The sequence below is a fragment of the Lissotriton helveticus genome, chromosome 2_1 (assembly GCF_964261635.1).
Source record: "Lissotriton helveticus chromosome 2_1, aLisHel1.1, whole genome shotgun sequence".
Taxonomy (NCBI): domain Eukaryota; kingdom Metazoa; phylum Chordata; class Amphibia; order Caudata; family Salamandridae; genus Lissotriton; species Lissotriton helveticus.
In genome coordinates, this window is record NC_136059.1 from 889,933,706 (window position 1) to 890,005,794 (window position 72,089).

Sequence of the window (72,089 nt, forward strand, 5' to 3'; positions counted from 1 at the left end):
TAACACCAGGCACATACTCAAGACGATAACGGAACTCTTGCAACCTAAACTAACACTTGGCAACCCGAGGTGTGGCCCTACCACCCCCCTTTTTTAGTGAATAAGTCAACTAAGGGTTTGTGGTCGGTCCTCAAAATGAATTCATGACCCCATAGAAAGTTTTTGAAATGCTGCACATCCCACCACAATACAAAGAATCCTTTTCAATAGTAGAATAAGTCCCCTCTGCACCCCTCAAGGTTCTGGAAGCAAAAGCAATTGTTTCTTCACGACCATCACTTCTTTTTTGCAGAAGAACAGCACCTAGACCCACATTGCTAGCATCAGTTGAAATAATGCATAAGTCATTAATATTGAACAGCTTGAGTGGACCAGCTTGTACAATCTCATTGTTAATTGATACAAAGTTATTCTGACAATCCTCATCCCATACAAATTTCACATTCTTTTTAAGCAAATTGCGCATAGAAGCAGTCTTGGTGGAAAAATTGCTGACAAATTTCGAATAATACTCTACTAATCCCAAATATGAACGCAGTTGATCCCTATTCGTAGGCGTGGGTGCATTTTGAATAGCATCAATTATCTTAAATTTAGGTTCGATACCTTTGTGAGAAATGTGGTGACCCAAGTAATCAACACCATCTTGCAAAAACTTGCATTTGTCAGCCCTCAATGTTAACCCGCTTGCCTTAATGATGCTCAAAACATGTTAAACTCTCTCGTCATGCTCAAGTTCAGTTTTCCCATTAATAAGGATGTCATCCTGAAAAAAACAACTACAGGAATATCCTTAAATAAGTTTTTCATTAATCGTTGAAAAACAGCCGAAGCTGAGGCAAGGCCGAAGGGCATACGAATGTAATGGTAAGCACCTTCAGGAGTAACAAAGGAAGTTAAATGCCTAGACTCTTTGCTAAGTTCAATGTGATGGTATGCAGAAGAAATATCAAGGGAAGTAAAGAATCTGGCACTGTCGAAAGTGGTCAACAATTCATTGATATTAGGGAGGGGTTGACGGTCGACCCAGATGTTAGCGTTAAGGTCACACAAATCAACACACATCCTCAGACAATTGTCTGATTTTCGTGCCAAAACAATTGGCGCGAGCCACTCAGAACCCTCGATGGGCTCAATTACCCCGGCCGCACACAACCGTTCCAGTTCTTTTTAAAGTTCAGGACGAAGACTCAAAGGCACCTTACGAACCTTATGCGCAACAGCCTTAGCATCATCCTTGAGAACAATCTGGAATTGGAAACCTATGAATTTCCCAAGCTTCCCATCGAAAACGTCAGGAAACATATGTTCCCACTTGACACCAGACAATTGTGTCACAATATGAGAAGAAGAAGCAGGCACAGATTTATAAAATTTGCTACGGGAAATCACCATATCAGGATGATTGGGATCTAGCACAATGTTTAAATTACCCTGATCATCACATCCTAAAAGATTGGCTCCCTCCTTGACCACAAATACAGTACCAGAAGCAAGATCAGAATGAAATTTGAGATTAGCAACAAATTTCCCTAAAACTTCAACCCGTTTGCCACCATGCGTAAAGATTTTTATACAAGATTCCCCAAGTTGCACATTACTTATCATGTCATAATCCGCAGCATTAATAAAGGTAAAAGGAGAACCAGAATCAGCTAAAAAGGTAATACAGGACGTGCAGGACAGAGTCAGGCGCACGCGGTGACGCGAGAGCAGACCGCTCAATCGCGGATCAGGAATAGTTCGAGAAGAGTACCTTAAAATGCTGAACACGCAGACCCTTAGCCAGCCAGGATGCAATGAAGACCACCACGATTGTAGGAGAGAAACAGGAATCGCCGAAGGGGTGGCAAGCAAAACACGGAATTCGGTGGTCCCACAAAAACAATCATACGAAAACAGCAGGTTGCAGTACTTCAAACAAACGATGGGGAGGCTGGATCTGGCATCAATCGTCACCAGTGAAAAGAAGTAGAGCTCCACACCGAAGGTAAGTTGGAGGATACTTTATTCAGACCAGTCACAGGAACTCCCCGGCAGCAATTGCCGAAGTAAGAACTCTACACACACAATGTTCCACGCAGGAAACGTTCATGCGCCCAGGTTCACAGACTAGATCCCAACAAATACTTTTTCACAAAGTTTAAATAAAAGTATTTCAAGATGGGGCTGCAAATGCATGAGGCGACTATTTGATGCTTTTCTAAAGATTAAGAAAAATCAGCAAGGAGTGTTACTGTAGATGTGCATGAACAGCATTCCTCTGGAAAGCCAAAATGGTCTTTGCCCCGATATCAAAAGCTAAATCTACTGGAAATGTCAATGCTTGTTGGTTTAGCAGGTTCATTCAATAGTGGAGTAGGAGGGTTTTTATTGGCTATCAAATAGCTGAAAACTTGGAGCCAGAGAAGTCAGTGGAAGGAAAAATGAATCACAAAATTGATTGATGCGGTTTGTATTGGAAGACTCAAGTTTCTAAGGTGAGAACCAGAGATCTGCTGTATTAACATCTTATTCTAAGCTAGCTTCCAAACGTGGGCCTCAGACAAAATAATGATTAGGAGATAAATTGTATGTTTATTTTTTAGCAGAGGAGACTGGAACCATTCTAGTCTTTACCCATCTATCAAAGCATTGGTAACTTAGAGACAACCTTGATATCTGAGATGAAGCAGAACCAACTAATGCAGAAGATGGGTAAAGAACAAGGCAAAAAAGACCTTCCCGCAAGGCCCCTTTCTCAAAGAACCAATAGATACCAAGAAGCATGAGACAATGCAAAGGTGCACTAAAGAAGGCACTAGGAAAACGGAAAAGCAAAGGCTCACTGGAAGAGGGGGCCACCATAAGTGCACTGAGAGCCGCCTATAGGAGGGAAGTAAGCGAACAAAAGAGGAAAGAAACGGAACAAAAATGGCTTACAGTATTCACCCTGCTAAAGGAGAAGAACAACGCCAAACTATGGAGGTACATAAACAACCTGAGCTCTCAACCCCGAGGCAAGGTGAACAACATTGGAAGCAACAAATGGGAAGTGTATGTAAGGGGCTTACATAACAAAGAAATACCAACTTCAGAGCAAGCACCTCCTAAGAACATCTGGGAAATAAAGATTGATATAGATACTCCCCCCCGAGTATACAGATAAGGCAGGAAGAACGATGCCCGGGGGCGAAGGCTTCACAGAAGTTGAAATAACAAGGGAGATAAAGAATATGAGGAATGATGGGGCGCCAGGCCCAAACGGCATACCAGCTTTGGTATTTAAAACAGCTCAATCATTTTTTACCTCAATTCTCACCCCTCTTTACAATTATGCATACTCAACGGCATTAATACCACAAACATGGAAAGGCTCAATTCTTTTTCCCATCCATAAGAAAGGTGACCACTCCAACCCGCCAACTGTAGGTTAGTGGCCCTGCTGGAAGTTGAGGCCAAAGCCTATGCCAAAATACTATTGGGAGAATTAGAGCACTGGGCTAACAACAACAAAATACTACCATTCTATCAGACCGGCTTCAGGGCTAATAGTCCAACCATTGACAACATCATGACCCTGTCCTACCTCTCAAAACGAGCGGTGAAAGACAGACACCTGCCACTGTTTTGCTGCTTTATTGATTACAGCACAGCTTTTGAGAGAGTGGACAGGGGTAAACTTTGGGGGAAACTGCTAGGCTGGGGAGTTCCATCAAAGCTACTGAGAGCCATTATATCCCTTTATGAGGGGACCTGGGTACAAGTCAAGTTAAGCCCCACAGAGTTATCTGCAAGAGTGCAAACCAACAACGGCCTGAAGCAGGGCTGTGTCTTAGCCCCCCTACTATTCAATCTTTATACAGCCGATATGGGGGGAGCCTTGAAAGAGGCAAGTCTAGTTCCACCCAAAGTGGGAACTGCAAGACTGACAATTCTTCAGTACGCAGACGACACTGTAGTGATGGATCACACAAGGGTGGGCCTCCAAAGAGCATTAAAAGAGCTGGGGAAGTATAACAAGGAAAATCACTTGACCGTCAACCAGAGCAAAACAAAGATAATGGTATTCGGCAGACATCCTCGCAAAAAACAAGCGTGTTGGACTTTGGGAGAACTCCAAATTGACACTATCACAGCTTATAAGTATCTTGGGGTTTGGCTGCACGAGAAGGCAACATCGGCAACTCAAGCAAAACATCTAACTGCCAAAACCAAGAGTGTAGTCTTATCTATGAGATGCCTTAGTCAACGTTTAACCAGCCCCACAGCGGAGCCCATGCTGAAGGTCCTCAAGGCTAAACTAATCCCGGCCATTCACTACGGGCATCTGACATTACCGGGAGATATAGACAAACTCATATCAGCAGCGCAAGCCAAGGCCCATACAATCATGCTGCAAACAGCCAGGTATGCAAGGAACATCAGGCTACGGCTAGAATTAGGGCTCAGCAGACCGGAACTGGCACTTCAGGGGGGCCTAATCAAATACTATATCAGAGTCCTGAAAGCACCCCATGACTCTTTAAAACATCATCCGGAAACAATCTTTAAAGAAAAGGATTCTCCCTGGCACATCAAGCTGGGCACAGCAATATAGATCCTTAACATTGAACCCCAAAGCCTGCACCTAACAGATATCCCGCACAAAACCTGGTCAAACATCATGAGACGGCAGGTCCGCTCTATTTTGTTTGAACTGGTTCTAAACGCTCTTCGCCAGATCACCCTCACTAAGGCACTGAATGAATCTTATATCATTGGGAAAGCCCAACCATACCTGTGTGAAGCACTAGGGGCCCAGGCCCGTCGGAAAATCCTTTTTATGAGACTAGTGGCCCTAAGAACAGCAGACCTCAATCCAGAATGGGCACGAGAAGATGGTGCCATCTCTTGCCGCCTTTGCAATTACCAAAAGGAATTCTGGCTCCACTTATTATGTTGCTGCCCCAAATTAACCAGAGAGCGACAAAGGATGCTCCGCCCCATTTTTAGAAACCTTGGCATCAGAGCATGCAGGGAGCATTGGTGCTTCTCGGAAACCACAACCCACTCTCTCGCCAGAGCGGCAAAATTTAGCCATCAGATTAGACTGGCCCTAGGCACAAGTGCTTTACCACAAGTAGGCACAATATAGAGGCATTAAACAGACAAACAACGAGCTTCAGCAACAACCTACGGGCATTGAGGAGCCAGACCGATTGACCCACTGCAGAAGCAAAATCAAGTTTCCGGAGCTGATGGCAAAAAGGTAGTTTGTAACACAGGACACGACTGTCGGAAACAGGACTTGAAAGACTCGCAGTTTGGCGGAGGTGGGGGGCAGCAGGGTAGGGGAGAAATGGGGGGAGGGGACCCAATTTTTAAAATTTTTTATTTCTCTTGTTTTACTTCCTTGTTATTTATTCTATTTCTTACTGTAATGATTTTAAATAATTGAACGGTCAACAATAAACTATAAACTATAACTAATGCACTATATGATGTATGCAGATCAAATCATTTCCATATTTTTGGGACCCATCCTCAGTCAAAAATCATGAGAATGCAGAAGAAGGTGCCTCATAATTTATAGTTTTTTCTTTATTTCTGTTTTTTTTGTATTTTCTGATTTGCTATTTTTGTAGCCTTTTCGTCTCTTGGCATTCTTCACAAATACGTTTGGCCTGATTCAGGAAGGTAAACCTCTACTTTTGTGTAAGCTTACAATTGTTTCTTATTCACAGATGGGTTTAGACAGTGCTTAATTTGTAAATAAATAAGTGTCAGGATTTTCATCAGGATGCCACTGCAGCTTGCACCACATTGTCCTTGCCAATGATAGTAACAACACAACTTCTAACCATCACACTCCTACAAGTGTGACAATTTAGAATATTCCAGGCCCCCGAAACTATCACCTAGGCTTGGATGGCAGGTAATAGTCATTTTTATTTTATTAAATGACTAATTGACCATTGTTTTGGTCGTATCTAAATATCTAAATTAGCCAGACAGCTCCACTTCGAGGCAGACTGTCACAAGCGGTGGTGTTGACAATTAAGTGAGGGTGTGCAGCACTGGAAACCACTGGCTCAAATTAAGCACTGATTTACGAGTAGTAGCTTTAGGAGTGCAGTGTCTCCCCACATTAAAAGGATAGGTTTTATGTGTGAGGACTTCACAGTAGGAAAGTTGCCACTCATAAATCCCTTTATGAAAAGCAAACAATCATAAACATACACAAAAGTGTACGTTTGCCTTTGTAAATCAGGCCCCTTGAGTAGGGATTTCTATTACTCTTGAAGGCAGGCCCTTTCCTGTCTGAATCTCTCCCACACAGCCATCTGGTTTTATTCCTATACTTTGATTCTTTACTTGTTTGAATTGCAGATGTGTTAAGATGACCTCCAGTTGTGAGTGACATTCAATTGCCGTGGCTTCAAGTCCTAATATTTGCAAATTCGAATGTTTTTTTTGGCGATCTGCGTTTTGGTGCATACAATTATTGGAAGTGTGTGCCCAGGCTCGATTTCTTTGCATAGCCTCGTTGACTTAATTCTAGTCCTTAACTTTCCACTACTGTGGCATATATTGGTGAGTGGAATCTTCTTTTCCGTTGTAAATGTTAATATTTTCTATTGAGCTTTCAAGTAATCTTTCTTTGTTACGCCATGGGAACATGAGCCATAGCATTAACAGCTGCATTTGCTCAGTACCGAGCTGGGTGCTTGTTTTTTTTGGTGTGCAGTCTCTAAAGCATATACAATTTATACGAGTTAGTGCATAAGTTGCAGAGAGGCAATCGCTATCAGGATTGGACTGGCCATTTATCTTATTAGGCAGCCCGCCAGGGAGGCTGTTTTTTGAAGGCCAACATCTGTTGCTGGCACCTTTTATCACTCTCTCCAGCTCTCCAGTGTTAAAAGCAGCAAGCGCAGCAGCACACAAACAGAGAAAGGGTGGAGGAAAAGAGCAACAGACGTGGGACAGAGTTGAAGTAAATAGGGGAGAGAGAGTTGGCATCGATCAGAGAGAGGGAGAAGAGGTAGGCGAGATAAAGACTCAATGAACCAGAGGAGAAGGAAAGAGAGAAGGAAGGAAGCAGGGCTGGTTTGTACCTTTACTGTGGCAGTTTTTTTTCCCATTATGGCACAATCACTATTCACTGATTCTGAGATGTGCTGTTTGCAGCTCATGCACTAGCTCGGAGACATTCCAAATTAAATGTGCACGCTCTAGACAAAGCATACATGGAATTAGCTTTGTGCTGAACCTGTTCAACTGATGCTACCAACCCAGATATGTTTGTTCTATTTCTTTTGAAATATTAAATTTCTTGCCCATCTTTCATAGCTGTGAATTAGAAAAGACCTTTAAAAAACATAAAATCTATTTTCCCACTGTATTCTTTGTAGAAGCAGTACTGCTAGTTTCATTCACTGGACATTGCTTGTTGACTCTGTTTTGAATCCACCTGATGCTAAAAGATGTCCCTGTATCCTCACGTATAAAATACAATTGGGAAATGTGTTGTAACATCCTGGGCCTCATTTATGAGTTTTTGCCATAGGGCAACGCAGCAGGTCTTGCTGCCCTACAGCAAAAGAAAAGGGCAGGAACAGGTCCGGACTGGCCGTAGCGGGCACCGGGCAATCCCGATTGTCACCGCACGGTGGGGGGCCGGTTGGGGGCCCCTGGGGGCCGTTTTTGTTACAGGGCCGTTTTTGCAGCAAAATCAGCCCTGTAACAAAATCGGCCGAAAACCGGCCCTGGCAAAGAGCTCGGCAGCACCCACAACCCCCGGGGGGAGGGGGGCCGGCCGAGCACTTTGCCAGGGCCGGTTTGGGTTCCCAGTCCGGCCCTGGGCAGGAATGCAATGCATTTATTCCTGTTCTTTTCCCCTGTGCCTGCGCACAATGGGCTGCAGTGCGCCAATGTAGGCACTTTTGCACCAGGGTGCAAGGGTGCCTGCACAGCAGAGATGTTTATTTTTGTTCACAAAAACAATCACAAGAGGCTTTTACCTCGCAGCACACATAGAAAGAGTTAAAATGAGGAGAAATAAAGATATTTCTCCTAGTTGTGCCTCCCTTACTCCATCCCTGGGGAGGTGTACGTTTTTTGCGCTGCCTCAGACTTACAATTTCTTGTAAATCTACAGCAGTGTCAAAAATCCATGAAGGTTGCTGGGAACACCCCCCGCAACACCCATGGAACGCCACTTTCACGCAGTTTTTTGTGTGAAAGGGGCACATATTTACAAGGCCATGAAAGCCACGTGGCTTATGTGGCCGTATAAATATACCAGTGGCACATTGTGCCACCAGAACTACAAAAAGTGACATTCTGGCAGCGCAAAAGTGGCGATAGGGCCTCACTCATTTATGAGGTTTTGCCTTAGGGCAGTGCCGCAAGGAATCTTGCTGTGCTGCCCTACGTCAAAGCAAAAGGGCAGGAATGCGCTGTATTGAGTGATACAGCACATTCCTGTACTTTTCCCCTGCGTACAATGGGCTGCCTTGCTCCAAAACAGGCACCCTTGCAAGGGTACCTGCATTACGGGACTGATTGATTTTGTGCAGGAGAGGACACTTTCTTGCACAAAATCAACCTATGTGTGCTGTAAAAATCACGAGAAGAAATTAAAACATTTCTCCTCATTGTGCCTCCCTAATACCACTTCTGGGGTGGTGTTGGATTCTGATACATTCCCAGGTTTCTCGTAAACCTGGGAATGTGTCAGGTTCCATGGGTATTTCGTGGGAACACCCACAGCAACGAATATGTATCTTCACATCGCATGCAAATACATCGCAAGCCATTGCAGCGCTGTCATTACAATGACCACGTTGTAACAACGTGAACCAGTACATCGCAAGTCGTTACAACGACTTGCTGTATGGGGCACGCTGGACTTAGATATAGTATTATTTACTATTCCTACTTCAGTTTATTCAGCAGCAGGGAAGGTTTGGATTGTTAATCCACCATCAGCGCACCCCCTATAGCGAGTCGTTGAAATGAGTTGTGGTGTAATGGTATGCGTGGTAACGATGTGGTCATTGTAACGACCACGTTGTAAAGGTACCGCATTGTGGAGACAGCATTGCAAACGCTGTTTCCTGCAGCAGCACCCATGCAACGCCCCTTTCATGCAGTTTTCTGCATGAAAGTGGATTTACGTGGCCTTATAAATATGCCGTGTCACATTGCGCCACCGGAATGTCAAAAAAGTGACGGACCGGTGGCACAAAAGTGTTAGTAGGGCCTAATAAATGAGGGCCCTCTATATTATCTGTTAGCGAAGTGTCTTTCCTAATACATTCCATTTAGTCCCCTCAGTTAACTGGAATTGTAGTTTTTTTCTGTTTTCTTTGTTATGTGCACACATTTCCATTATTTAATTGATGTTGATGGAGACCTGCCTGCATGGATTTCCTGAATTGGCTGAAATGCTGACTCATTCCCGAATTTGACTGCATCCATCAGGCTATTGCTCACATTTAGAAAGTGAAAAATGGTGTATATCCAGGTAAGGGCAGGCAAAAATCCATGACAGAATAGTATTCACGTGTATCAGGGCCTGACTGGTAAGTCCGGGCACCGGGCAATTCCCCGGTAGACTGGAAGGGGTGGGGGCCAGTTTTGTGGCAGGGGGCCATGTCTGTTGCTGGGGCCGATGTGGCCGTGTGGAACCGACCCCTGTGTGAGTCAGAGACAGTCAATGTACAGTGTCCAGTTCTCCTGCTGCTGGCAACTGCCCCCCCTATTTGTTCCCCCTCTTCCTTCTCTTACTGTCTCACTCCTCCTCATTTAGTAAAAACCGAAACTTCAAGAAACAGACATTACCTTCTCTTTCCTCCTTTCGTTTATTTGCTCCCCTGTGAAATGGATCCAAAAATGAAAAACACTTTTGCTGAAAACGTCTCATTTTGCTGACATTTTTCAATTTCTAAGTGCAGCCTCGGGTTGGAGAGAAATAAAAAATTCAGAATATGAAAAATAACTGACTAACTAACAAACTAAAGCAAGACAGGGTGGTTGCAAGGTGGCCAGATTGATTTATTCACACCTAAACCCATTAGCGCCACTTTACAGTGTATGCCAGTGAAGCGCTACTTTTGTTTTCTCATCTCTCAACATTGCTTACCCTTGGTGGGAAAGTGCACTATTTCTGGAAGTACTGAAATACCTGCTTGATGGTTGAATTGGAAAACAAAATATGTACAGCAGCTTTGTGTTCACAAATGTGGTCTTTTTTTAACCATATTGCTTATGTTTTATAAGGATATAAGCAATGGGCATTGAAACGGGTCCCTTCTACGCCCTGTAGTCATGACCTTAACTTTTCAGGCAAAAACACTCACTAATTTCTGAATAATGAGTGTAAAAAGAAAAATTTAACCATGTTGTTTTCTGCTTACATTTCACATGCTTTAATTAATCTTGTATTCCCTATGAGTGTTTGTTTTTTCTAGAATGTTGTAAAAAAATTTAGGCAGCATACTGCTCTTGTCTAGTGCGTGATTTGAATTGAGTCACATCCAGGTGTTTATAGTGGGTCTGTGGAGTGCAAGTTTCTCTCAGTGGGGCAGTATGGTGTTCAGTGGGGGAGAAGAGGGGGCACTATGGTTAGCGCTGCTGAATTTGAAACTGGGGAACCAGGTTCAGCCTTCATGACCAGTCCACCAGACCACTCTCCTAAGGGAGCACATTCCCATGCTAGACCTTAGAAGGCCCCACAAGACCTCAGAAGCCCTGGTGTCTTAGCACCAGCAGGTGGACCCTAGCACTGGCAAGTGTGGGTTAGCCTAGAAGGTCTGTCCGCCACAATTCATTCTGAAGTTCACCTTCAGTCTAGCAGGGCCTATGAAGCAGCACAACATAGAGTGACGGTGACTCTGTCACTGAGGTCACAGGACCCTTGAGCAGGGTGGCTCTAGGGCAGTGCAACCGCACCAGGCGCTGACCAGCCATGGTACATGCAGGTAACAGCAGTGGAGCAGAGGGGCCGGGTAAGGGGGGATTTCGAGGGATGATGCAGAGGGAAAATTAAATAAATAATTAATTTTCCCTCTGCATTGTTCCTCGAAATCCCCCTTTACCCCACCACCCACCGCTCCTACCTGCACGGACACCGGCTGGCGCTGACTTCAGGTGGGGGCGTCGTGTTTGCAAGTATATTATGGTTTTAAAACGCACTTGCTGCCTCCATCCTGGCCTCCAACAATTTTCTGCAAAAATAAAAATGTCATGATAACTCCAGTGATTCATGTTCTTAGTAGAGACAGAAGGTGTTTAGTCTAGTGGACGTTTTGACTCATGGAAAGAGGGTCAATGTGCCTGCTGCTAAGAACATGTACCATACAGATCACAAAGTGCACATAATGTAAATAGTGTAACTGCAACAAATGAAACTGGTCCCAGGATGCTTTTTCCAGTTCAGGGAGGACCTGGCCTGGCAGTTCGGGCTGGACTGTTCCCATTGGGCACAGGGTCAAGAATGATTTGCACATGGCTGGGTTCAAACTGGAATGGCATGGTGAGCAAAAAAACAATGGATTTAGGCCCAGATCTCTGTATTGGGGTGAATGCATGATATTGTTCTGCATTCTGTTCCTCAATTGTTGTTTTTGCATAATGTAAATAGGTCAGTGGGTTCCTGCTTTAGCCAGAGAGGCCCTATTGTTACTTGCAGTTAATAGGTTCAAATCCTAATATAGAACAGTGAGCTATTAACTGTCATGTAAGAGCTGCATGCAAACTGCAAGGTATAAATTATAGTGGTATGTTTTTTCCCCAGTCTTTGATTATCCTAATGTTACAAAAAAGGGTTCATTGGGGTAGAAATCAATTCTATTTATTAAAGAGAACCCCCAACCATGGTATTACGTTTTAAATTCTGAGTTTGGTTTCTCCAGACCAATGACTATTAAGCTATGCTGTTTACCAGTAAGGTTGTCATGTGACTCCTACAAGTTGTAGTCCTTTTTCTTATGTAACATTTCCTAAACAGTGATTTACACACATATGATTGATTGTCTCTGTGTAATATGTGTGATGTAAAGCACTCTGACACCCTACACGGGTAAAGGTGGTGTTATATATTTTCTGATACTTTATTATTTTGACATTTGTACACATGCTTACAGCCTCTGCAAAGATTTTTACTTAATAGTACCAGTGGAACATACAACTGCTGCAGTGAGAAAGGTGACCAGTCAATCTTTTCATGGGGCCCTCCACTTCACAGCAGCACAAGTCACATTTCTTAGTAACATTTGATACATTTGAGGTATAAACAATGTATTAGTTAAAATCGTCCGATTATGCCAGAGATGATGTATTATGTGGCAAGTATGACAGAGCCATAATTCTGTGGAAAACATTTGCAAACTAGGATATTTTGCCATTCATGTTTGCACTGCTCTTGTGGAAAATGGAGGAGAAGTGCTGATGACAGAAACTCCATTGGTTGGAGACAAAAGGCTGCGATTCCACTTTTCAGGATATTTGGGACATTCTATAATTGGAAACGTATCCCACTTTGTGAATGTATTTTAATGTCAATAACTAATATTAAACCTTAAATAAACATGTATATCCATTGGTTAAATTAAATAACGTAATAAGTTGTAACTGGTTAGTGAAATGGGAAACAAATACTAAAAATTGGGATATTTTGCTCTTTCTACCACCCCTCTGACTCCGTCCACTGACCCAATCCACGTGTTATTCCCGCCCTCTGATTCTCCGTCCACAGTTCCCCTACTTTTTTTCCCCCACTTCGACCACTGGGTGGTGGGACCTGGGCGGCACTGTATGGGGGCGTAGTGACCGGGCCAGAGAAATGAATTAAAAGCAAAAGGGTGCAAAAGGGGCCTAAAGGAGCAAGGGACAGCAGGGCTAGGCCCCGGCCCAGTTCTGCAGCGTGGTGGTTTTGTTTGTTGTGAGCAGGGGCAGAGCGACGTGGTGGCAGGCCTCAGGCTCTAGGCCAGGCAGGCTCTGATTGATGACTAGAGGAGCGGCTATCCCGGACCCCAATCCTCCATGTAACTTAGACAGCCATGAGCCATCATCACCCCTCAGAGGCCAGCCATGAGCCATCATCACCCCTCAGAGGCTACATGCATCAACCTGGAATCCAGGAGGACTTCGAAGGCATTGGTTGAGCAGGTGGCAGGAGGAGGTGCAGAGCCTTCACTATATTTCGGCTAAAGCATCACTCTGGCCTTTTCCAGAACTCATTAGAGGATACATACACAGTAAAACCAATTGGCAAAACGTACATTGTCTCACTCAGGGGAACCTAACTGGTCTTCTGTTATTTTTTAAAAATATTATTATTATCATGTGCCTTTTTTTCCTCAATGAACTAAGAAATTCAGACATTTCCCTTTTCAAGAACTATTCAGTGAGTGCACCCTTATGTCAGAACAATGCACCCCAAAGGGCTCCCAAATCTTGCAGTTGCACCAAACCACTACAAAGATCAGTTATTCTGTATGAAAAGCAAACAAAAAATACCTCAGCCCACACACAGCATTGCTGCAAACGGGTTATCAAAAGTTTAAAATAAATAAAGTGGGTGCTCACTGTCCCATATTGCTGCATTCACCTCAGAAGTGCAGTCACTGACCTATCACAGTTATTACACCCTGGCAGTGACGTGCTGCCCCAAGAAAGGAAATCAGACCCCTTTAGAAGTGTTACTTCCAGTCGCACTAAAGAGCAGCAGCTCTTTGCAAAAGTGTTGGCACCACAAGGGTAGAAGTACACATTGTCTTGTGCACTTTTTACTCTGAACCTTTGCCCAATTGTTTGAAGTTAAGTGCGTTTTTAAATGACTGTATGCTATTTTATATGAAAAATAAATTGGTTATATTTAAATTCATGTTTCGTGCTCGACATTTCATTTTTTAGTGTGGTCTGTAGGAATGTCTGTGATTTATGACTGGGTATCCTGGTGGTCCATAAGGTAATCATTTACTATGCTTTAAAAGTTAATACAATCTAATATGTAATGAAAAATGTGTTGAAAATGCTTTGTTTTGGCCTTTCTGTCTCAAATTTTCTAGTGGGGACAACCCCCAAACTCTCCCTAGTAGTGGTTGCTCACTGCGCTTGCTCGCTACACACCATGTGGGCGCTGGTCTCACTTTTACTTTGTTTCTCTAATTCACTACTTGTGTCTATTTTTGGTGCTCTCTGAAAGAAGGTCTATGGGTACATATGACTTGGTGGGTAACCTGGTGCTCTTTAAGGTCATCATCTACTATTTACTGTGCTTTGAAAGTTGATACAATTGAATATGTAATGAAAAATGTGCTCTAAAATTCACCATTTTGGTCTGTCTTTTTCCAAAATTTTCTTGGGGGGAGAACTCCCCCAAACCCCCCTAGTAGAGGTCGGGGTCGCTCGCTGCGGACGGGGGCTGGTCTCGCAAAAATTGCCAAGGCTGCTTTCAGTTCCCAGTCCGGCCCTGGTTGCCCCTCATCTAGTGAGCAATGGTTCAGCACTCTTCACATTGCTTTGTGTTCTGGTACTTGTAGTTCTGCATGTAAATGATGAAGTACAAGTACCAGAATGCAAACTATTGCTAGCTACAAATCGATTGGCCAAGCACTTTCATGTTAAAAGGTGAGAGCTTAGTAGGACCTGGCACAAGCATAACATACGCAGTGCACGGCGCAGGAAGCGTGCATGCTACGGGAGCCAGCCTAGTGACTGAAAGTCATTCAAAGGAGCAAGCACTACCAGCAGGGTGGGACTAGGAATGCAAACTAGCCTGGGAATTGAGTCGGACAGGCAGTGAGAGGATGGGGCTGGAGGGGGTGGGTACGCAGGGAAAACACTGCAGCTGCTTTTGTTACAGGGGGCTGATATTGCAAAACCCGCCCTCAGTAACAAAAGCGGCCCCAAGGGGTACAAAACCAGCCCCCACCCTGGCGGCCCATTGAGAGAACGCCCGGTGCCCACTATATCCAGTCCGGCCCTGTCTGCCGGCACATCACAAGCTGCCTTCTGACCCAGCAGGGGGTGGGGAGAAAAGGGAAAAATCATGTTAAAGTTGAACAATATTACCAGAACAGTTTCACTGAGGCTGTGGAATCTTATAAGTTGCCCCAGCCCAGTTAGCGTCAGGGGTTCAGAAAAAGAAGACATCTCTGAAGCTGGGCTGTCAATTATGATGGTTTAAAAAGAATGCATTTGAATATGATTTTGAGCAAAATTATTTGTTGAACTGTGCAAGAAGGGAAAAATTGAGTATGCTGAATAAAAGTACTCTTAGTGACACAAACCCTTGAGACAAGAGTTGGGAAATGAGAACCCGAGGTATAATATATATGCACATAGGACACAATCTGCGATTTGTAGTGTTTTATATTCAACAACCTCATCCCCATGGTGCTTACAAGAGGCCCCACATAAATGTGCAGTAAAAAGATGACGTTCTCATGATGAACACAGCCAACCACTACGGGTCTGCCCGCAGTATTTCGAGTGTGGCAGTCAGACCCCTGCCTCAGCTGTTTCTTAGCAGTGAGCCCACCATGAAAACGGTGGCAGATGCAACTAAGGGGACCCAAAAAGGCCCCCTGCTGCTACTGGGGTGTACGTAGGGAGAACATGTTGTGACACTCTGTAATTGTACCCCCATTCCTGCACTGTGTGGAATGCATGACATGGTGCATACCACACCGTGCAGGAACGTACTGCAGGTGCTGTCATGGCAGAGGTCTGATGCTAAGGTTCTCCTATGAGCCTAACACAGCACCCACCGTGAGACCGCCACAGCACCGCCCACCCGCCTTGGATCCAAGTTGGAATCCGACAGGCAGGTGCACCACAGGCTTGGTGATTCTCCTGTGGGCGCAGTGGTGGCGAGCCTACAGGAGGACTGCCAAACTTGTAATAAGGCCCTAGATGTCTTTGCTGGAGTGTCTCTTTGCGACGTAAAGAGGATCAGGAAAATAGGCTAGGGATCAAATACTGTCCTCATTTGCTTTAAAATAGCTCTTGTGGATTGCTATGTTAAATACACCGATCAAAACTTTCTACACAATGAGGTATCTTCCAGAGATCCTGCCCTAAAGCAAGTTAATGATGCAGAAAGAAGCAGCCTAAAAAATAATTAAAATGTAAGTTATGGCACTGTACAGTTGCACACTATAACATAAATATATGATGCACTAAGATATGGAGTCGTCTTAATGTTTTTAAATAATTTAATAATTCACGATTACAGGTTTAGAATTGCTTTATAAACCTTGTTGTCTCTCAAAATCCTGTATTGAAAGAAGCTTTAAAATCCCCCATTTGCCCACACATTTCTCACTGGGAGAAGCCCACTCAACTCCCCTTGTGTCAGTCGAGATTGCTCACTTGTCATGCTCAGTAAAATTCATCTCGACTTTTATGCCTCACCACTTTAATATTTTGCCAACCACCACTGGCAAAGTGCAGAGTTCTACAGCTGGCAAAAATAGGGTCCAGGAGAAAGCAAATAATCTGGGGTAACACATTCATTTTTCTTAGGTAGTGCGTCGCAGGGATGACTAAAGTAAAATCTGTATTTTATTTTAGCTGCAAATCGTGACGCAAAAAGTACGACACCTTTCTGAGTCCCATAGTCACTTTTTTTGCTGCATGCCCGTACTGCTATTTTCTAAAATAAAATTTCTTGAATAACGCCCAATGCAGTTGCTCACATTTGTATGTTGAAGAAATTGAATTTTAAAGCTTGCTGCAGTATATGAGAGAAGCACTAGTCATGTTCGCTCTGGAGGATGCAGGGAGATGCGAAGAGGGAGCAATAGAACAGCCCACCAAAAAATCAGACTCATCTCTGAATTAGTCCACATTTGCTGGGGCACCGCGTGGTCTAGGATGAACACATTGAGGCCCAGATTTACTAAGCCCTTGTGTTGTCTTTGAATCACTTGTTTAAACATAATTCAACAAAAGTGCTTAACTGACATGAGAGACCTCCTGCGCCTATAGAAGCTGCAGGGGCCTGTGCTACCCCTCGTCCGAAATATGCCATTCTGAAAACTCCGCATTTGGTCGCCTCTGCCCTTCTCCTTGCTGTACACTTTCTCTGAGATTCAGGGCCTGAAACCAGGAATACAATTTTGTGGCAGGAGCGGAAATCTTGGCCTTGGCCACAGTGAAAGTCATTTGATTTTCACATATGTCTACCTACTGGACATCCGACCAAACAATAAAACATCCATGTCTCCTTACTCCAAGTGTATTGTGCATTGTCAACATTCGTTTGGCTGCATGGGGGAGTATTGGTGCTCTGTGATCTAGCTTCTTTAGCTTTGAGTGCAGGTTCACCACCCTTAGGGGGTCATTAGGATGGCGATCCTTTCGTGAAATGGGACCGCCCGCCATTGCACAGGGGTCCCGTTGGTGACATTAGGATGTGCCCGCCACACTGGCGAGCACATCCTGCATTCTTGACATTGCTCTCAGCACCGCCGGCTACAATGCCAAGAAGGCCAGGCACGGCGTGGTGCCTGCCATGTTGTGCATGAAACTGCAGGGGGTACCATAGATACCCCATGTGTACCCCCCAGAATCCCTGGGGGCCCGCTATGGGCCCCCAATTGCGTGAACCACCTGCCTTTCCGTGGCGGCAATGGCATGTCCCCGCAGACATGCTAATATGGATGGCGTTGTCTCCCAGACACCGCCACCATGTTAGCAGCTTTTCCACCCAGTCGGCTCTACGACCAGGCTGAAAACCGGCAGGCGGAAAACCGGCGGTCGGTCTTTCCATCCGCCGGGGTCCCTCCGCCATGGTAATGTGACGGGGGAAATTTGAAGCAGAGGTTTTTAGCGGGCGGATCGCCACCGTCATATGGTCAGTGGTGATCCGCCCCATATCCTAATGACCCCCTTAGATTCCATAAAGATATTCTGAGTGTTGGCATATTTATATTATACAGAAGGCCAAATAATAATTTTAACCCTACCGAGTTTATCTAAAATATGTAATTGAAGGTTTCAAAAGTGAATGCCTTTTTCACTTAGATTTAGCGGCATATTTACTCAAAAGATTGCGTAGCACAGCAAGCCACCTTGCTATGCTCTGTAAGATGGAATGGGCAGGAAAGTACCATATTTAACATAATACAGTGGATTCCTTTCTATTCCCAGCACTGGTGCACAATGTGTTGCCTAGTGCCAACACAGACAGGTGCAAACGTGTCTGCATTGTAAGCATTGTAAGGTATCGCTTCCTGCACAAAAACAATCCCCTGAGGCCTTTTCCTCTTTCTATGTGTGCTGCATAATGCAGCACACATAGAAAGAGGAAGTAACGATGAGAAATAAAGATACTTCTCCTCGTTACGCCTCCCCTAGACGCGGAGTAGCGTTCAAACACATTCCCAGGTCTACCAGTATTAGCAACTCTGGAAATTCTTCAGAATCTATGGTTGGGTGCACTGGAACACCAACACCCCACCCATCGAATGCCTTCCCAGGGCAGAGTAATGCAACGTAGCAATTTATAATTCGTTGTGTTACTCTTGATTTATCATCCCATTAAAGGCCACGCAAGGTGGTCTTATGTGGCTTGATAAATCGAACTTAAGGGTTGCATCACTTTGCACCCCATTTCATGGTGTAAAAGTGAAGCACCCCTATGATAAATATGCCCCTAAATGTGTAATGTATCCACTGGTTTGTCAGTTGTCTTTCAGTTTCGCACTCTGTGCACTAAAGCTAAGATACAACTCGACTCTAACTACTTTGCCATTCTCAGCATTGTGAACGGCTGTCACAAAATTCTCATCTGACAGGAAACCTTTAAAATATGTTTGACCTTGTATTTAAAAACTGCTTCCAGAATAGACTAACTGCATTTTGTCATGTGTATATTATACACAGCAAGATAGAACAATTTCCAATTATTTGCAGTAAGAACATGAGATTTATTCAAGCATAGGAAAGCATTTTTTCTTTTAGAGTGAAGTACCTGAAAACAGATTGATTAATGGGCATAATATTTAAATGAAATGGAAATGTGGTATTATGTTTGAGTATATTTTAACTGCAGTAGCTTGAACAAGATTTTCAAATCTGACAATATTTCTAGTACTTTAAGACTGCTCTCCAGTTTTTTGTTTGCCATTTGCCTGTGTAAAGTAATGACACATTGGCCGTAAAGAATTTGTATGAATATAGGTGAAGGAATTATTTGGTATGAGTGTGGATTCATTTTAATATGATTTCTCTCCAGGCAGTGTGAGAGGAACAGAAGCAATTATTTGAGTTAAATTACTTATGTAGAAATCCCATGACATTTCACATTTCTCACCATTTCTGTTCATGCCCAACCTCGACTACATTTAAGCAATTTGCCAGATGTGTGTAATTTGTCAATGAAAAGTAGTGGGCCATCCTTGAAGCACACAATCATCACAGTATCCAACGGGAAGAAATGTTTATCAGGATGCATGCTTCCATCGCCAGAGGTAGTCTTAGACACAACGAACTGATGAAGCGACAGTGAGTTCTACTACTGGATAGACGATTAGTGGCCAGCCCAAAGACAGAACCATTAGAAGCAAGCAACCAGGAAGTAAGTGGAAGCTGGAGCTCTCTTCCACAGAAAGAACAACAAAGAGCCAAACACGATACAGTACTACTCAATAGAAACAAGCAATAGGGGTGCAAAATTAAGTCTTACTCAAGAAGATTTTCCACAGGAAGTACTATAAAGTGCCATCCCACCGAAGATCACCCCTCTCCTACCATCTTTAGAAGTATCCCAAGTCCATCCTCGCACAGACATGGGCAGATATGGACAGAGATAACTATTATTTTTGCATGACAAGGATCAAAGTCCAGAACTGCTGAATATCATGTGGCAGTCAAAACCTATACATTTAAAGCTAAGCCATCTGCAATGTCAGACCTCATACACAGCAAACATGCAATCAGAAGGTATGGCATTGACAGCAGCTGCAGGAAGACATCACACCCCTGGTAAGCCGCTGGTCATTCCACAGGAAGTTTGTCACACAAGCCAATTAACACTACAACACAATCATGAATAGAGCATACATCAGAATCAGAGACCTCTTTAAACCAACTAACCACGCAGAAATCCTACCCCAACCGACCAATTAAGCATTTAAAGGCGAAAAAGTACTGTCTTTAAGAATTGAAGTTTTAAATTCTCTCCAGTAGTACCACATTGGTTCACTGACAAAATATTTAAACCATAAATATCGTGATACCAAAATATTGTGTCAAAAATATAATTTTTCTACACATATAATGGTAAGTTAAAAAATATCTAAAGAATATATATTTTAGACTAATATAAAAAAATATGTTAAGAAATGTGTAGTTTAAAGAAGTAAAACTTAAATATTTTAATATATAACATTATTATAATGTAAATGAAATATGTTTAAATAATATTTAAAAGCATCAAATGGTGAGGGTTTATATGCACATATAAAATGGAAAACTATTTTGAAAAAAAATAATTTTAACTTACATTAAAATTATATACTTGTTTAAATATTTTCTATATATATCTATATATTTATATACATATATATACATATGTATATATATATATTTACATAAACATAAAAAATAAAAGTACAACAAATAAACTGCAATTATTTTATAGTTCCATTTTAATCATACATGAAAAGTAACCAATATATAAAAATGCATCTTACTAAAAATATCTTGAAAATGACATAATTGTATATATAAAAGTATATATTTAAATACATTAACACAGATCATAACATGAATTTGTAAAGCACACGTTCACCCAAGGGTATCTTGGTACTGAATGAAATATATTTAAGAAATATTCATCAACAAAATTTAAATATATAAATAATAAGTATACTATTCCCACTCCAATGTATGCAACATTAGAGAGAGTGTTAAACTCAGAAGGCATAAAATGTACTATTCCCACTCTAGTTTGTGCAGCAATAGGTAAAGTGTTAAACTCAGGAAGAGTTAAATTTATTATTCCCACTCTAGTACTTAAAGCATTATAGTCAGGCAGGGTAAAATGTACTATTCCCATTCCATTCTGTTAAACAGTGGGGAAAGCTTTGGTCTCAGGAGGGGTGAAGTGTACTATTCCCACTCTAGTATGTACAACAGTAAGGATGCAATCAGTGCAACAGTAGAGAAAGAGTAGTTCACCTTAAACAAATAACATATTTTAATAATTTTATTAAATATCCGAAATATAAATATGTAATTTGAAAACGATGTCTCAATTTTAACAAAAATTAAACCAATTACATATTTATATATTTTTTGATAATTATTATGAATTACAACAAATATTATTAACAGGGCCGGACTGGCTACCGGGCAGTTGTGTGTGCTGCCGAGCTGGGGGCTGATTTCGTTGATAGGGACTTGCGTGTGAAAAACGAAATTCGTTTTGCTTTTTTTATTTCAATGGGCACGAAGGTCCCCATCAACGAAATAAGCCCCCACCACAGAGAAATTAGCCCCTAGCTCGGCAGCACACACAACTGCCCGGTAGCCAGTCCGTCCCTGATTATTAATGTCATTCACATACCACACTATATTCTCACAATCATAACAGCCAAACAATTAAAATGTAAATAAAATTAAAAAGCATAATACAACTAACACATCACTTAATAAATAACACAATTTTTAGTAAATAAATACATTAAGGCATTATTATTTAAATACCTTCCCACTCTATTGCTCTCTATACCAAACAACGCACACCTAACATATAACTTAACAAATATGATAATCTCACAATTTACATAACAATCAACTAAATGAGTAATAACAAACTAATAATAATTTATCATACATTATTTCTTATTAACTTCCCACCCTGACACCCTCTAAAAAAAATAAACACACCTAAAATATAACTTAAAATGTATAAGATTTTCACAATTTACATAATTATTTATCAATTAAACAATTATTAATAATCAACTAACAATTAACTAAATATTTTAATGAACTTCTTACCCCATATCCGTACAAACCAACAACCCACACCTGAAATATAACTTAAATATTATCGTAATTACATAATTTACACGAGCAATTGCCAATTAAATAATTATTTTTAATTAGCATTAATTATTAATACATTATCATTAATTTACTTCTCACATTGTACCCCTACAAACCCCACAACCTACACTTATAACATAACTTTAAAAAAATGTACTGCACAATTTACATAATTATCAATTAAATAATCAATAATCATTAAAAATATATTATTCCTTAATTTACTTCGCACTCTGTTTCCGTGCAAACTCCAAACCCACACCTAAAACTTAACTTAAAAAATGTATTAGTTACACAATTTACATAATTAATTATCAATTGAATAATCAATAATTAAAAATTATTTATTAATCAATTATAAGTAATTTAGTGCCCACCCTGTTCCCCTACAAATCCCACAACCCACACCTAAACCTTCACTGAAAAAAATCAATGAATTACACAATTGACATAATTATCAATGAAATAATTAATGATCTTTAAAAAAAAGTTTACCTAATTATTGTTCATTTACTTCCTACCCTGTACGTGTACAAACCCCACAACCCACTACTACACCAAAAATGAAAATAAACAACTAAATTAAGCTTTAAAAACTTACATACTATATTAAAAAATAGCAATAAGTATACAAACAATTTTTACCATATACAATTAAAACAGACTAAAATATATACAAATAATTAAAAATAATTTTATTAAAGGTTCTATTTTTGCAAAAGGTATTAGCAAAATAGTTATTTTTAACATTGATGTTAACGACATAAATATTTTTGTAAATGATATTAATAACATAGATATTTTTAACATCGATATTATTTACCTCAGAAAATCTATATTCTTGTCAAGGATATTCCTGTATCATGATATTTGTGGATTACGATATAAAAAAAATTGATATTTCAACATCTCAATATTGTTTCCCTATATTTTGGCACAGACTGAAAAGGAACCACTTCCGCTCCCGTTCCAGTGCTAAACTTTCAAATCTTCGCAGCTCACTATTATCCACACCATATGATAGCAACTTAATTCCAGAATCAATTGTAAAGGTCATCTCTGGTGACACCTTCAAACCAGTAAAAAACAATGCAGTACCTTTCCTAGCTCTCATAGGACTTGACAAATGTGATCCCTCCCGAAGAATCCTAATATGTCCTTTGTAGACATCACCAAATGTCTAACTATTGCTCACCAGACATTTATGAATAAAGTGATTGATAAGGTAATTGCATTCAACACGAGGCAATAAACATTACCATTCTTCAAGAGAACATGTTTGGCTTTAGGCCCCAAAGTTGCAATGACACAGTTATCATCCCCATGGTTCACAATGCACTTCAAACTGATAAAAACTGGTAAATATTGTATCCTCATACTGTTTGACAGGTCTGCAGTCCTCAACACTCAAATATATCAAACACTATTCAACAACTTCTACTCAAGAAAAGGCTGTGATTGAGCACTTCTCCATTTGTATGAGTTCTTCATTTAAAATATTTTCATGCAATCACACCCATATATCAGCACATCCTTGTCACTCGCAGCATCCTCAAATAAGTAATCCTGCTTACAATAATCTTCAAACTCTTCTTGACACCCTGGTTAGCTTTACTCCCTGATTTGAGTATCAAGATCTATTAGTGTGCAAGCAATACCTGCACACTAATAGTACTAGAAAATCTTATCAGGAAGTGACAGCTCCAGATTTAGGGCCTTATTACGAGTACAGTGGTCCTGAGACTTACAAGCTCACGGTGGTGGTACGACCACCGCCAGCAGCCAGACAGAAGACCGCCACTAGGCCAGAATGATGGATCCCAATGCGGCAGCGGTGCGGAAGGAAGCAGTCTGCTGTGGTGGGGCAGATTCCAGCCACACAGTGCAGATTATGACCTCCCTTTCGTCCAAGCATTTCATGGTAGTAACCCGCCATGAATGGTTGATGGAAAGGCATGTAATGGGGCCCCAAAAGGGCCCCTGGCAAAAACTCCCTATGGGGGTTCATGAGGGCACTCAATGTGTCCCCCTAAACGTGCTCGTTCATGCATGCCACACATTTGCAGACAACATGGAGACACACGGTGGCAGTATGCCTGTAAGGCTTTCCTATCGGTCAAACATACCACCTCCATGACACCACCGCTGTTGCACCACCAGCCCTGGATTAAACTCATAATCCAGTGGATGAGAGACCGCAGGCTTGTCGGTCTTCCTTGGACTGCTGTGTTGGCGTTCAGAAGGGAAGACCAACAAACTCGTAATCAGCCCCTTAATTATTGCCTTGACACTATTCAGGCTAGGATGTCTGGGTCATACTTAAAGCTGGCGCACCAGAATATGGAGTTTGTAATAATCACCAGTGACTACAAATAAGGAATCTCAAGACATTCAGTCTAAGTGATGAACCTTGATGGCTTCATCTCACAACTTCTCGACTGTACCAGACCCAGGTGATTACACTTTGGCAACAGTCAAACCTTGAAAACAAACATATCAATAAAGAAAGAAACATTGGATCACCAGCTCCTTATACTATGCAACATGACATCTTTATTCCCTGAAGCAGACTTCAGAACAGCAGTACAAGTCTTTTTCTTAACACATCTCGCTGAAGGCAACACCCTGCTCAGCAGCATCCCAGAGTCACATCTGTTTCTAAGCGTCCTGTATTAACTCCGGTGGCTCCCTGATAGCTTCATCTTCAAAGGCTGCTGGATTAAGTAAAACAAGAGGATTTTCCATGATCTTTTGAACAATATAGAATTGTTACACATTGTGAAAGAGAGACCACATATTAATATGAGTTGGAACTGAGCTCCTTAGAGGTAAAATAAACAAAATATGATGAATCCCTCGCTCATACTTGGAAGTTTGTTTCAAGCAATAAGGCTTTCCCCAAAGAAAAGCATGTCATACAGCACAAGGAACTTCACATTTTCACATCAAGTTTTGTGAAATTTGTAAAATGCCACAAAAATTAATAAAGTACACAAAGGGATCAAAAGTTATGGATTTTTTTTTAAAGTGCAATTGAAAATAGGAACGTGAAATAATGTTAGTATATGGGGTGTGGTACACTAAGACATAGCCCCTCATTTTGAAGGACATACAATAGTCCGCAGCCAGATAAATGCTTGTTGGAAATCCCGGACAAATGTTCTACTTGTGTACTTAGAACCTTTCCTGGTGGTACTACATTTTCACCTGGGAAAACCAGACAGCTGTGACTAAGAAAGGGGAGAGGATGGGGCCTATCAACTAAGGCGGTCAATCTCATATCTGGGAAATTGGATTCGAGCCTCGGCACTGACGCTCAACATCCTGTGATTCTGGGCAAATCACGTAATCTCCCTGTGCCTACCAAAAATGATTTTATCCTTGTGTAACACAAATGGTGCTCATGTAAAGCGCTCTGATACCTGATACCTTTGGGTCAAATTTGAGCTATATAAAACTCTGAAGAAGAAAAAAAAGATGGCATAAGGTTAGATAGTAAGATAAACAATCCCTCTGTAGTCTAAATTGTTTCTGCACAAATTTCTCAATTGAAAAAATACTACGGTGAAGCACCTCAATTTATGCTGTTCCCATCTCTTGGAAACAGTGTGTGATTTATGTTTTTTGATTTTCAAGCTATCTACAATTGATTTGTTAGACTTTAGTGCATTGGTTGAAGTTCCAGGAAGGCTCCTCACTACACCACTTCTGACCCACAGCAAAATGTTCACATCCAAGTTGTTGTAACTTTCTTTGTCTATTTTACTCTCTACATTCCCATGGCACATGAAAGACGTGTCACAGGAGAAGGGAGAATTAAGGGGTCTATTACGATGGTGGGCAGACAAAGTCCATTCGCCACTGCAATGGAGAAAGGGACCGACCACCATAGATGCGGTGGTCCGGCTTTTCAAATTAGGATCCCACATTTTTTACATTGCGGCAGGCAGTGCTATAAGCAGCACCTGCTGCAATGTAAAAAATGCATGTCATGCATTTGCATGCACACGTGACAGGCCACCCCCCATGACCCTGGGACCCCCAAAAGCAGAAACCGCATGCCTTTCCATGGCGGCAAATCTGCCATGCAAAGGCTGAACTTCACCATCATCACGACGACAAGACTGGCGGAAAAGCGGCAGAGGCCTTTCTGTCCGCCGCGGACCCCCCAGCCATACTAATATGGTGGGGGGGGGGGGTCTTTCTGGTATGGATGGCGAGCGGATCGCCCCCGCTGGGCCAGCGGTGGCTACTTCCGGCCCGGTGGGGGAGATCTGCCCGCCATCCTAATGGGCCCCTAATTGTCCATTTGTAACTGGTCAGTTGGATTTCTACTAAGCAGTACACAGTTTTCTCTATCACTTTCTAGTTAGAGGAAAGAAATCTACAGGGACAAGGAGAATCACTGAAAGGAACTGAACTCCTTCATCATTGATTGGCAACGACAAACTAATGCCCGCAGCCCTGAAACAGAGTGCTTGTCCCAGAGAGTCAAACAATGCTTGTTGACAAATCTCTCAACATGATTCTTTCAAATAGTCTACCATGTTTTATTGCAATAGTAAGGATGTCTTTTACCTTGTGAATCATTCCTGTGCTTTCTCTTTTCATCTTGAATAGTAACACGAGTCGACACAGTTCCTGGATGAAGGATTTGCTTACACATAAAAATCACCCATTAGTACTTCTTCTTATGAAAATTGTTATTGCAGATGTTTCACATTCTTTTTTTTAAAAATATTTTTTGTCCTCATACCCCAAAATATGTGCCCAGAGTCCACTATATTCGTTCTACGACCTCCACATCGAGTGATTCGCACCCACATTACGTAGACTCTGATGCTCTTAATGGATGTACTTTCCACAGATACCCTCACACTTAGTCAGTTCAGTTCTTCTAACTTGCCGGCCATTGGACTGATCCGAGGGGTATATATCTCTGCAAAAAGGCATAATCATTGGACAAAGTAGGTCACTTCTGTCACAGCTGATCTAGCCAGACTATACAGGGCAGCCAAAAATGTTTTTTTTCTTTTCCAATTTGCCCTATCTAGATTTAGGGTAAATGTAATCACCTTTACCCAGTCTAGAAAGGACGGTGCGGTGCCTTTCAGCAAACATTTACATATTTCTCTACGAGCAAGTAAAATTAAATATAACGCCAACTTATTGACATCTCGAGACAGTAAATCATAATTTGGAAAAAGCCCCCAAAAATTTAGGATAATGCTCACCTGAATTTCAAAGTTAAACTTGGCTTCCATACCTTCACAAACCGCACCCCAAAAATTATGTAAAACAGGACACCTTAAAAATATATGAATATCATCCGCTTTTTCCTGCTGGCACTTTGGACAACAGGGAATACAGACTTTCAAAAACATTTGACAGCCTAGTTGGGGACCAATAAACTCTGTGGAGAGAAAAAAGATGATTTCTTTTCAACCCGTTTACTGCGGCCGTTATTTCGGCGCAGTGCTGGGCGTTCTACAGAATGGGCGGGGCCGCGTCGGCCGTTGAACGTTCGCAGCAACAGCCAGGAAGTGCTCCAAACGTTCAGCGGCCGACGGGTTAAATTGGGGTTAAATTGGCAGCAGCTACTGTAGAGTGTAGAATATTATAGGATCCTTGCCATAATTCTTCTGTATTCTCGTCTGGCAAGTGATCTCCCCACAGCTCATTCGGTAAGTTGAAATCTCCGTCTGCCAATTCCAGCATCATCCAATAAAGAGTCGCAGTCTCTTTCCTATTCCGCTTTGTCTGAAGTGCCTTCTCCAATGAATTTGTGACTCCTATCGCTGAACCCACCGCCTGACTCCAGCTTTTAATTTGAAAATATTTGAATTTGGATACTTTTTTCTCAGTAATGTTGTTAATCTTATCGCATCGTATCAACAAGCCCTCTGGCATTAACTGAAACCAATATTCTATCCCTGCGTCTTTCAATGGCTTTGCGAGAGCATCCTTAGAACATTCTAGAGAACCTGGTGAATCCCATATAGGAGCCATAGCAGAATAAAAACCAATTTTCAAGACTCTTCTTATTCTTGCCCAAATGAACGCTATGCCTTTCAACAGCTTTAAGCGGACCTTTTTAAAGAAACGTGGATCCCTAAACGTATACAAAAAGCCTGGTTTCCACCTTTAATATCCCATAGCATTTCCTTAAACATTGATCCTGTTTCTGAATCATCCGGCTGATTTAAGAGCATCTTTCCTGCCCTTAATAGAAATACCCAAGCATACAACTTCAGATCCGGAGCACACATCCCCCCTTTGCTTTTTTTCCTCTGCAACTTTCTCCACGAAATCCTTATCCCCTTGGAGGCCCATACAAAAGAATTCATTCTGGTTTGAGTTTTTCTTAACTTCTCTTCATTGATTGCTAAGGGGATATTCTGAAATAAGAATATAAACTTGGGCAGGAGCATCATTTTCAAAATATTCACTCTTCCTATTAGTGTCAAGGGAAGAAACGACCAACTATTTAAAGAATCTGTAACTTCTTTATCTACCTTAGCAAGGTTTCTGTCGGTCATCTGATCAATATCCTTTGTGATGTTTATACCCAGGTACCTTATCTCACTTCTCAATATAGGAAGTTGAACATTTATATTCCAGACCATGCATTCAGATTTAGACTGATTAATCTCATAGACAGAAATCTGCCCAAACTGCGAAGCTGTGTTATATATTAATGGGATCGCCACTGTAGGGTCAGAAGTATAGATCATCATATCGTCCGCATATAACAATACTTTTTTTCCCAGTTTCGAAATTTAAAAGGAGCAATATTGGCCTCTTGCCTGATTTTCTCCCCCAGTGGCTCAATATAGAGATTGAAGAGCAGGGGTGACAAAGGACACCCCTGCCTCGTCCCTCTCCTGATTGTTACTGGTGCGGAAAGATTGCCATTTACCAATACTCTCACTAAGGGAGTTTGATAGAAAGATAGAATAGTTCTGCAAAAATTATCTCCCAAGTTACACCTTTTCAGGACTTGTGCTAAATAGGCCCAATTCACGTGATCAAACGCATTAGTAGCGTCTAGTGTAATAATGGCCAATGGCAATTAGTACAAAGTTGCTAAATCTATTGCACCCACCAAAGTATGGGTTTACTCCTGTATACTCCTCCCTTTAACAAACCCCTTCTGATTACTGTGAAATACATTTCCTACTACCCCATTTAATCTCTCTGCTAAAATCTTGGCGAAGATCTTGTAGTCAAGATTAAGCAGAGAGATTGGCCGATAAGAATCACATTGGCCTGGTGGTTTTGATGGTTTTAGGATCAGGACCACAGTTGGCACCATTCCATGAAAGGGGTAACTTCCCTCCCTCATCGAAAATAAATGCGAAAAGCCTCTGAAGGACAGGAACAACAACAGTCACTAGTGCTGTATAAAGTTCGGCTGGCAGCCCGTCTGGGCCCGGCGCTTTACCTTTCTTACCCGTCTCAATTGCTTCGGCTACCTCATTTAAACTAATGTTTTTATTAAGATTGTTAGATTTATCGTCATCAATTCTTACTAAGGCATATGGATCAAGCCATGATTGAATCAGACTATCTTGTGGGATTAGATCTTCCTTATAGACCTGTTCAAAATTCTTATAAAAGGCTTCTTCAATATCTTTGTGGTTCTCTGAGATCTTCCCCGAGGTCTCACAAAAGACTTCTTTAATCCTATTACTACTTTGGTCCTTTTTGGTTTTCCTGGCTAGGAGCTTCCCACTTGATTCTCCATATTTGAAATGTGCAAGATTGCTAGCCTCCCACCGTTTCCTCACTCTAGCGTCCAGCACCCCTGCTAGTTACAGTTTACAAGCTAAGAGCTCCTCCTGAATATGGCCCTGAGACATCGATGTCTGTACTAAAAGATCGTGTTCTAGATTACAAATGGTTTCCTCTATTTCGGCTATCATGGCCCTAAACTTTCTTTGTCGAGTAATTTGTATAGACATGATCAGCCCCTCAAATATGCCTTTTAAGTATCCCAGACCATTTCAATTGATGACGTTTCTAAATTTGTCTCAAAAAACCTCTCTGACTCAACTGATAATTTTTGTATAACTTCATCATCCGACAGAATAGTTCGGTCCAGGGTCCATCTTTTAGAGCCCTGTGCAGTAGTCAGTTTTAAAACTAATGATACCGCCGAGTGGTCTGATAGGTGCTCTCCTAGATGTTTAACATCCATCACCCATCCTAGCAACTCCTCACTGATCAAGAAAAAATCTAGCCTGGACTTGTGGCCATATTTCTTATTGTGGACTGTATACCCTTTTTTAGTCCACATCCTTTATCTCCATACATCAACCCACCCCATTTGATGGATCGCATTTACAATTATGTGGAGATCTATTCTTATAGGTTCTGTCCACTAGGGGATCAAGAACCAAATTAAAGTCTCCCGCCAGAATTAACGGATCTTTATAAACTAATAATTCTTCCAGCAACTCCCGCAGCGGAGCTGGGTCATCCAGATTAGGTCCGTAGTAGCCAGTAACAGTAAATGTATCCGTATAATACCTAATCTTGACTATGGTCCACCTACCCTTCTTATCCACCTTAGTCTCTTCCACTACAAGAGCTGCGTTATTTTTAATTAAGATAGCAACTCCCCTTACAGTCAATTGCTGTGTGGTACATATTACTCCCTGAACCCATTTTTTTGTGTTACATAAATCCCACATCTCTTTTTCTGTGAGGTGGGTCTCTTGAAGAATAAGGATTTGCTGGGGCGTATCTTTAAGGTATTGAAAAATTCTCTCCCTTCTATGTTTTACCCTTAGCCCATTCAAGTTCCACGTTAGAACCTTCAAATATGTGTCCTGAACAGACCTAGCTTGTGACATATTTATCTAAATAAGTGGTATCTTCCTTAAATGAGCTATTTTAGCAAATCGGACAAGTCCGATGTTTCACATTCTTGTGTTAATATCTCTGCATCTCCAACCATCCTTAGCTAGTTCAGTAATTCCAACTACACCTTCTTCTGTACTAAGGCATTTGACACCAAAAGTCTTGGGATGGTCCCCTGCTCATACCAAGTGGGAGCTGGACAGGCTCATCCTCCCTTCTTTCTGGGCGGTTTGTTGTGCATTTGCTGGCACGCTCAGTTACAGCAGGACATTAACCATGAGTGACGAGTGATCAGCTGAGAAAGTAAATGTCATAATCTTAAACACTAAAATTATCCCGGAAGTTAATAATGTATTCAAAAGGGAAATCTAAACGACTATTATACGAAGTCAACTTTTTTCATTGAAGTCAATAAATACTTGCACACAATTATGGAAGTTATTAAAGTTTGATTATTTTAGAGAATGTGGTTCTCTAGGGTTTTAGATGAAATCTTTTCAGTAGTAAATGATTATAAAGAAAGAAAGTAAACATGTAGTGCATCTTTAGCTACCCCATTGCGTAATTGCAATTCAAATGTGTAGTTTCTTACGAAACAAGGATACGTTCAGTAAAACATGACATGAATATTGCTGGAAAGAATTCAAAACATGAAACATAAATGAATGCAGTTGAACTTGAAAGATAAGGTATGCAATATATACAGACCTCATGATTACCCAATGTGAGCAATCCAGGGGAAGTGACTTCGACAAGTACCAGACAGAAATACTAGCCTCAGGTTTTGTATCGGACTGCCTTTATTGGACAAGTAATGGCACATAAGGTTGGAGTAATCGTCTAGTACACATTAATATAAATATCATCTGAAGAAATACCGAAAATGTAGGGAAAAAGTAGCTATTCTAAAATAAATATATGCACCCTAGCCCACGTGTAGTACGGATGGCATTAGTTAGATGTACCACCGCTGGTAAATCAGTGGGACGGACAGACACCTCTTTCTTTCTTTGGGGCCATTACTTGTATTTAACCTCAGTTGACATTAAGGCTTTGCTGTTTGATAGTAGGATCTTATGATACCCAATCTCCATAATTATAAACAAACTTTGAATAAGTAGTCCAGTTCTGTTCCAGTTTTCCTTGATTGTTTTGATGTTAATAGTTAATAAGCCCAGATGGCTGGGTCCAAACAGAGGTGGCAAGGTGTTCAAAATACCGATGGTCTGTGCAAAGGTTGGTGTCAGCAATAACAACCATGTGCAGATGCAGAGCAAAAATGCAATGTTGCGATGGTTCACCAGCGTGGCGTTGTAGCCAGAAGCTGTGCACAAATGCACTGGAGGAAATACAGATAGTTAATGACACCAATGGAGAGTGAAGGGGTTTCAAGTGTTTGTAGTGTGTCTGTGACAGCTGAGACAGGCACTACAAGGAATAAGAGAAGACATAGTGGGCATAAAGAGTGTAGTGGAACCCAGCATCACACAGAAAGAACAACTATTAGATGGCCTAGACACAAATAGAATGTCAAATTAAGCATTTACATTTTCCCTAATGCTCTTGCACAAACACCTGAATAAATCATTGTGCTTAGTTCATTGTATAAATCTTGTTAAAAAATGTATTTTCCTCATTATTATAACATATGAACAAATATGTACATTTGATATTAACGGGACTAACTGTATGGGAAACCCATGTGTCCCCAACTCCCCTATAAAGAGTCTATGAATGTGGCTGGACACAGCCTCAGACCTGATTACAAGTTTGAGTGAGTTGCAGTGGGCCCCCATGCCAGGGCCTTGTTGCAACACTGCAAAACCCATAGTCAGCCTGCCTCCTGTATTCCACCTGAAATACAGGTTGGTTGGTCCTGCAGAGGAGGTGCTTTTCTAAGGCTAATTGGAGAGCCAAAGAATGACACCGATGTGGGAGCATCGCAGACCTTTCATGCACGGACCGAAATGCACAAATGTTGTGCATTTCATTCCACGCAGACCCTACATGCACCACATGCACATGGACAACAGGGGCCCTATAGGGTCCCTTTAGCTTCATCACCACCACTCTTTTCATAGCTGGCTCACCTCCATGAAAAGGGTCGCAGTGAGGAAACTTGTAATATGCTTGTCGGTGCCGCAGCAACACCGCCAGCATTTCGCAGCCTCACACCGCTGCACCACTGCCACAGGATCAGGGATCTGCGGCGATTGCAGCGGTCCTGTGGCAGTCCCACCACCATAGTTGTAGTAGGGCAGATGGACCTCCAGCTTTTCTGCAACCTGCTTTGTGCTACTTAGAATGATCCGAAAGATCCAGGAGCTCATCCGGGAATAGGCAAGAATTGTGCTACAATCCTTGGTGGTATTTCAATTAGACTACAGGAATGCACTCTGCCTAAGCTCGCCAAAATATGTGACAAAATAACTGCTGACAGTTCAAAATGTGGCAGAAAGACTTCTTTTCATATCCCTGATCGTAAACCAGTGAGGGAGGCTATGAAAAATCCCCACTTGCTGCCTGTTGATGTGAGGATTAAGTTCAACTCATTAGGCCTCCAGGGCCGGCTCCTCCACAAGTGCGGAGGAGTGTCACACCACTTCTCTCTCGCAGTGCAAGAAGCAGAAACTGCCAGTAGGGCTGGGCAGGGGAGGAGTGGTGTGCCCACTCCTGAGTGCACATGACTGGTTTGGTCGGCCCTCTGGGGCCAGCCAAACTAGTCATGCGCACTCTGCCCTTCTCCACGGCGGTGGCCCAACCAATCATAACACAGTTTTCAACCTTGTGATTGGCTTAGGGGTGGGACTGGGAGCCTGGCTGCCTGCTTCCTGTTCCTGCGGAGGCAGGAGAGCAGAAGAGGAGCGGAGATGGAGCAGAGATGACACGGGACCCGGCCAGCGGGAAGGTACATTTTTTATTATTATTAAATTAAACCCCAACCCCCCACTCATGAGTCATGCCGACACAACTGTATGCCTCGCCCATACAACTATTAACAACAAGAGTCCCTTCAAGATAGAGGCCTCCTCTCTCCCTATTTACCAACCAGAACCTGAAGATCGGCCTATGATAACTTACTGAGAACTCCTAAAATAAGGGGGATGAGATGGAGAGGCAGATCATTTACTTACCTGGTCCCCAATCTTTGGAACTCTATGCTCTTGGAGCTGAGGAATGTGGAAGAGGAGTCCAGTTTTAGGAAAAGGCTCAAAACTTGGCTTTATCTCAAGTAGTTCCCCGCTGCTCTACCCTACCAGTCAGCACAACTCACCTAGCGCTTGGAAGGCTTTGGGCAGTCATGCACTTTATAAATACCTAAACCTAAATCTAAACTGCAAAATAAAGGTCTTGTATACACCTCAAAAGTAATGTTTATCGCATCAGTGTGCATGTACATCTTTCTGCTGCTCTTGCTGCATCCTGTCCCGGGGCAGGAGTATCACCTACAATTGCTTTTGGTATGCCCTTTCTGGTGGCAAATTTGTGTAACATGGCACATAGGGTTATAATTTGACAACAGGTAGCAAGACATCCACTCTTATTCAGACAGTAAAATTTGCCTTGCAGGAATCAAAATGTCCTTTCAGCAAATTTTATAGTTTACTTGTGAGCAGTGTTGTACCTCCTTTCATTGGTTTTAACTACGGTGTCATTATGCACAGCTGTAGGGCGTTTGCATTCTAACATGCAATGGTAATACAGATATTGATGTTGTGATGAAATCCTCCCGACAATATTATTGCTATACAGTATCAATTCATGTAGCCACATCAAGCCATCAGCCCTGTCCAGCTCTTCTCTCACTGGTCAGTCATACAGTACACCGTGACAAAAAATAGAGGGTGATTTACTTCCTAAATACTGTACAGCTAGGTCACTGTGGCATTAAAGACCTCTTGTGTAATCAGCGAGCACTAGCTCATATGATTTCTGTGAATTCACTCACTCTGTTAGGGGAAATATCAGGAGACATGGGTTCAACCCACACATCCAATGATGTTTGGAAATTATGGCGTAGTATGACATTCCACCTATGTTACCTGCAACTCAGCAGAGGTGTTTGGAAAATGTGTACATGAATAAATTAGTTCCAACGTGCACCCAGAAGTTCCTGAAATCCTTCATAGCACTTTCTTTGATATGCCTTTGCTACCTGCTACTACATGCTGGAAACTGCCAGATTGTGTAGGCTACACAAAACCTGCATGTGCAGGTGTTGCCTTGTTACTTTGTTGTATCTGCCTAGAACCGGCTGTTGCCAATCAATGAGGTTTAGAATCTCCTGCTTATGGAACATGTGTCTATAATACACCTTCTCCTCTTCTGCTGTGCTCTCATGATGCACATCCTCCTTACCATAGGATATAGTGTACTGTGTTGAAAGTTAACTTTGTATGTTGAGTAAACATTTAAGGACAGATTTACATGCCCTTTGCGACACTTTGCACCGCCGTTGTGTCACTTTTGTGACGCAGTGGCAGTGTAAACAATTCGGCCAATTTAGAAACGTGACACATCTAGGGAGATGTGTCACGTAAAGCCCTGCATCATATTATACCTGCGTCAGGTAGAAAGCATGCAGGGTTGGCGATCCCATGCAGGAAAGTCTCGTAAAAGTGACGCAGTGAAATCTACAGAGTGGCAATATACAGTGCTTAATTTGAATCTGTGGTTTCCGGCACTCGGTACCGGCAACTTAATTGTCAGCACTGGGATTTTTGACAGTCTGCAACATGTCGGCGCTGTATATCTCATTTAGAGATCAGGACAAGAACAGTAGTTCATTCGTTCAATGTAATAAAAATGACTAATACCTGTAGCCCAAGCCATTCTTATAGCATTGAGGACATGGAATAGTCTGAATTGTCACACTTGTAGTAATGTGATGGTTAGCAGTTATGTTGGTACTGTCATAGACAGCGCTGACAAGGGCAATAGGTGTTGCAAGCTGAAGTTACCTCCTCTCGAAGGCCCTGACATTAATTTTTTTTAATAAATTAAGCACTGACAATATATTGTGATGGCGTAAATACATTTTACATGAATATGTAATTGTTTGCACTTGATTACAGTCTGTCATTGTACTTTGCGATTGGAATTCTTATCTTTTGTGACAATTTCTTCTTTGTGAAGGCTTAATATGTAAGTGATTCACATTTTTTTTATTAAAATTTAAATTGACAGTTTGGATTCATCAAAACTTTCCGTCTGGTATTGCAATTTTTAGGGCCTCATCACATCCATCTCAACATGATTCCGAAACAAGTCTGTAACTTTTTTTTTTTATTTCAAAACATCTACTCCTAAGTTCCATTTAACAGCTCTCTAGTTCAATTTTCCTGAAATTATACCTTCACTCAACCAACCTTAAATGCATGTTTTATTTTTTACCTAAATCATGCATTTGTATTTTTTAAGACAATATAAAGCCAAAAATATTCAAAAGATTCAATCATTACCAGACATTAACAAGCACTGGCATAGCCAATAGGTCTCGCCTTTGGGACTTTATAAGTGTTTAGCCAGAGCTATAGGCTTTGTCAATGCCTTTAATCTATGTTGTAGAGCATTGTGGCTGCTGTGCAGCATGTTGAAAAGTTATAATAAGAAAGTGTTAAAAGTTTTTTTGTTATCATATATATAACCAAGAAAACAACAGGAGAGTGGAGGTTGGGAAATAGACCCTGCATTACAACACGAGCAGTGGCCGGACATTAGGGGAGAATCACAAGATGCCACAATCTGAGGGCAGACTGAGGTGGTAATGAGTGATGCTTATGTGGTGCTGAGTTGGTGGTGTGCTGGTGCGTTGGTGATGCTCAGGTGATGTTGAATGATACTTAGGTGGTGCAGAGTGATGCGGTGGTGGTGCTGAGGTGGTGGTGTGCCGGTGTGGAGGTGATGCTCCGGTGATGCTAATTGATGTTGAGGTGGTGCTGAATGATGCTGAGGTTTTGCTGAGTGATGCTGTGGTGCTGAGTCATGCTGAGGTGGTGGTGCTGCCCTGGTGCTCAGGTGGTGCTGAGCTGGTGCTCAGGTGGGTCTAAGTGATGCTGAGTTGGTGCTGTGCTGAGGTGATGCTGGGCTGATGCTGTGGTGATACTGCGCTGATGCAGAAGTGGTGCTGCTGTGGTGCTGAATTGCTGCTGAGGGGAGGCTGTGCTGCTGCTGAGGTGGGGCTGCGCTGTTGCTGAGGTGGGGCTGCATTGGCGATGGTGCACTGATGTAGAGGTGGTGCTGTGCTGATACTGGGATGGTGCCTAGCTGATGCTGAGGTGGTGCTGCGCTAATGTTGAGGTGGTGCTGTGCTGATGTTGAGGTGGAGCTCTGCTAATGTTGAGGTTGTGCTGCGCTGATACTGAGATGGATCTCTGGTTGTGCTGCGCTAATGGTGGTGCACTGATGACGTGGTGGTGCTGTGCTGATGTAGATACAGTGCTGTGCTGAGGGGGTGCTGTGGTGGTGCTCAGGTAATACTGAGTGATACTGAAGTGGTGTTGAGTCATGCTGAGGTGGTGGTGCTGTGCTTGTGCTCAGGTGGTGCTGAGTGATGCTGAGTCGGTGTTGTGCTGAGGTGATGCTGCGCTGATGCTGATATGGTGCTGCGCTAATGCTCTAGTGATGCTGTGCTGTTGCTGAATTGCTGCAGAGTTTGTGTTGCCCTGGTGCTGAGGCTGAACAGGTGTCAGGGCCTCTTGCTGCCTCACTCAACAGAAAGGGAGAGGGTTTTGGAGGGAAACACAGTATTTGTGCTCAGAGCTATAGGGTAAGGCTCCTAAAGCAAAGCAAGAGGTGGGAAATCAATAAAAACAAGAATGTGTAGATAAAGCGCAGCGCTTTTGAAATGGGTGCAGCGCTGAGTGCAAGTATGTTAAAGTATTTTGTATTCTCATGTTTTAATTGCTTTTGTGTAAAGGGGCTGAACATTTTAGGTTGGTATCATCAAGGCTTGTTCAAGAAGTTCCTTAGACCTGGGACATCTGAACATGGTCCTATTTATCTGATGATCAACATTTGTGTCAGTGGAGTGAATGCTTTCAATCTGTCTTTGGAGGAGGGTTAGGAACCATAAAGGGATTCAAGCATAGAATTGTTGTTAAAGATGGAGCCCTTCCGATTAAGCATAAGCTGAGAGAGGTACCCTTCAGTGTGAGAGACGATCTAGAAAGAGAACTCAAGTCCTTGTGCGACCAAGGGAATATCGAACCCACTAAATCATCCTTATGGCTTTCACCCTTGGTTGGTAGAAACTCTGTACAAGTTGAAGGTGGAAAATGGTGAAATGCTGGTAAGATAGTCAAAGTTAAAAATGTTTCTTCACATTCTGTTTCTGTTCCTCTCAGTCCTGAGGCTGGTGTTCCTTCAAACTTGAATCTCAGAAGGAGCTCAAGATCTAGAATTGTTCCTAAGAGACACTGCATGTAAATTGTCTAATGTGTTTGCTTTATGCTCACATACAAAGTATTCTTTTTACTCATTTTATTTTTTTGTTTCTGTTCTCTTCTTTTCTTCTTTTTATTTATTGAGAACGGAGGATATGTTGTATTCTCATGTTTTCATTGCTTGAGTGTTTCATGATACAGCTTGTGCTTCACCTTGTGGAATGTTGATGGGTTGCCTGGCTGCATTGTTGCTGGGTTCTGCGGGTTCAAACTGGGCTGAGGGCTGTTGGAGCTGGATGTGTCTTTACTACGCTGTCCTGTCTGTTGTGTAGTTTATCTACAATAAAGCTCTACTGGATTCTTCTTCGACTACAAGTGTCTTACTCCAAAGTCTTTTCAAAATGTTTTCTTTTTTTTCTATTTCTTTTTATTTAATCATAAGTCGAGCAGTTTTATCATCCGTTTACATATCAAACATTGTATATGCATTCTGTACAGGAGACATTGCTTGTCTTTACCTTCATAATATTGTTAATACGTTGCTTCGTACGTTTACATCGTTACATACATTAGTATCTATAACATTAATTTATTTCCATTTCTCGGGTCACTGTTGGCAATGCACATATTCCCCCTCTGTAGGTTTTCCAGCCTTCCCACAATCTTATCTACTTTTTAGGACAACCCCTGCGCACATATACGGTCTTTTCCTCCACCATGGCTATGTCCATTTCTTTGCACCACTCCGCGAGCTTGGGGGCAATGGCTACACCCCAGTGTTTAGCAATGTTTCTTTTGGCCAACATCATTCCCTGTGTTGCCCAGGTCTGTGTTGTGGAGTTAAGGCCTGTCGCTTCCCAAATATTTAACTGGTAACGTTTGGGCTCTGGAGGGACTGGGTTACCGCTTACCCTTATGATGATGGTCATGACTGATTTCCAGAATTATTGCAGGGCAGGCCCAGAGTGTATGGAAGAATGTACAGATCGCCACACATTGCAGCAGACAGAGTTGGGTGTTAGCTGTCCCTATCTTATAAAGAGTGGTTCTGATGAAGTGAATTCTATGGAGTATCTTAAGCTGCATGAGGCATAGTTTGGATGCAATCGCTACTTCTCTGGGTGATGCTAGTGCCTCCTGCCAATCAGTGTCATCTAGCTCTCCTAATTCCTCCAGCCATTTGTCTTGGAGCCTTTGCATGGGGTCAGGGATGTTATTAATAATCTTCTGATATGTCATGGAGATTGATCTCTTATCCATATGATCCGTCAATAATCTATACTCTAACGGTGAGGTCTCGGGTGGAGTGGTGTCAGGGGGAATTGCAGCCTCCAGGGCATGCTTGACCTGGTGGTAGCAGAATTGCTCCATTGGTGCCATTTCATACTGGTCAAGGAGCTGTGTAAAATGGATCACCTTTCCCCACACCCAGAGATCACCCACCTTGGATATTCCTATATTGTTCCAGTGGTTGAAGCCTTTACTCTTACCCAACCTGCCTAGCTTATCCGTAACCCAGAGGGGCAGTGCTTGTGTGATCTCAATGTGCCATCCTAACTTTCTGCGTGCTATGTTCCATACCTGGAGTGTGTGGTTCATTGGGCCTATGAGGGCCCGGGTCTTGTTATAGAGTGCTCGATATAGTACCTCCTCTACCAACTCAAATCTATCAAGACTGTAGGCCGGGTCCGTGTGGGAGACATGTAGATATGATTAAACACAATCAATTGGGACGCCCAATAGTATGTTTGTATACTCTGGAGTGTGATGCCACCATCGTACCAGGTTCGGAACAATTTCTTCATAGCTATAAAAGCTTGTTTATTATTCCAGAGGAGTTTGGTGACTTCTGCCTCTTTGGCAGGAAAATAGGACTGGGGAACCAAGGAAGGCGTATTTTGAAGGGTGTAAAGGAACCTCGGGAGTGGCATAATTTTAAAAAGTGCCGCTTTCCCCAGGAGCGTTAGTGGCAATGATTGCCAGTGTTTCATGGGGGCTTGGAGATTCATAGTCATGAAGACCTCTGGGTCATGGGTGACGTGGATTCCCAAGTACTTGAAATTATCCCCAACAATTGTTAAGTCACAGCTATCCGGTAGTGCTTGTGGAGGCCCTTTTAAGACATACAGCACTTATTTAGTCCAATTGATCGTGTACCCTGAGTATCTTCCAGATGAGCTACATATGTTTAATATGCAAGATAGGGAACGTTTGGGGGAGGCCATATAGAGGATAACATCATCTGCATATAGGGATATTCAATCCTTGCATCCCTCGGTCCAGCGGAGCCCGCAAATGACAGGGTCTTGTGGCTAGTGTAAGGGTGAAGAGAAGCAGGGAAAATTGGCAGCCCTGTCTCGTGCCTCGGTGCAGTGGGAACTCTCTGGATATACGCCCATTAGCTACTACATGGGCCAGGGGAGTGGTATATAACAGCCTAACCCAGAAACAGAATTTTGTTCCGAACCCCAACTTTGTGAGGACGGCAAAAAGAAATGTCCATTCGACCGTATCAAAGGCCTTTTGTGCGTCCAGGGACAATACGATGGCTTTATCCTGTATTGTGTGCTTATGTCCCAGTACGTTATGGAGGCTTCTCAAATTTAGGGCCGTATTCCTCCCTGACATGAACCCTGATTGATCTGGGTGTATTAATGTAGCTAGGTGTGGCGTAAGTCTATTGGCCAGGGTCTCTCAGCGTTAATCAGAGACATGGGCCAGTAGGAGGCACACTCCCGAGCGGATTTGCTGGGTTTGTGGATGGCTACTATTGTTGCCTGTTATTTTGTCTTACGGAAGTTTCCCCTGTCCAAACTGGCCTCATACATAGCTACGAAGTAGGAAGTGAGTGTATTTGCATTTAGTTTAGTCTATCGGAATTTGCTTTGGGCCCTGGGCTTTTTCTGACTGGAGTGTACCAATCGCTATCGCTTTCCTTCATTGAGAACTCTGCCTCTAATAGTTGAAACTCCTTCTCTGTGAGCTTTTGAACACCTCTGCATTCTCTTGTGTTATCTTTAGCGCTGACGTGTAAACCTGTTCTTAGTGATGTTCTAGGAGGTTTACTATGTCATGGGGGTTCGGTGTGAATTCTCCCGTGGGGAGCTGAAGTTCTGCAATCCACCCATCCGCCTTTTCTCACTTGTCAAGCCAGGCCAGAAGCTTGCCGGCTTTATCACCAACTTCATGTATAGTGTGTTGAGTAGCGGAGATTCGCATCTTCACTTCCTCCCACAAGTGGTCCTTATACTCCTGTTTTTTAAGGAGTAATAGATGGGTGGTTGTGCTGGAAGGGTCCTGTCCCTGGGCCCTCTCCAGGTTACCTACCTCCCATTCGAGTGTCGCCACTGTCTGAGCCTTTTCTCTTTTGTGGTTTGTTATGAGTGAGATCGCCTGTCCACGGAGCACTGTTTTGTCTGCTTCCCAGAGGATGAGAGGGTGCACTCTCATTGAAGTAGTGTTTGGTGGTATCGGTCCGTCCCTTCCAGATCTTAGGGGTCTTGAAGTACCCCGGCTATATAGGGAATATTCCACGCTGTGTTGTGGTGTGCCACATGTATAGAACGCTGACAGGGTAGTGATCAGAGATGCCTCTCGGTATATGTGTAACATCTAGGAATTTCCTATTTCGCCTGCCGGCGCCAGTCTGTGATCTATTCTGGATAGGCTGTTATATGCGCCTGAGTAATATGTGTATTGTCGTGCCTGTGGAAAGGGGAGTCGCCAAATGTCTACCAGACCCAATGTATCCAGAAAATCTGTTTGGCTAGAGTGTATCCAGTGTTGTTGTTGAGGGGGTGTGCGTTCTAAGGTATCTTCTAGTTGGTGTTGAGATCGCCTCCTTTAATTAAATTGCCCTGTGGGAGCTGAAGTAGGAATGCGCTGAGTGCCAGGAACGCTAACGAGTGGAGCGCAGGGGGGATATAGACCAACACTATGTTGATCACCCGACCTTCTCATTGGCATGACAGTGCCGAGAATCGGCCTTGATCGTCTGTGTAGTGTGTGTTTTATGACAATCGTGTATTCTTTTTTAATAAGGATCCCCACCCCCGTGAGCCGGATGTAAACTCAGAATGTACCGCTACTTTGAAGCCCCACTTGTCGAGTGCTTTGCAGGTCATCTTGTTAAATGTGTCTCTTGTATTAGGGTTATTGCTGGTGCTTTACGTTTTAGGTATTTTAGGACTAGTCCCCGCTTGAACTTATCCCGGAGATCGTTAACATTCCAGGATATTATAGGTAGGTGCTGTGTGCGTGTTGTCACTATGGACAGAGTTGAAGATGTGTGCCACACGGTCTGGACAGTTTAGCAGCAATACATGAGCAACATAGGTGAATCTACGATGTGCCATATGACATATGAAAACAAATAAACCAATTCAATCAAAACTTCCCCAATAAACCCTCGTTTCCTCCTGCCTCCCTGGAAGACATTTTAAGAACTACCCACCACCCCAACTTTTCAGAGTGCCTATTTCCCATTACCCGGTACCGTCGTAGGGGGAGAGAGAGCTCCTAGGTTATCCTCCGGGCCATTTCGTAGACATAATTACCCTCTCAGCATTACTTAGGTGGCCATAGGGAGATGTCAAAAACCTTCAGTCCTTACAAAGCCATGTGGAGGACTATTAGTGTCCTGTCCTGAAAGTATCACTGCTGCAGTGGGTCTCTGTAGGAGCCTATAGCCCCCGCCACAAACATGTTGGCAACACAGCCTCATGATTCTTTACTCTGTGCCGTATCTCGACTGAGGGTCCTTCTTTGTCAGCACCTTATGGGGAAAGTACCTATGATGTCTATTTAGTTCTCTTTGTTCTGGGTCTCTGTCGCCTTGCTCACCCGATTCGGAGACTGCGATACTGTTGCTTCACGGTTGGTGTATCATCTGGGCTTACCGCGATGTGGGACCTGTCGCCATCCCTCTAAACAGTCCTGCGCTTCCTCCGGAGTAGAACCATGTCTTCCCATCCGCCTCCACTCTTAATTTCGCGGGGAACATCATCGAGTATTTAAGTTCACGATTCCTGAGTTCTTGCTTTATCCCCTTGGCTGAGGGGCACATTCCCCCGCTGTGCTGGGGGGCGGGGGGGCACGTACAGTGCCCCGGTGCTCATGACGAGGTCAGCTCATCATGAGCTACGGCGCTCCGGTGCTCATGACGAGCTGAGCTCGTCATGGTCACACCCTTTCCCATGGAACGTTCAGCACAGCAGGGGAATCAGCCCAGCGTGCGAGCGTTCCACGGAACGGGCGAGGTCATGACGAGCTCACCTCGTAATGAGCACCGGAGCGCCGTAGCTCATGACGAGCTGACCTCGTCATGAGCACCCAAGGGGTTATGGCAATGAAATTCTGTTGCTGTTTAGCCACAGCAGCTGTGTAGTCTGGGAAGAAAGAAATCCTACTTATCTGATAACGGATCGAGGGGCCGCTCTTGCCATCTGAAGGATGAGGTCTCGGTCACGAAAGTTAAAAATGCGTGCCAGTATAGGCCGAGGGGACGCTCCCGGCTTGGGTCTGCCCCCGGGGACACGGTGGGCCAGTTCAACCGAGAAATAGTTGGAGAGTCCTCTGGGTTGCAGGTGATTCTTGACCAGGTCCTCCACAAAGAGGTCTACTGAGGGGCCCCCTGTTCCGTCCAGTACTCCCACAATTAAAACGTTATTGCAACGGGAGCGACCTTGGTAATCATCCTATTTCGCCGCCATGGTTCTATTTTCCAATTCTAGCTGTTTCATTTGTTTCTTTAGGGTGGCTGTGTCTGTACTTAAATGATTGTTGTTGCTTCTACATACGTCATGTGGGAACTGAGGTTTCTGAAGTCTGCATGGATGAGTGAGAGTTCAGATGTATGCACTTTGTTGAGTGTAGTCATGATGTCTTGTAGTGTGATCTCTTTTCTTGTCATGGGTCCCTTGGTTGCTGCTGCTTCGGCGTTGGTGCGGTTTTGCAGATCTTAATCAGATTTGAAGTAAGCATACTTTCGAGTTTGTTCTGGTGGGTCACTCGTTGGCCACGGCCCCCCATTGCCCGCTAGTCGCTCGCTGGTAGTACTCACCGCCACCTGTCTGTGCTACCCCTTGCTGCACGCGGCGTGTCGGGTTTCCTACCAACTGGCTGCTGCTGCGGTCTCCTCGTTAGCGAGGTATTCAGGTTTACTGTGTAGCAGCCTTGTTTTGTAACTGTACCCCCCTGGGAGACTTGTAGCATTTGTCCACGGGAGCCCCCAAGGCAGTCAGGTCGGTAGGCTCCGGGAGGAAAGGATGGAACCTCTGTGCCTCCACAGGGAGTGATCATATAGTGCACCTCCAGGCGTGTGCTTCTGGCGCCTGTTAGTTCTCTCTATCAGGCAGACTTTCAGGTGTGGACCCCACTATATAGTGCTGCGATATGGGCCACTGTTGGTCCTGGCGCTTCATCTGCTGATCTCATGTGCAGTGGATAATTCACACTGCTGGCCCCCACTGTTCAGTATTTGTGCCCTGGTGGGTCGCAGCGTTTTCAGCCGCGCTCCTTCCAAGGTGTCCTCTGCCCTCAATTTTCAGCCGGGATTTATCTAGTTTCTGTGCCGCTTTCCGCAAAGGCGCACTCACCCCAGTGAAGGCGCCTTCTCTGGTATACTATCTTGGCATTCGGTGGATGAGGCCAGCGGGTCCCCGCGTTCCACTCTCCGCGGGTCCCTCTGCAGGCCCAGAGAAGAGATCTATTTCACCAGAGCCCCAAGACGGGGTCCCTGAATCGGAGGTTGGTCCGCGGCACACTTCACACCTCAGCGCCTCAGAGCACTGGTGACTGGGAGTGCCCTCCGGGCGTAGTTCACACTTTAGCCCTGGTCTAAGTGCAGCTCCAGGCCGTGCCTCGCACAGTCTGCAGAGTCTTGTTGGGCTGGCAAATTTTGGCATCAGGATCGGCCCGTCAGGTGCTGTAGGGGTTCCGAAGCTTCCGCTGCTATTTTCTGCTGAGTTTAGGTGCAGATGGTTGAACGGATATTAGTTTCGGCCTCCGGAGGTCAGGAGCTCTCCTAGGCAGCGGCCATCTTTGTTAGCTGCCGGCACACCCCCTGATCAAGCCTTTTCAAAATTATACAAATAGAGGTGGGCAAGTCACGCTGTGCAGAACTAAAGTAAGGTGCAGCTGCCATACTTAAAGATAAAGCCTAGCATGAGGCACAAGGAAGGAGAGCGATGAGGTAAAGAGCAGTGTGAGGCACAACAAGGGAAAGTGAGGAGAAAAACAGTGTGAGGCACAAGGAAAGACAGTGAGGAGAAGAACAGCAGGAGGCACACAGATGGAGAGTGAATAGAAGAGCAGCATAAGGCTCAAGGACAGAGAGTGAGGGGAAGAGCAGTGTGAGGCACAAGGATGGAGAGTGAGGAGGAGAAGAGCACCGTGAGGAACAAGGAAGCAGAGTGAGGAGAACAGTAGCATGAGGCACAAGGACAGAGATTAAGAAGAAGAACAGTGTGAGGCACAAGGATTGAAAGTGAGGAGAAGAAGAGCAGCGGGAGGCACAAGGATGGGGAGCGGGGAAGAGAAGAGGAAAGTGAAGTACAGGGAAGGAGAGTGAGAAGAGCAGCATGAGGCACAATGAATGAGAGTGAGGATAAGAGCAGCATGAGGCACAAGGAAGGAGAGTGAGGAGGAGAAGAGCAGCATAAGGCACAAGGAGGGAGAGTGAGGAGTAGAGCAGCATGTGGCAAAAGGACAGCAGGTGAGGAAAGGAGTAGCAGAAGGCACACGGACAGAGAGTGAGGAGTGTCTGAGAGAGTGAGAGAGAGGTGTAAGAGATAGTATGTGAGAGAAAAAAAATCCATAACAATTTTCTTTTCTAAAACAATATGAACTGGATACATTCTACGGATACATTTTCAAGATGTTATAATGATTGGTGCCCTAGAGTATTCGAGCTCAAAACAAAATCACTAGGCTCACAGGAGCTTTACACTGCCAGGAATAAGCTCTCAAAAGTGTTGCAAATGGGAGCTCTGTAAAGACATTTTTTAGGGGAAATCTTTTCATATCTTACTGTCACTGATCAGCCTCAGCCTGGAACATATCAACCCTGGTCTTATGAGACACAATGCAAGATGCCACACCAGCAGCATATGTACAATTCACAAACAACATGAAATCAATTTTAAAGTGTACGACCATGAAAACATGGTCACTTTTCCCTGGTCAAATCCACATGTGCTGCACTGCAACGAGTGTTTTTGCAGGCTGTAAAACTGGGGTTATTTTTCTCTCAGGTCAGATTTGACTCCAATTTGGGAAAGGCTCCCTGTGTGTCTGGCAAGGTGAGCGTCCAAGCTTCCTTCTCCTTTAGAGATCTAAATCTATTTTATGGATGTTATTCTGAGCATCAGTCTTGAGACAATCTTGCAGCAGCTTTGCACTTTCTATCGAACAGCCTTTTGCACATTAAACCTTCAACAGCTACATCATTTTTCCAGAGTTATCTCCCCAGTCAGAGGTAATTATCCTGCTGAAAGCAATACAGCAAGTTCCTTGAGTTATTATAATATGAAGCTATTTTAGAATACACTGGGTAACTGTCAAGAAATTCTCATGATATAATTTGTAAGTCTTTAAATATTTATTTTACCTGTTGGCAGTGTAGTTTTTGTCGAAGTACCCCAGTATACAGTTTACCAGGCAGACTCGGGCTCACGCAGATCAAAAAGGGAGCCATGGGGGTGGGGGGGGGGGGGTCACTGTGACCCTGTCACTACTGCTGTTGAACCATAGCAGATCGGGCACAGGAGCATTGATGTAGTTTGGACACTAGATAGGCTGCAACGCATGCCATACCTAATTGTGCATTATACATTTTTTACGTCCGGCTGTTTAAAAACAGCAGTTTTGATAGATTGATATAGTAGAGGAACATTGATGATGTTAGTTAGAAATTCTATCAAATGACAGAGTCATACTGAAACAGAAACCTGGAATGAGGTTCACTGAATGAGCCACATTTATAGCCGATGTGAACTGGCTGGTGATAGGAAAAGTGTACATTCTTAGATTAGAATGAACCACAGCTGTCCCTCATAACTAAACAGGGAAATAAAAGTAGCTGGGGGGAAAAGGGAACGACTACACAAATGCTTACTCTAAAAATTCCAAAGGGATTTTTGCAGTTCAGTTATGAAACTCCTTATTTAAATAGATTATTTGTGACACACGTTAGTGCTGATTCTGTCAGCTGGGCCCAATGGCTCGTATTAACCAATTGGCCTCTGTAGGATGGGAAGGGAGGGGGGACGGAACTGTGCTGTGGTGGTATTGAGGCATCCAGGGCCCATTTTATTTAGTATTCAGGCTTAGTTCCCTCCCCGCCTACCATTCTTAAATATAGTCTGCTTGCACACTATTCAGTACTCTGGTAGAGAACAAAGAGAAACACCCAGCACGTGCAATATGCCACATTTGTACACATAGCCGATTCCCCTCACAAGTAGAACAATGTTGCTTTCGTGTACTGAAAGGCTGCCCTGTGCAAAGTATGAACTGTTGCTGTATCACAACACTGGATTACTGCATGTGTATGTAGGAATATCGCCGAAGCCAGTTTATTTTCCCACCACTTTTCCATCGTGTACACTCTGCTGCAAGTAATGTTTATTCCTGCCAACCAACAGGAGCATCGGGCCATGATGCAAATGCGTGGAAACCCCAGCACTAGAATGCACACCTCGATGAGTCATGGTGGGCTCCCCCTACATTCACAATTACTCTCCCTCCAGGGACGGGCGCACATTTGAAGACGCAGGGACATGTACAGTGCTGTACGTCCAATACCACAGCACAGAACTCGACCATACAGAGATATCACTTAACAGGCTGCCCCAGCAGTTCAGTTTCCTCATGCTCTCTAGCTCACATGCCTTGTCCAGCAACAGCACTAGCTTATGCGTTAGATTCATCTTTGTGCTAGTTCACTAATATGTAGGCTCTATCGAGCAGTTGTGTACAACACACAGCCCGTGACAACCTAAATAAATGTCTGCCATGTTTATGCAACGCCGAAAGTGGGTTGCCATGCTAGTCCGTATTCAATTTCTGGGGCAAAATCATGGAAATGAGGCTGCCCACGGCACATGCAGTGTGCCCCTTAGGAGGGCAGTCACCTTAGTGCAGCACTCAGGCACATCTCTGCGTACCATTCTTTAGGACCCCATGGGAGTCCCCAATGTCCGGCACCTCAGCAGTATAGATTCTGCCGCTCGGTGGGCTGGTGCCAGATACTCATACCTGCCCACCCACTGGCCATACTCTTTTTTTCCCTCTTTTGACATGCAGTCACCCAACCCAACGTCATACCCTGCATGCCGGAGGGATGGCAGGCCAATTAAATTGAACATTTTAATGTATTATTGCTGGCAGAGTTACATGGCGATCTGGAGGCTGATTGGTACATAGGGCTACCCTCTTCAGGAGCACAACAGGGGTGCCCTATGCCAAAACCCAGGAGTCTTTATGGCAGGACCCTGGATGAAAACGTTGGCGACCCGCTAGTCCTTCAGGCGGTTGTAAGCCTGAGCAACCGGGGCTTGCCATGCAACGCTCTGCCCCTAAAAAGGCGTGAGTAAAGTCATGGACTGTTGGTCATGGTAATTAAGAGGTAAATCCCCAGAAAAGGATAGCACCAATTGGGCTGATCAAGGTGCTGTTTGGCTCATCAGGAAGGGTGGGCAGCTAAGGCTACTCACCGCTGCCTGCCCTTGGATCGCCCGTAAGTTAACCGACCACATTGACATACTTCATGTATGAAAATAAACTTGCCACAAACTTTCCCAAAGAAACTGGTGTGGACTGAATATTTATTGCAGCAAGACCAATTACTGCTAAGCGGGGGAGGGTTGCAATATCAGCACTAGGAAAACATCATCAACAGCTCTTTCAACAAGTATAACATTTATTACAAAAGTTGCAACCAAACATACTGATGCCTATGGAGAGAGGCTGTAGCGTAACCTCCAGAGATGCCCACTTTGGAACTGGTGAACCTGGTTAGAGTCTCCGCGCCGGCACATACAAGAGTCTGAAAGAAGGTCTAAATTAGGCTGAAAGCACTCAAGTGGGTTCCTGCTGCTGCCCTGAGGGCAGTAGGTCATGCTCGCTTCGTCCAGAGGATGGAAAACGACAAAAGAGGATCTCCACAGCAAAAATAGCTGCACGATGAGCCCGCAGCACTTGACAGCACTGCACAGAGAAATTGAGAGAACCCAAACTGCTATTTCCCATGAGTTGTGAAATAAAATAGTGACCCAAGTAAGAGCATGGTAGGGATGCTGTGTCCCTGAGCCGAAAGTAAAAAGGAGATGCATACAAGTCCTGCAGCAACACTCCAGAGCCCACAAAGTACGTACAACAGATCATCCTGCAGTGCAAGCACTGTAGGCCCAACCTAAAAATGGCATTGACTGTTATGCAGTAAATGTCTTGCTAGTAGTTGTACTGCACCAAAACAACTGTAATTCACAATGTGGACATGAAGGGACTAATAGAATATTCCATGTACAATTTATAATCAACACAATACTCATCCTGATGTTGTCCCTGTGTTTTTTTAAATAGTCTTGTTTACACAAGAAACATTAGAAAACATGAAAAACTTGTTTGCTGATGCCTTGTTCTCTGCATTTCAGATAGGGGCTTAATTTGTACTTAGAACATGTCATTGCAGCACCCTCACTCTTAACACAGTGCACACCCATCCTTCACAAGTGGCACCAGTCTGGTGACGCTTCCAATATAAAAGGGACTGGGCACACTGGACTTTATTTCAAATACCAACAGCACTCTTGTCGAATGTATTCCTTCTCTTGTCAATTTCAACCTTATTCAGTTTCCATAATTTATAAAAAACCATAAAAGTACATATAACACACATTTCAGTTCATTAAAAGTATAAAACGATTTGGCGAGTTCTTTAACAAATAAAATGCAAGGTAACTAATATTATTACAATTTCATCAAAAGATAAAAATGTCTATGTGCAAATAGCTTTGTGCAGGTATTTGTCAAAGGTTTGGATGATGCTTTACACAAAATTTAAGAAAACAGGCTATACTTTTTGCATATAATTCATTTTCTAGGTACTGGAGCACCGGAAAAGCTGGGCGACACCCTCGTATACCCAATACTCTCATAAGAGGAACAATCCATCACCTACGAGGTGCGATATAAAATTTATAAAAAAATAAAACATGAATAGAGGATTGTGGAGAGATGGTATCACAGGGACAGGCGGTTAAGGTCGTAGACCAATCATTCTGCATTGGGAAAGATATCAGTCGATGAAATATATTGAACCTAAACCTAGTCAACAGAAATTTTTCGTACTGGTTTAAACTATACAAAAGGTATGGTTGAATGCTAAAAGTAGTCTGAGCTAGTAGAAGATGTTGCACAGAAGATTTCCCTATTTCGTTTGCAAGTCGCAGCTGGCCCAGATGTGTTAAACATGCCTTTTTTAGTTCTTTTCTAGGAATCTATGCTATAGTTTTTGGATCTTTCAAATATCTGTTAAGCCCTAGATCAACAAAGAATGCCTTGACATATGCCAACCATTTAATCTTTTCCATGTTGTCTAAAGACATGCAATCCTGTACGAGTGATCTTGTTAGCTCGCATTGATCCGTGGACCAGATCCGGTGCCATAACATGATTGGTTGTATTTTTACAATGTCCGATATATAATCTAACCCCAATTCAAGATGGCATCCATATGTTGTGGTACTCTTAGGGACTGCGAGTAATTACCTTAAGAAAGTATTTTCTACTTTCTGTAACTGGTCAACATTTGCATATCCCCAGACCCCTGAGCCGTAGTTTGCCAAGCTTGTATATTTTGCCTGATAGATTTTTAAGATTTCTAATGGGGATCTCTTTACCAATTTCTGGGCAAATGCTACTAATGCCGTGGTAGCCCTCAGGAATAACAATTTCCTTGAGTTGACGGCCTCTGACCATTTGGACTTGTTGTCAATTAATATCCCTAAATAGTGGTATATTGTTGTGTGTTCTAGTGGAACATTATTAACAAATATGTGTTTAAATTTCCTTGGCCGTGAGCTGGCATGCATCACAAAGGTCTTTTTTATGTTCACTTTAAGATTCAGGCTGGTCATGAACGTGCAATATTTGTGTAGGACCCGCTGCAGCTGTAAAGGAGTTATGGCAAGGATTACAGTGTCATCGGCATATAATAATGCAGGAATTTGCCAACATCCTAATGTGGGCAGATCTTTACTTCCTTCCAGCATTGCCACCTCGAGGCCATTTGTGTAGAGGGTGAACAGGAAGGGGGTCAGAACACAACCCTGTCTGACCCCCCTCTCCACCAGAAAGGGTTCTGTAACTCTCCTTTGGTGCCATACCTAACTCGTGCTGTAGCTCCTGTGTAGAGTTCTCTTAAAAAGTTCACCAATGAGGGATCTACTCCCAGTTCTAAAATGATTGACCACAGTTTTGAATGGCTGACACAATCAGAAGCTGATGTCAAATCGACATATACCATGTGTAGGAAGCCCCCCTTCGCTTGGACATATTTTCCTGTGAGAAGAATTAAATTCAGGGCCTGGTCAACTGTCCCTAGTCCCTCCCGGAACCCGTATTGCAAATCCGAGATTATTTTACGGTCCGTTGTCCATTCCTGGAGTCGTTCAAGGAGGATGCGACCAGCCACCTTTCCAAGCGAGTCCAGGAGTGAAATCGGCCGGTAACAAGATGGACTATTTCTATCGCCCTTCTTATATATTGGGACTAGTATTGAGGTACACAGGGATTCTAATAATCCAACTTCTTTGGCGGCTTTAAACACTCTGGTAAGGATCGGGGACCATAGATCTAAGTTGTACTTGAAGAAATCCACTGGGACCCCATCGGGCCCCGGCGCTTTCCCCGATTTTGATGCTTTTATCGCGTTTGCTACCTCATTGTGTGTAAAATTTAAACAAATCGGGTATTCTTCTTGCCTCAAAGCCTGAGCCATTTCCTCATTTTGTTCTTGTTGTATTCCCTGTTCCATTTCCAGAGCAAATATATTTGAAAAGTGATTCACCCATGTTTTGGCATCTATGGCTACATCTATCTTGGGAGTTTCAGTTGTTTCAGAGAGAAAAGGGGCTCTAACTATTCGCCAGAAAGTTGAACTATCCTTTGTGGAGCAACTTTTAGGAAGTTGACTCCATAAATCGTCTCTTATCTCCCTTTTCTGAGATTTTAGGGCTAGTGCATATACCTTCCTAAGTCTATTGATCTCATCCTTGTCCCGATTTTTCTCGCTAAGGGCCTTTTTTAATAGTGAGTACGTTTTTGTACATTTAGAGTTAAACCAGCCCTTTTTAGTCTTTCTGCTATTTGTCTGCTTTCGTGTTAACTCTTTCGCTATGTTTTGTACAATAACACTATAACTTGACAGTATTTCTTCCGATGTGGCCTCGAGATCGAGGCAATTTTCAATAAAGGGCAGGGTTTGCTTAACTATTTTAGTCATTGTAGCTTCCTGATCAATTTTAGCCAATTTTAGTGTGAAACCATTTAATCTGTCTAAATTTAAGGCCTGCTGATCAAGTAAATTCAAGTACTTTATCTCCTCCGTGTTTGTGGGCACAGACAGGACAAGACTAATGGGGAAATGATCACTCAATGTGTTATTAATAGTTTCAAAGGTATAGATAGTCAGTGCTATGCTAAATGAGACTAGGATGAAATCTATTAAGCTTTTTAATACTCTCCCATTAAATGTTGGTGAAAATAAAACTGGGGGGGTCACTAGTTCATTTGCAAATCCTAGCTCCATTCCAAGCAAAACCTCGTTCAATTGGTTACCCATAATTGTATGGGTGAAATGCGTTAGGCTATTCTCCTCATCGTCATAAATTCCACAGTTATTAGTAGAACTCTTTTTGCACAGATTTAAATTAAAATCACCGCGCCAAATTAATGCAATGGAATTATTCATATATTTTGATCGTTGTTCTTGCAGTAAAAAGGAAACCTGATTTAATACATCCATTATGTCAGTTGAATTTAGATTATTATAAAAATTTACTAAAATGTAAATAAACTGCTTGGTTACTTGCAACATCAGAATCTGATAATTTGTTTCCATCTGTATTGGAACCATTTCCTCTAAGGCCAATGTGTTCGATATATATGTTATTAGACCACCCTTAGATCTTCCCGAACTCGATGCTATAGCCGCTGAGAAATATGTCTTATAACCCACTAAGTGGATTTGGGACTTCAGCCAGGTTTCTTGAATACAAATTATATTATACTTCCTCGCTAGCTCAAACCATTTCTCATTATGAAGTTTCGAAGAAAGTCTTGCTATGTTCCAGAAAATAATATGGAGTTGCAAAACAGGCAATATAGGAAGCTCACCCGTAATATACAAGAATGGGTCATCATTTATTTGGTGATTTATTTATGCTATTTTTGAGGCACCATTATCTATTTTTAATACATCATCCATATCCAGTAGGCCAAAAGTATTGGGATCTAAGGATTGAACTGGATTCCCTATGGTCGGCATTGCAGGTTCATCAAATATCACTGCGTTATTTCCTACTAGCACTTCTCCCTTCGTGATATCTTCTAAATCCAGTCAATCATTGCTATCCAGCCCTGAGAGAGCATTAAATCTGTTATAGGTGGTAATGGGGTATAAAGGCCCTTGCAGCGTGGGAATTATTCTCTGGTGAGTGAATCGATGTATACCGTTACTTGGTGGGTAGAAAAAACCCAATGGTAATATATTTATCTCCAAGGGATCAATCATTTGGTTTCCTCCAGTCCTCAAAATGTAATTTACAAGCATTGGCGAACTAACAGTTAGTACTACGCAGTCGCCTGACAGAGCTTTCTCACCAATCCCACCCACTGCACTCGTCTGGCCATTTTGAAGTCTTGAAATCATTTTCTATGTAGGCCAATCCTATTGCTTAATTAATGTAACGTCTTATTTTTAAGAGATGACCAAGTTTCAGCGTTACAAGCTTGACTAAAGGGTACATTTCCCAAAACAATAACATACGGGGTGGCCTCTGGTGGCAAATCTAAATGGCTATCTGCGGCTGATATGGCAGGATGGACTGAGGTAGGAGAGTGTATTTCTTTGGGGTGGGGCTGAGCAACGGGAGATTGTATCTTCAATGTACCAGTATATGTCATTTTTGAGGTGTTACTCTTTGGTATGGTTTGTGGTTTAGATAGATTGTGTGCTCTATTGTCCTGTACCTTTTTTGGTGGTGACTCAGACTGAGTAAGGATTTCTAATGGAGATTGTGACGTATTCAGTGAGTTGACCTTTATTCCTGACAATTGAGGATTAGACGATAAATTACCCCTGGATGTATTAGGAGCTATGTTCAGATTTTGGGAGTTATTAATCAATAGTTTTTCAATATTCTCCATTCTTGCCACTAACTGGTCTAATCTAACCCTAACATGTAGGTCCAGTCTTTCAACTAGCAACGTCAGGTTGTGTATCTCTTGTTGAGAGCCACTTCGTGATAGAGAGTTGGTATTTACTTTATCCTTTTGTTTAGTTAGGTTTTTGTGTTTGTCTACACGTCTATTACCCTGTGGAGTGTAGCTAGGTTTCTTTTTCTTTGTAATAGAAGAATGTACTATGACTGGTGGAATATCTTTATGGGGAACTTGGATGTCACTAGATCGTGGTTTTCTTTGCTTTTTCTCGGGAGGTTGTATTGGCGGATCATCCGTAATCATTAGAAGATCGTCAGAATCGTACTGAATGCAACCATTTGGTCGGTTTGTGTTATCTACTTGATTCACTTGAGTGTCACCCGGAGGACTAAGGGATCCCTTTGTTAAGCTAGATGAGGTTCCCTCGATTGATTCCTCTACTGCATTAATCTGTTTATCAATTGCGCCTACCGCGCCAGTCAAGTAACTTAATAAAGTTTGCTGAGTGTCAGTGTTTGACCTGACGCCGCCAGGACTGGGTAGTTTCCTTTTCCCCATTTGCCAAGAAATACAGGATATCCCCAATCACAGTAAACAGATACTAATGATCACGGTATATGGCAGTCAGAATAAAAGTAAAAGATATGGAATAGCACTGCCAAAACACCTGGGAACAATGAACTGTTAGCTTTACCCGGACAGTGGAAAATTAAAGAGACCTGGCCCAGCCCAGCCACCTCCGGCCTATGACGGCCTTGGACGGTCCCGCCCTTGTCCCAGGCTTCTCCCGGTGCAGCTCGCGTGCGTTCCCGCAACGCGGGGAGCAAGCGCGATTTAAAGCGCCTCCGGGCGCGGGAAATGACGTGGGCGGCTACTGCCGCTAGGCACTCTGGGTAGTGTAGTCCTCCTCTCGGCGGCCGTGGTAGTTCTGAGCACGGCGGCGGAAGGACGGGAAAGCAGCCAGGGCAACCAGCGTCTGGACAGGGGAGCCAGGATATAATCAGCAGGTAAAGTCACAAAAATGCCCCTAAATGATTTCTGATACACCCGCTCCACCGGGAGCAAGCGCGATTTAAAGCGCCTCCGGGCGCGGGAAATGACGTGGGAAATGACTTGGGCGGCTACTTCTGCTAGGCACTCTGGGTAGCGTAGTCCTCCTCTCGGCGGCCGCGGTAGTTCTGAGCGCGGCGGCAGGAGGACGGGAAAGCAGGCAGGGCAACCAGCGTCTGGACAGGGGAGCCAGGATATAATCAGCAGGTAAAGTCACAAAAATGCCCCCAAATGATTTCTGATACACCCGCTCCACCGGGAGCAAGCGCGATATAAAGCGCCTCGGGGCGCGGGCAATGACGTGGGCGGCTACTGCCGCTAGGCACTCTGGGTAGCGTAGTCCTCATCTCGGCGGCCGCGGTAGTTCTGAGCGCGGCGGCGGGAGAACGGGAAAGCAGGCAGGGCAACCAGCGTCTGGACAGGGGAGCCAGGATATAATCAGCAGGTAAACTCACAAAAATGCCCCCAAATGATTTCTGATACACCCGCTCCACCGGGGTTCAATATGGGCCTAGGGCCCACAAGATTACAAAGTGCTCAAGAATGGCTTCTTCAGATTTGGCGATTGCATCTTGATATTAGGTTTTGCTGGCTCTATTAGTCGGTTTTTTAATTGCAAATATTCATATCTATGTTAAAATTAACAAAATATAAATATAAATATAAATACAGTGGTATTTGCAAAGAATAAAACTCATCAAAGCAAGACAGTAAGGGCCACATGCAAAAAGCCATTTATAAATCGCAAACCATGCAATGCAAAAAGTTACTATGTTTGTGATTGCAAAATGCTTTATTAAACCCATTTTGTGAGTCAGAAAAGTTTTATGTGGGGGGGCGTGGCTTAGCGCCCGGCGTGAATGGCGGCGTCTGGGTGAAGCTCCTCGGTGTGTCCGGATTACGGCATCCTTCTTGAGTTTGGCCAGCGTTATTTTCGACATGTGAGGACGTCGGAACATCTCCTCCTTACTTTTTGACCTTCGTGGTTTCGCTCGGCAGCTGCATTTTGGAACTACGAGTTATGTAAGTTCTTCAGCTCCGTCGCTGCCTTGCGACCGCCATTTTGTCTTTCCCCAGCTACGCTGTGTCATCGTACCGATGATTTTCCTGGAAGTCTGTGGCGACTTTGCTTTCACATTCATCGTCCCTTCTGCTTTTGGAGGTTTATGCTCACTCTATGTTAATTTTTGAGCATTTTTATGTGCCTACCCTGACTAACTTTTAATCTGGCGGTCTTTTTGTCTATCTCACATTTTTTCGACATTCATCCCTTTGCCGCTTTTTATGGGTCGATCCAAAGGCACCATCTCTGCAACTCCTCCCCCTAAACGTATTTTCATCAAGAACTCGAAGTTATTCTCTGAGTTTTCCCGAACTCACACTGCTCCACCCTCTCCTCCTGAGGACAATATGGCGGCGCATGACGCTTCTACAGCGACTACTGGGAAATCTCTCGCCAAACGCCTCAAACAGAATCCTCCTTCACCTCCAAAACCATCTTCTCCTGTTTCGATGGAGTTATTACTGGAGGAAATTAGAGCTCTGCGTCCCTTCATGGAGGACACTAATGCGAAACTTCAAGTTCTCACTGAATCTTGGTCGCAACTCGACGGCAGAGTCACTACTGTGGAGAAATCTCACTCTTCACTGACGGTCGACTGTGCGAAGATTTCTCCCCTCCACTCTCAAGTTTCTACACTTCAGCGCCAAGTCGAGGAACTTGAAAACCGTAACAGGCGCAACAACCTACGTATCTACGGCCTTGAGGAAAATCAGGAGGGGTCTGACCCCATTTCATTCTTCAAATCCTTTCTCCCCAAGGTTCTCCATATGCCAGAGGGCACCATGCTTAATATTCAACGAGCGCACAGGCTGGGTCGTCCTCCGTCATCGACCTCCCCCTCACAGAAGCCTAGGGGAGTAATCCTGTATTTTCTAGAATACACGGACCTATTAAAAGTCCTCTCAGCAGCGAAATCCTCCAAGCGAATTACTTGGTCCGGCTCTACCCTTTTCTTCGCTCAGGATTACGCCAAGGCCACCGCAAACAGAAGGAAGGCCTTCTTGGATTTGAGACCTGCTCTTCGAGATATGGGTGCTCGCTATGGACTTTTTCACCCGTGCCTGTTCAAAGTAACCTATAATAACAAGACCATGACATTTGAGGACCCTCTCCGCCTTCGCAGCTTCATCAACGCCCACCACGTGGATCCCATGGAAGCCTCAACCTCAAATGCTGGCTGAATATGTTTCTTCCCTCAGTTCTTTGATTTCCTCGCCTTGTTGCATCTGTTAGTCTTTTTGTTACCACATGTATTCTCTGTTGTTTTCTTGTGACCAATGTTTCCTTATTTTCTCCACAGTTCATCCCTTCCCTCCACGTGATGCCTCCCGGTTCCCGTCCTGCTTGATCCCGGCCACGTCGTCATTCCGTCTGGTTCTTCCTCTCCCCTTGTATCTGTTGAATTTTCCCCCTTGTAGGTATGTCCCACTTCCATGTTATTATCTGGTTGTTCTATTTTGTTCTCTCTGTTTTCTCTCTTTGCTCTCTCTTGCTTTCTCCCCCTTTTTTCTCCCTTTCTCTGCTGCTGTCTTCTCCATTTTGCCTTCCTTTCTCCCTCAGTCTGTTTCTCTTCCCTCTTCTTTTTTCTCTTCCCCTCTCCTCTCCCTCATCCGCCTTTATATTTCTCTTTCTCTCTTTCTCTTTCATATCCTGTTTTTATGATTCGAACTTTGTTCTTTTTTATATTCTTCTTTTTGCACTTTTTTACTGCATTGTTTGCGTTATGTTGACATTTAAAGCTTCTATTGTATATCATTCAGAGTTACCTCATGGAATATTAAAGGGTTAAATAACCCTATTAAAAGACAACGAGTATTGGCCCATTTGGCTAAATTAAAAACTGATGTTGCCATGTTACAAGAGACCCACCTTAACGACATTGAAGCTTCTAAATTGAAATGACTCTGGGTCGGTCATGTTTTTTCCTCCCCCTCATTGGGGAAAAAGAATGGTGTAGCCATATTAGTTCATAAAAAGTTTGCTGTTACTGATACTCATTTTGACATCGATACTGATGGTCGTTTTATACTTTTACAGTTAACTATTGATAATGTACCTATTGTTATCTTCAACGTTTATGCTCCAGTTTCTCCTGATCACTCCTTTTGGCCCTCTATCTCTGATAAATTGATCTCCCTCAGTGACAATTACATTATTTTTGGTGGCGATTGCAATCAAATTCATGACCCCTTCCTTGACAGGAACTCCCCAGTTACCTTTACTCGGTCCAAAATGCATATCCAATTTACGTCGGCTATCCGACGCACATCCCTCACAGACATATGGAGACTCTGTCATCCTGATCTCCAAGAATATAGTTATTTTTCCCCTCCTCACAAAACCCAATCTCGCATCGATTACCTCTTCCTTAGCAAATCCCTTACACAATGTGCCCTTGCATCTGAAATTGGATCCATCCTCATATCCGACCATGCCCCTGTCCTAGTAGATCTTGAATTGTTACCCTTCTCTCCTTCACCTGGCAGATGGCGATTCAACAATTCCCTCTTGGCTGATTCCAAATTCACTGACCAGTTCAATGCTTTCATTACTGACTTCTTCACTACTAATTCCACCCCTGACTCTTCTCCTGTCTCGATCTGGGATGCTTTCAAGCAACGGCTAGAGGTTTTATAATTAATTATGTCTCTAAAAAGCGGAGGAGTTTTGAACGTCAATCTTCCCTTTTTCTCGCGAAAATTAAAAAATTGGAATATTCATATTATAGATCCCCCTCTGATTCCTCTCTTAAAGATCTTATCTCTGCAAAGATTGCTTTTAATAAATCCTCCACTGATGCTGCAGCTTCGTACCTACTGAAATGCAGTGCCCGATATTATGGGGGTCAAAACAAAATGGGCAGACTTTTAGCCAACTATCTAAAAACTCGCCAGGATAGGACTCGAATTACTTCCATAAAAGACATTAATGGTGTCTCTCATTTTAAGGACGAAGATATTCTCCACGATTTCGTCTCTTTCTATAAACAATTATATACTCCTGAATCTCCTCCTCTTCCTGATGATTTATCCTCTTACTTTCATTCTCTCACTCCTCCTGCCTCCTTCCATGTTGATTTTGCCCCACTCGAATCTGACATTACTCTAGCCGAACTCTCCCATGCGATCTCAGTACTTAGACGGGGCAAAGCCCCTGGCCCTGACGGGTTTACTATTGAATTTTATAGCCACTTCTCCAAACAACTCCTACCTCAATTACTTCTTCTTTTCAATTCTTTTATTGACGATGGCTCCTCTCAGGGTACTTTTCAGGAGGCCATGATCTGTCTCATCCCCAAAGACAATAAGGATCCCGCACTTTGTAAAAATTACCGACCGATCTCCCTTGTAAATACAGATTACAAAATTTTTGCCAAATTACTCGCCCTTCGTATAGATCCCATTTTACCTGAACTTATAGGCCCGGAACAATCCGGTTTTGTTAAAGGCCGCCTATCATCGGACAACTCCAGAGTTTTCTTCAATGTCCTTAGTAAGGCCTCTACCATTCAATACCCTTTGGCAGCCATTGCACTAGATGCCGAAAAGGCATTTGATCGTATCGGCTGGGAGTTTATGTTCCATGCCCTTTCTTGGATAGGTTTTCCTCCAAAATTGATCTCTCTTATTGCCCTCCTATATTCTGGCCCCAAAGCTTCCATCTTCGCTAATGGCAAAGTATCGTACTATTTCTCTCTCTTTCTAGGGTAGTACGCCAAGGGTGCCCCTTATCCCCCTTATTGTTTATTGTTGCGTTAGAACCCTTTTTGACAAAAATTAGGCAAGACAGTCTTATTACTGGTTACAATCCTGGCCCCAATCAAGTCAAACTCTCAGTTTACGCTGATGACATTTTTTTTTATTGCTCGAACCCTGAGTCCACTATCCCTTCCTTTCTTCGTCAAGTCGAAGCTTTCTCCTTGGTCTCGGGCTATCGCCTTAATCGTGATAAATGCGAGATCTTGCCCCTTAACGTCTCCTGTCTTCGTCACTATTTTGACCACACTGGTTTCTCCTGGCAGCCTACCAAGATTAAATATTTGGGTCTTTGGTTTTCTCCTTCTATTTCAGACACTTTAAAATTTAATTTTGACTCTATTTCCAAGAAACTTTCTGACTCCATCACTAGATGGAATCCACTATTCCTTTCCTGGTGGGGGAGATTGGACTCAATTAAGATGATGTTAGCCCCTATTATCTTATACTCCCTCTCCATGATTCCTGTTCGTATCCCTCAATATTACTTTAAGCGATTAGACTCTCTTCTGTCTAAATTTCTCTGGCAAAATAAACCCCCACGAGTTGCGCTTTCCGTCCTTAAAAAAGATAAGCCTCAGGGAGGACTAAAATTCCCCGACTTTAAATCTTACCACTATTCCTTTTCCCTGAAGCAAGCTATGCGTTGGTTATGTGTGGACCCCCTTACCCACCCACCAGTTTGGTTGTCCATGGAAAAATCTCTCGTCTCCCCCTTTGATCTTTTGGAAGTCTTGGCTTTTTCAGCCCACACCTCCTTTTTGCGTTCTCCTATTATCGCACACTCGCGCCATGTTCTCGCTCCCCTTATTCCTTCTACTTACCCTTCCCTTGCCTCTCTATCCCATCAGTCCATTTGGCACAACAAATTACTTCGTATCAAGAATCGATCTTTCTGCTGGAAATCCTGGAGTTCTAAAGGTTTGAAGTGGATCTCTCAATTGGTTCATGATAACGTGCCCCTCTCCTTTTCTGAGCTTCAATCTCAATTTCTCCTCCCCAACTCCTTTAAAAAGCAGCACAATCTATTACTTCCCGCTCTCCTCTCCTTCCTTCAATCCCTTCCCCTTTCCTCTGACTTCCCTCCTCTCTACCCTCTTCTATCTCCTCTTTTGCACTCTTCACCTTCAGCTTCGCGCCTCTATTCCTGTCTGATAACACCTTCTGAACGCACTAAATCACGCACTGAACTGGCCTGGGAACGGGATTTATCAGTCACGTGGCCTGCTTCTTTATGGGATAAAATTTGGATTAAAATTCACAAAACGTCTCGTGCTGCCAACACCACTCAAACCCTTTATTATGTTTATCAGAGATTATTGTTTTCTCCGTCTAAATTAGCCTCCTTTTCTTCTGATCTCTCTCCGGCCTGTTGGTCCTGCTCCTTTCCCTCTGCTGACCTATCCCATATGTTATTTCATTGTCCTAACGTCACTTCCTTTTGGCATGCAATTTGGTCGCGTATCTCCACTATTTTTCAGCTCCATCTCCCCTTTCCCCCTTCCACCGTCCTCCTAGGTTCCCTCTCTCCCGACTTGCCTAAATCCCCATTTCACTATAAGTTATTGGATCTCTTTATTGCAGTAGCCTTCCATTTGATTACTTCCAACTGGAAAGATTCCTCAAAGCTTACATATTCTGCATGGTGGAACGCTATTTGTTTTAATCACAGACTTGACACCAATTATGTTTCCCCTATCTCCCTTGCCATCAAACGTGACCTACTCTGGATTCCACTCACCGACTACCTCTCCTCCCCTCCCTCTCCACTCTCAGTCGCCACTGTTCCTATTAACTCATCTGATGAAGTTCGTAAACCACCTTGAGAATTTGATGTTGTCTTTTTACCTATCATCTTATTGTTTTACTATTTTATTCATTCAACTGTAAATTTTTGAATAAGTACCTTTTCGCATTCAATGTAATTTGTGCATATACTAATCTACTCCATTTTCTTCTTATTGCCCCCTTTTCTTTTTCTTTTTATTTTTTACGCCCTCCTTCTTTTTTCTTGAACGAGAGTGTATTGTTTATTGAATCCACTTTTTATTCTTTGGCATTCTCACTGACCATTTTCTCCTGTTTGCTCTGATTTCTTATTGCATTTCCACATTTTGTACTTTCTGCTGGTTTCAATAAACTTGAACTTAAAAAAAAAAAGAAAAGTTTTATGTGACCTATTTGAACACAGTTCACATCACAAAAGCTGAGACAGGTCGCAAACAGTTGGTATAGAATTTGTGACTACTTACTCCGAAGGACATACGGCCATTAGCTCCGATATTCTTTTTTTACAGAAAGTGTCATTTGTGTGCTATCAGAGTGCAAGCCTGGTAATACCCCTCAGACCTAGTTGGGGGCTTATTTATAAGAGGCTTGCACCACCGGACCACTACTTTTTATGATGCTCAGGCAGTGTAAGCCACTCAGTCATATCTATGAGGTGACGCAAAGCCACTCTGCATGGCTTTGCATGGCTTTATAGATATGGAGTAAGACAACGCAGCGCAAGTTGCATTATTGTCTTACTCTTTTTTTGGGGAAGGGGAGTTTTATATAGCACAAACTAGAGCGAAGGTATCAGGACGCTTTACATGAGCACCAGATATGTTACAGATGGACACATTCATTTTTGTTAGGCACAGGGAGAGATTAAGTGATTTGCCCAGAATTACAGAATGTTGAGCGTCCCTGTTACATTCTGCAGCACACGAAGAAAGAGGAAAACATATGTCAGGATTGTTTTGTGCAGGAAGATGCCCCTTCCTTCACTCAATCAATCCTGCTTATAATGGAGTCACCTTTGTACTATGGTGCAAGGGTGCCTACGTTGGCGCTAGACAGCAAATGGTGTGCCAGTGCAGGGTGAAAGCACAGGATTGTGCCGTATTTCATAGATACGCTGCATTCCTGCCCTTGCTGATTGGCATAGGGCAGCACATCAAGAAGACTTGCAGCACTGCCCTACTCCAGTTCCTCATAAAGTAGGCCCTAAAGGCCCCCTAATATGCCCCTTAGAATATAAAAAAGTGACTGCTTATTCATAGGTAAAATCCTTATTCACTTTCTGTTCCATACCTTTCTTATTGTGAAAGAGGTCAAAGGGATCCCACACTTCCCTTCTCTTTGATAGTCTGTCACAAACTCGTCACCAAAAGCTATTGTTGGTATGTGATTTCTTGCACAAAATGCTATTCTAATACCCCTGTCAGCATTGACAATCTTTATACGGTTCAATATGGTGATAACATCAACTATTGCACAAAATGTTTCCAACAGCATCAAATACTGCAGGCACAAAAGATAAACGTCAACCAGGACCGTGGTGATTTGTTTTTAAGTAATCACGATACTATAACGCAATTGTGCATTTTTAATTGTTAAGGCATCGTGTAATCTGAGTCCATCTCTTTGCTTGAACACCAGCTGCATCTACATTCACAATATTCAATAGAATAAGAATCATCCTGTTAGCTCTTGTCCTGAAAAGAAGTAGTTTGAAACCAAAAAAAGCCAGGAATTGCGTTATTGCAGCTTGATGACCATTCTTTCTGTCTACTCAAATATTAAATATGTATTGAGTGCTATTTCTGTAAGAGTCTACATTCGTGCCTATTAAATGTTCTTGCCAAAAGACATAAATAAATTTGTAAAAGCCTGAAGAAACATTTGGGAAGCCATGGTTCGTGGCACAATTTGCAGGGGCTTAATTAATGATTCTAATACTGTTCAAACGTGTGTTTAAAACTAATGAAAAGAAATAAATATAGGCATTCATAATTTAGCAGTCTACACGGATATCTAATAGCTAGGATGAATAGTGGTTTAGTGCATCATAGGTTCTGGAACAAGACAATAAATTCTAATAGATGCAATATATGGATTAACGGATACACGGAATGAAAAGACCAATTTGCAAAAGACCAATTTGCAAATTCCAGTGGAATAGCATCATTTTCTCAATGTTAACTATTGAAGGTGCCAACTAATTTCAGCTCTATGCAACAAAAACGTAAATAGGTAATCACATAAAATTCACAGTTTATAAACAATGAACAATACTCAACGAGTCCTATCTGTTACTTTTATTTTTTTATTGATTTTTAAATTGGAATACAGTATTGATTTGGGCTTGGTGGGTAGTGGAACACGTTGGCCCTGATTCACGAAGGTAAACTTACACTTGGTAGTATGTTTACTACTTTCCCGAAATTCACAAACTATGCGTAGAGATTATTGACTCTGTACTCACTATATTTACGTGTGCAGAGTTCTCAGTACCCAGAGACTCAGCAGTCAGGGCAGAGAATTGTAAAAACATGAGTAGAGGGAGTGCAGAGTCATAAACTCCAGACGCAGGATGTATATTGCATCTTGTAGTACTACAAAACGTAATACAAAGTACAGTTTGTGAATATTCAGAATAGGGAGGCATGTGCCAGCTTTTAAATAGAGATAGCGTGGAGGGTCACTTACATAGCACAATGGGCCACATATATTAATAATTCGTTTTATTGGTTGAGTGGAGTGGATGCCTAGCATGATGGGATACTCCAGAAATAATGGTTCCTTCACAAATAAACTTTTGAGTCTTTCTAATTCATGGAGAGCGTGAGAGATCCACTCCTGTGTGCATAGTATGTATATCAAACTTATAATATTATAACTCATCTCACCACCCTCTGCGCCTGGACCCCCGTCAGCACGGAAAATACCACCCACAGGATGAACACCATCCACTCGGGATCCCAGACCGACCCCTGCCCCCACCACATCTTCAACAAAGCCGACTCCATCATCGCACCCCAACTCCGGGACATCATCAACAACTCTTTCGCCTCCGCCACCTTCCCGGAGAGCTGGAAGCATGCGGAGATCAGCGCCCTCCTGAAGAAACCCACCGCAGACCCCACAGACCTCAAGAACTTCTGCCCCATCTCGCTCCTCCCCTTCCCCGCAAAAGTCATCGAGAAAACCGCCAACAACCAGCTGACCGCCTTCCTCGAGACGAATGGCGCCCTCGACCCATCGCAGTCCGGATTCCGAGCGAACCACAGCACCGAGACCACCCTCATCGCAGCCACAGATGACATCAGGGCCCTGCTTGACAACGGGAAACGGCCGCCCTCATCCTCCTCGACCTATCGGTGGCTTTTGACACGGTCTGCCACCGCACCCTGACAACCCGCCTCCACCAAGGAAAGGCCCTGAAATGGATCACCTCCTTTCTCTCCGACAGAACCCAAAGAGTCCGCCTCCCGCCCTTCCGTGCAGCAGCCACCAAGATCATCTGCGGCGTACCCCAAGGCTCCTCGCTCAGCCCCACCCTCTTCAATGTCTACATGAGCCCCCTCGCAGCCATCGCATGCAAGCATAACCTCAACATCATCTCCTTCGCCGATGATACCCAACTGATCCTCTCCCTCACCAACGACCCCGCCTCCGCCAAAGCCAGCTTCAAGGACGGAATGAAAGACGTCGCGGAATGGATGAAGCTCAGCCACCAGCCGGCTGGACTACGGGAACGCCCTCTACGCTGGGACCACCGCCAAACTACAGAAAAGACTTCAACGCATACAGAACGCATCTGCACGACTCATCCTGGACATCCCTCGTCACAGCCACATCTCCGACCACCTGAGGAACCTGCACTGGCTCCCCATCAACAAGAGGATTACGTTCAGACTCCTCACCCATGCACACAAGGCTCTCCACGACCTGGGCCCTGAATACCTCAACAACCGCCTCACGTTCTACAAGCCCACTCGCCAGCTCCGCTCCGCCAGCCTCGCCCTCGCCACCGTCCCACGAATCCGCAGAACCACCACCGGAGGAAGTTCCTTCACCTACCTGGCGGCCAAGACATGGAACACCCTCCCCATCCACCTACGACTAACCCAGGACCATCTCTCCTTCAGGAAGCGCCTCAAGACCTGGCTTTTTGAGCAGTAGCGCCCCCCTTCCCAGCACCTTGAGACCCTCGCGGGTGAGTAGCGCGCTCTATAAATGTGATTGATTGATTGATTGATTGACTAATTGAGTTTTGAAGAATGCACAACCTTTTTCTGTTTGAGATAGAGCCACAGTTAAAGGTAATTCAGCAGGCAACATGAAAGTTGTGTTGTTGTTTATTGGTTGAACACACTATAAGGGGTGGAGAGCACAAGACAACACATGTAACAAAACAGAAAAAATCATCTGTTTTGAAAAACTGCCCTCACTCACACACCGAAGTATGTGACATGCTTCATCATTGGGTCTGTTTACAATACGCCCTGGTGTAGCCACACTCAGGGCGGAGCATAAGGGAGGGGAAAAAAATAATAATATATGCAAAAAACACACAACGTAAGACCACAGAACTCAACACGTAACATATAGAGTGATAGAACAGTGCATATCACCAAGTGACTGGAACTAGTGATGCGACATAAAGTGCAGTTAATAAGGATGTGGTTTAAAACTGGTTTGAGGATACCAAACCAAACTTTATTATACGGTTCCTCCACCAGGATTAAAAATGAGAAAGAGGATGGGTAGTGTCTAAAAGAGAAAAGTGAAGTTTCTCAAAACACCCCTCCTGGTACGGCTAGTGTCAACATGTTTCGACCGACTTACTGTGCCTGTAAAGGTCACCCCGGGGAGTGTGGCTACACCAGGGCGTATTGTAAGCAGGCCCAATGATGAAGCATGTCACATACTTCGGTGCGTGAATGAGGGCAGTTTTTCAAAACAGATTATTTTTTCTGTTTTGTTAAATGTGTTGTGTTGTGCTCTCCACCCCTTATAGTGTGTTCAACTGATATTCATTGGGGGTTCGGGGTGGTAGAGGATAGTTTTTTGACCCTCTCCCCTTCTACGTGCGAAGTGTTATTTATTGGTTTACATCCACAATGATTCAAAAAGGAGAAATGTGTACGAAAATGCTCCCTCTGAGCAAACAACACAAAGCAAGAGACAGATAAACAAGTTCCACAACATTTCAATTGGTTATGAGACGAAGGGCTGATTTATCAACAGTTGGCAAAATGCAATACAGTAAGACAACTTGCTGCAATATATAAAATGGAGAAAGCTGGAATTCACCAAAATTACTAACATATTCCGCATTCCGGCTCTCTCACTGTGCTGGCCCACTTGTGGCTGCTGAGTGCCAACGCAGGCACCCTTGCCCAAGGTGCAAGGCTGCCTGCGTTGCAGCCAGTATGGTTTTTGGTGAAGGATGAGACACCATCCTCCACAAAAACAATCCTAGGAGGCATGTTCCTCTTTCTATGTGTGGCGCAGTACATGTAGAAAGGGAAATAATGAGGGTAAATCAGCATATTTCTCCTCATTACATTTCACCTGGGAAGGCATAGAATTTTGATGCATTCCCAGGTTTGCTAGTCTTAGTAAATCTGGGAATGCACCAGAAACCATGGCTGTATGCATGGAAACACTCACTCTCCACCCACGGATCACCTTACCAACGCAAAGTGACGAAACGCAGCAACTTGCGCTTCCTTGCGTTACTCCAGATTTACTATGCCATGCAGAGTCACACAAGTGAAATCTGACTTACAGGCTTGTGTTGCCTTGCTTCGCCTTGCATAATGCTGGGACAATACAAGACCTTGATAAATCTGGCCCAAAGTGTTTGGAATCTTAGTCAAAATAAATCAAAGGGACAGAAGAGAATTCACTACTTAGTATCCGACGCATGACTGACAAATCCCTTTTTAATTCAAAAGCACTGTTAGTCATCAACATTTCAACCTCTTTAAATTTGAAATTTCCCACAGAGTTTTTCTCGAGATCAGAAATAGTGGCACCCTAGGAAGAAACATTTATTTGAGGATACTATGGTCATAATTAGCTGACAATCTGTTCACAAGGTAGATATAATATTTTCCCTAAGGAATACTCAACGAAAATGAAGTGTGCTCTGAAAAAAAGGGGGAAAGAAAGAATATAACTATTTGTTTCACTAAGTCAATAAGTATTACACCATAGATGTTATTATGAACAATGCTCTTACCAGCTGTACTTTATAAGGGTGTTGATAATTAGGGAAATGAAAAGGAAGAAGCTTCATAATAATAAGAAAAGGGGGCTAGTGACATCAAAACAGCCATGATGTAAGGATATGGCACTCACCAGCCAATTGAGAAAATAACAAATTATTATTGTTAAATTCAAGAGGAAAGATTAATGTGGAAAAAACTATTCACAAAGCTTGTGGTCTACCAGCTATAGAGAAATTGTACCACATATTGTACTATCATACCATATGGAAATACTGCCATTACGTGGAATAGTGAGAGAGGGATTGGAGGCAGTAGAAAGATGGTTGACACAGACAAGGAAGGAATCAATTATGTTTTATGCAGCAACACAGTGAATGAGGGAGCTACAGAAAGAGTGAGTTATGTTGAGGTTTTAAGTGAGTTATTTCCAGAGCGTTGGTGCCTAGAAGGGGATGATTAGGTGGGTATTTAGACTTCTCTGGGTGATTTACTAGGCTGCATGCTGAGGACCACCTGCCATATCTATATATGTAAGTTGAATTTACAGGGTAGTGTGGTAAAAATTATCTTACTGATATGGCTTTACTTTTGGCCCACCATCTTATGGAAGATGGGCTGGAAGGTCATTGGTTTTTGACAGTGGGCACAGTTGAGGATCTGCCATTGGAAACCTCGATTCACCACCTTTATATGGGTTCGGAGAATCACTAGTTTTCCAATAATTCAGGACTAAAACTCTGTCATACCCTAAATGAGTCACAAAAATAACATATGTTGTGATCCTTTTCTGTGAAGCAGTGTTTGTTTGATTGAATGGTTTTTACATAAAACAGCATTGTAGGACATCCATCTTTCCACACTGTTCTCCCACATGTTCTTTCTCTGAAAAGCAGCTAGTTTCACTTCTGAGCAGATAACACCTGCTAAAAAACTTCCAAATGCATCCTTCCTAAAAATGAAAAAGTACTGTTGGACTTGGCCCTTTCTGCAGGGTCAGCCCCAAACTGTTTGCCTTCACCCTTGTTTCCTCAATCCTTTTTTGTTGGCTTTTAGGACTCTGCGTACTTGACCACTCGTAACAGTGCTAAAGTGCTTGTGCTCTCTCCTTTAAACATGGTAAAAATGGCTAATACCTATTTGGCATGTTTAATTTACTTGTAAGTCCCTAGAATAGTGGTACTACATATGCCCAGGTCCCGTATATTAAATGCTACTAGTGGGCTACTAGTGGGCTTGGAGTCAAGCTATCCTGGCTGAAGATGGCTGATAGCCAGAAACCGGTCCTAGGATGCTTCATTCCGGTCCAGGGAAGACATGGCTCTGCAGTTCGGTCTGGACTGTTCCCATTCCGTTCATCATCTTGTGTGTTTTACTAGTGGGCTTGCAGCACTGATTATGCAACCCACTTAAGTAGACCTTTAAACTTGTCTCAGGCCTTCCTTTGCAGCATGTGTGTTCAGTTTTAAACTTCAATTTTGACCTGGAAAAATAAACCTGTTGCCAGGCCTAAACCTTCCTTCTGAATACATATAAGTTACGCCAAATGTAGGTCCTAAGTAGCCTGTAGGGCAGGCTGCAGTGTATTAAAAAAGTTGGACATGCATTTTCAACGTTTATATGTTCTGGTAATAAAAAAATCTTCAATTACTTTTTCACTAATGCAAGACCTACTTCTCCCATTGGGTTTCCTTATTATATTTAATAAGTGATAACTTTCAATTGGGAGCAAACAAGAATTTTAAGTTTGGTGTCTAAAGAATTGTAATTTAAACCTTCTTTAACGGTAAAGATGGAATTTAAGTCACTGTGTTGAAAATACTACATTTGGAAAGTTAGCATTTTCTTGTCCCAAACTTTTGGTATTTGCAGCTTGTATCCTGGGCCACATCACTAATTGTTCCCGGAAGTTGGTATTTGTGTATTGCTCCCAAGACAAGGAGGAATAGGCTTTGGCAGGATAGGCCATCTCTGACTTGATAGGTGGAGAGGAGCTGCCACCTACCACACTTGTTCAACCTGACACTGGTCTTTTACGTCCACAGAGCCAGGGCAGGAAAGCAAGAAATTCCAAACACCTATTGGGGTGTGGAAACCTCCAGAACCATCTCCTACTTCAAAGCTGACATCAAGTATAAATATTGGCCCCTCAGACTCAACTCTTCTTTACACATCTCGACCTGTGGATAATACAGAAGAAGGACTGCTGTGTTGCTCTGCTGCAAGAAGGACTGTTACTCTGCAGCTCTGCGACTCTGCTGCCATGCTTGCTGAAAAGGAAGGCTGGACCTGCACCCTTCATCCTGGGATTACATGACCCCAAGGGTGAGCTGAATGACTTCCTATTTTGGGCTATAGGGACATAACAGATTCCAGAGGCCTCCCTGCATTGGTCCTTCTACCTAGACCTGAACTGGACTTACCTCAGCCCTGCTGGCCTCTGTTTGAGGGAGTTTATGATACCCAAGAGGTGCCCCACAGGTCCTGGGGCATCATTTGGGGTCCCTCTCGAAACAAAAGGTCTTGCCGCCTGCACCACCCGCCAACGCGAAGCCCAGTGAACCTGACTTTTCACCCCGCAATGACTGCAAGCAATGACTGGCAATGCAATCTCTGCACTTTGTGTCATGGCATTGACATCGCTTGGTGGCTGGAATTGGGAAGCTCCAGCAACGACCGTCCACAACACCCAACATGAATTCTGCACTACAGGAATGACCGGCTGCAATGCTCTCCCTGCTGCTTGCGGTCCGCTCAACCACAAACTGACCTCTTTGCCCTGGACTTTTGTAGGAAACTCTTTCAATGGGGCTAACCTACTTACTGTATCTGACCTGCGCTCCATCGCTGTTGGCCTGAACTTGTGACTTTCACCCAGTCTTGCTCAACCAGATAACCGTCGGTGGTGCTTTGTGCTTTTGGGCACTATACTTACGTGAAATATTTGAAATTGCAAATCTCCACTTCTACTGATTGGATTTTTGTTGTTTTGGTCTCAAATAATTTACTACATTTGACTTTATTTACTGCAATAGTGTGAGTGAGTTTTCTTGTGTTATGTTTTTACGTAATCACTGTTTGAAGTGCTGCATAAATACTTTACACCTTGACTCTAAGTTAAGCATGACTGTTTTTTTGCCAAGCTACCAGAGGGTTAAGCTCAGTTTAATGTGGGGCTTGTTGTGATCTCTCCCCAACAGAAATTGTGGTTATTGCTTGAGCAGGGTTTCACCCTTCCCCCTCAACAATAACCCCATTTCCTACAAGTACTATAAAAAGAGGGGCAGTAATGGGGTAGAATGTGGGAGAACAGTTATGCCCCTCATGAATTTATTTTGGCAGGTCGTCAGTGCCGCTAGGTTACTAAAGCCCCATAGTTTGGCCCCAAGCGGTAATTTGTGAGTTATAAATCTTTAACACAGGGGCAGTCAGCTTTGTGTGAGAGAGGTGCTGTTCCTTTATTAAAGCGCCAGATAGTTGGGCA